This window comes from Orcinus orca, chromosome 13, assembly GCF_937001465.1.
Source record: "Orcinus orca chromosome 13, mOrcOrc1.1, whole genome shotgun sequence".
Taxonomy (NCBI): Eukaryota; Metazoa; Chordata; class Mammalia; order Artiodactyla; family Delphinidae; genus Orcinus; species Orcinus orca.
Window position 1 is genome coordinate 39,459,706 of NC_064571.1, and position 64,345 is coordinate 39,524,050.

The window sequence follows — 64,345 nt, forward strand, 5'->3', positions numbered from 1 at the left end:
GTAGATTAATTGAGCATATTTTATGATTCTATTTTATCTCTTTTATTGGCTTATTAGCTATAACTCTATTTCTTTACTTCAGTGGTTGCTAACTTATGACTATCTACCTTCAAGTGATATTATACCATTTCATGTATCATATAAGTACTTTACAGTAGTATACTCCCATTTCCCTGCCCCCAGCCTTTATGTAATTGTTTTCATGCATTTTACTTTTACGTATGTTATAAACCCCACAAAACATTGTTATTGTCTTTGTTTAGTCGATTTTCTTTTGAGATGTTAAGAAATACAGTCCTGCTAAGAGAGGCTTTCTCAACCTGTCATCTGCAATCTATGTTGGGCTGAGAGTCAGGAAATGACTGAGGACCCAAGCCTTTCTCAAGAGCTTCCTTTTGATATTTCTCAGCCAGCATGAAAAGCCTGAGAGGCAGCATAGTGACAAGGATCAGATTAAGGACATTGTCTTCCCCTTAAGTCTATTGTTTCTGATGGTCTCAAGTAGCTACATTTATGTTAAGGAAGAGAGAACTGTAGAGCAGATCACCCAGTAAATGAGATTTCAGAATTTTGAGCAATATTTAAACGACGTATTATGAGATATTTCACTGTGGTTACTCGCTCGTGCAGCTGACAGGAGGCAAAGAGCTGGAAAGACTCCCAAGTGTCAGCAGATACTCCTATTGCCAACAAGACAAGTCAGGCCTGTGAGCTGATCTCGAACCAGGGGGTTCCATCTGATTCCCCCAGAGTCTGGCGTTTGATTTTGCTTCCTTCAGTACTATCCCCTCCCCCGGGCTGGCCTTCTGATTTGCCTGGAGCCCCAGGTCTGTCATAGTGACCTGCTCAGCCCTCCCCACATTCCCATACCAGATTCCTGTTCCAAAGCTCCAAACACCCCTCCACCACTCCTAATAAGGTCTCCTTGACACCATTCATGGGCCCAGAGGTCTACCTGCTGGACTAGACTTACAACAGGGCCTGTGCCCCAGGGTGCACCCTGCCCCAAAGCCAAGTCCAGTCTCCAGATACCAGCTCCCTTCGTCAGGCCTGAACTGCCACCCTCAGCATCCAGGTATTGAATGAGGAGATTTCAGGTGTCATGGAATCCACCTGCCTGTCCAGGTAGGGCCCTCAGTATATGGTCAACTATTAGAAAGGTGTTTCTCACAATTAACTGAAGTGTCCCTGAATATAACTTCCACCTGAGATTCTGATTCTGCCATCTTCTCAGTTTATAGAGAACTTCCCTACTTCCTGTTCCACCCGAGCACCTTTCGGACAGAAGACCCATTTAATCACGTGTTCCTTTTGCCTGCTCTCCTCAAAACAAAAGCATTTTTAGCTGAATTAAATTTAGAAAAAAAATATTGCTCTTCTAAGGATATGTAAGATATAGCTGGTCTCAGAGTGGGGGAAAGTAGGAAGAAGAAATCCCAATCTTTTTTTTTTTTTTTTGGCTGCATTGGGTCTTCGGTGCTGCGTGCAAGCTTTCTCTAGTTGTGGTGAGCGGGGGCTACTCTTCATTGCAGTGTGCAAGCTTCTCATTGCGGTGGCTTCCCTTTGTTGCAGAGCACGGGCTCTAGGCATGCGGGCTTCAGTAGTTGTGGCACGTGGGCTCAGTAGTTGTGGCTCGTGGGCTCAGTAGTTGTGGCTCTCAGGCTCTAGAGCACAGGCTCAGTAGTTGTGGTGCATGGGCTTAGTTGCTCCATGGCATGTGGGATCTTCCCAGAGCAGGGCTCAAATCCATGTCCCCTGCATTGGCAGGCGGATTCTTAACCACTGCACCGCCACCGGGGAAGTCCCTCACAATCTTTGCATCAAGGAATTTTCTCTCCTACTTGATAGGAACAGGAGTAGTCCCAGGCTTTCTGGACCCTGAAGCTGGTGCAATTTTGTGACCCTCTTAAAAGAAAGAACACAAAACACCAAATACACACAAAAAAATTTGTCTTGAAATAAGGAAGCAAATTGCAACAAATTAAAAATTTGTGTATAGCTTAGAAATAAAAGAATCATAAACCCCCCAAATTAACATATTTTTATAAACTGCCTGAGACACCTCTATTGTACTTTTTCCCTATATTTTTTGGTCTGCACACTCTGATCGTAGTTCACAGAACAATTTTGTAAAATGATTTTTTACAGAGAGAACAGAAGGATCACTCAGGCTTTCTTCTAGCATGTTTGATCAAAACCGGCTTTTCATTGATGGTTTAGAAAAGTCTTTCAGCTTCACAATTCATTATTTGTAATACATGTATATTGTTAGGATTTTTCCCAAATTTGGGGAAAACTATCAAGTTCCCTTTATATAGGAGCTGTATCTAATTTCAGGGACTTTCAAGTTTTCTTGTTCAGTGACTCATCTTATTCTTGGAATTGACTACACTCAACACCCATTTTGCCACCAATATCCTCACAGTGGCTTAATATGAGTTTTATGTTATGTCAGTATTTCATGTCAAGACAGCAAAAACTTAGGAAGACTTTATATAGGCGTGCTTGCAAGAAGCCATTTCAGACTGAGGGAGAAGTATGAGCACAGGCAGCCCCAGCAAAAAGAGAAGTTCCATGGATCAAGCAAAGGGCACGGGGATGGTGCCAATGGGTGATAAGACTAGGGTGTTAGACCAGGTGAGAAGGTGGAAAAAGTGTCAAATGTAGCACATATCTGAAGGCAGAGTCTCATGCCTTTAAGTTAAGAAATCAAAGCCACTAATGAATCACTGAGAAGATGAAAGTCAACCTAGTCTAGTGCTAAGTCCATGACATGAACCTTGGATTGAATCCTAACTCTGCCAAGTACCAGCATGTGAAACTTTGCTAGCAACATGACTTGACACAGAAGCGACTGCAAGCCACACACATGGACAACCTCAAGTCCCACTAAATGTATCTCAAATCAACTTCCCCTTAGTCAAATCCTCAAAATGTCCTCCCCCATTGCCACACCACCAGACTCAAGAAGAAGGCTGAAGTAGCAAGAAGCACCAACCCTAACTAATTGCAGTTAAAATATTTCCCATAAACTTTACAAAAACATATGACCATGTGAACACATTGCTAAGGGCTCTCCCAGGGCTGCACAAAGGGATGATGCAAGTGAGGGGCCCAGAAATTTAAATTTCACTAGCTTCATAGTAAATTTATTTCTTGGTGGAGAGCATAAAACAAAACAGACACAATGTATTAGTTATCTCCAACTGAGTTACAAATTATACCAAATCTTAGTGCTTTCACATATACTTATTATCTCACAGTTTCTGAGGGTGAGGAGTCCATGCTGCCACCAAGGTGTGTTGGCCTCAGGTCTACAGTCTCATCTGGAGGCTCAACCGGGGAATGAGCCAGTTCTAAGCCCATTCGTGCGGTTGTTGGCAGGATTCACTTCCTTCAGGGCTGATATACTTAAGGCCTCATTTCCCAGTTGGCAGATGGCCACAGGCCACTCTCAGTTTCTTGCCACATAGGCCTGTCCAACTTGCTCCATTAAAACTACCAAAAGAGAGAGTTTGCTAACAGGAAATCATTTATAACCTAATCATGAAAGTGACACTCAGTATCTTTGCCGTATTCTACTGATTAGAAGCAAGTCACTAAGTTTAGACACTTGGAGTCTCCTCCAAGAAGAAGCTCATCTCCAGATTAATTTTCTATCTTCCTCCACTGGCAGGGACACTGGACAGGATACAACCTGGCTGGTTGGCCTACAGGGTAGGGCAGAAATTAGGAGTGTCTCATCCACTGTGACCATAGGCAGGGCTGGAGATTAAATGCCAGACTCCAGTCAGATGTCTCAGGCTGAGATTCAGGTCTCAAAATGAGTCATTAAATGCAGGACTGGGACAGATATCAAAGCTAAGAGCAGAAGCAAATGGGAGTTGGAGGACTGGACAAGAAGTGATCCAGGTAGTCCTTGAGGTAAGTGACTGCCACCTGTGGCCAGGTATTTACTATCTTCAGGTTATCCTTGTGTAGGCAGTCTGAGTCCACGTAAGGGGCCAGGATAGGACAGAGAGAAAGGACATAATAAAGAGTTAGCCCGAGGGGAGAGGAGTGAAATAGGTGAGGGAGATCAAGAAGTACAAACTTTCAATTACAAAAAAAATGAGTCATGGGGATGAAATGTACGGTGAGGGGAATACAGTCAATAATAATATAATAACTTTATATGGTGAAAGATGGTAACTAGACTTATGTAATGTATAGAAATAGTGAATCACTATGTTGTGCACCAGGAACAAATATGGTGCTGTACGTCAATTACACTTCAAAAAACAAACACACATATAAACTCATAGAAAAAGAGATCAGATTTGTAGTTACCAGAGGCAGAGGATGGGGGAAGATGGAATTGGATAAAGGTGTCAAAAGACATAAACTTCCAGGTATAAGATAAATAAGTACTAGGGATGTCACGTACAACATGATTTTTATAATTAACATTGCTGTATGTTACATATGAAAATTGTTAAGAGAGTAAATCCTAAGAGTTTTCATCACAAGGAACAAATATGTTTTTTCTTTTTCTTTTATTTTGTATACATATGAGGTGATGGATGTTCACTAAACTTATTGTGGTAATCATTTCATGATGTATGTAAATCAAATCATTATGCTGTACACCTTAAACTTATACAGTGCTGTACATCAATTATATTTCAACAAAACTGGGGAAAAAATCAGGTGACACCCCCCATCAAAATAAAATAAAATAAAAAATAGACTTAGCAACTGTGTGGAAAGAGAACAAATACCACCTGATATCACTTATAATGTGGAATCTAAAATATGATACAAATGAACTTATTTACAAAACAGAAACAGACTCACAGACATAGAAAACAAATTTATGGTTACCAAAGGGGAAAGAGGGTGAGGGAGGGATAAATTAGGAGTTTGGGATTAGCAGATACAAACTACTATATATAAAACAGAGAAACAAAAGGTTTCTTACAGCACAGGGAACTATATTCAGTATCGTGTAATGGAACTCATGGAAAAGAATACGAAAAAGAATATATATATATATATATAAAACTGAATCATTTTGCTGTACAGCAGAAACTAACACAACATTGTAAATCAATTACGCTTCAATTAAAAAAATAAAAAAAAAGAGTCAGCAACTGTGTGGAACAAACACTCCCCTGCTCTTTCTCCCTTTCCTCTCTGGGGACATTTTGCTTGTTATACTACCTTTGCTTCCTTCAACAAATATTACCTTGTTCATCTATTCATTCATTCAACAACTGTCTATTAAGCTCCTATTATGGACAAGATACAGAGGTAAACACAACAGATACCTGCCCTCAGAGGACTTTTCACCTACTTTCATGTGAAAACTGAGTGGAAGAGAACAAAGATTAAACTCAAATTAAATCGGTCAATCTGATTAGTAAAAAAATCTTAGGAAAAACACTTGGGAAACTTACCTATTCACTCACATACATCTTCTATGGACAAATATTACTATGTTTCGCATATTCATTCATTCAACACCCACCCCTTGAGCTCCTGTCATGGGCAGGTACAGAGGTGAACAGGACAGACACACCTCTGCCCTGTGGGTGTGGATGGCAGACTACGTGCAAAGAAACCAGTGCTCTGGGCTTCCCTGGTGGTGCAGTGGTTAGGAATCTGCCTGCTAGTGCAGGGGACACGGGTTCGTGCCCCGGTCCGGGAAGATCCCACATGCCGCAGAACGGCTAGGCCCGTGAGCCACAACTACTGAGCCTGTGCGTCTGGAGCTTGTGCTCTCCAACAGGAGAGGCCGCGACAGTGAGAGGCCCGTGCACCGCGATGAAGAGTGGCCCCCGCTCGCCGCAACTGGAGAAAGCCCTCGCACAGAAATGAAGAACGAACACAGCCAAAAATAAATATTTAATTAATTAATTAATTAAAAAATAAAAAGAAACCAGTGCTCTGAAGCCAATAAAGTGGAGGAACAGGATAGCAGGCACCAGGGACTCAGGGACGGACAAGACAGAACCGGCCTCATCCTGGGTGCACACCTAGTCTAACAGGGTGATTGATGGGAAAGCAGCAAAGTGACTGAGCCCAGAGACCGCCAGCCCTTTGCCCTGACTGCACCCCTGATTCCAAGCAACCAGCTCACGGCCAGGCAGGGGTCTCACAGCATCATGGAATCACAATTACAGAATTTCAACATTGGAAGAGGCCTTAGGCCTCTGTCTCCAGAACTGGGAAGGAGTGTATGGACAACTGGGGGGAAACATTAAAAGGACACGTCTAGTGGGCAGTAACCGTCGTAGAGCCCAATGTGTCCGTTACTGGTATTGGGGGAACAATGTGAGTCAATTGATTTGGTCTGTTTTGTGCAAGACTTGGAATTGAGGCCCTGCCTTACCCTTTTTCCCCCTTAAAATTTGGTGAAATTTATTTTTTTTAGTAGCAACTTTATTGAGATATAACTCACATACCACACAATTCACCTGTTTGAAGTGTACAATTCAATGGTTTTCATTATATTCACAGAGTTGTACAACCATCACCACAATGAATTTTAGACCATTTTCATCTAAAGAAACCACATACTCCTTAATAGTCACTCCCCATTTCCCTCCTCCATCACCTCCAAGCCCTAGGCAATCACTAACCTGCCTTACCTTTTACTGCCTATTTGAAATGAAAAGGTCACATGCTCTGTGAGCCTCAGTTTTTTTCACCGACTAACACATCTTCTCGGTGGCCACACACCTTCATCAACAAACACTGTGGGTCTGTGAGTAGAACCCCAGGCTCTGCACAGTGGGGCACCAGGGTGGGGCTGGGGTCAGACTCTCGGAAGACAAAACCTGAGTTAGGTGGTCCATGGAGGGAAAAATATCTCTGGACAGTGGAGTCAGAGGCCAAAGGGCAAATACAAGCTCAGGGCCGGGGACCTGGGCAGAGATGCCACAGCGCTAGTGGCATTTCCTGGGACAGTGATGGCCTTGCACGTCCTCCTCTGGCAGGCCCAGGGAGACAGTCCCACAGCGAGGTAAAGCCCTTACACTTTGGAGTCAGACGCCCCAAGTATAAGTTCTGGGTCCTGACTTGCTGGTTGTGTGAACTTGAGTTGACATAACTTCTTAAGCCTCGCCTGCCTCATCTGTGAACTGAAGGAGGAAACCGGGACTGGGCTCAATGGATCACATCTCACAGACGCACTGAACTCCCCTCCCAGCAGCCAGAGCACTTTGCACCCAGCGGCAACGCAGTCACACCCTCCAACAGGCCCAGAGGTCTCGCCTCCCCACGCCTGCCAACACCAAGCACACTTTCAGGAATGGTCACATCGATTATGAAAGCAGGGGATGGTTCCAACCTCCGCAGCTGTATGCTGCCCAGCCCCAGCTCGCTCAGGCCCCGGAGAGCCCTGTGCAGCTTGGAGCACAGAACCTTCTAACGAGCACCCACCCACCTTCCCCTCACAGCTGGTACCAGCTGCTCGTTACCCCACTGCAGCTGCCAGGGTCTCCCTCACCTGACTGTGAGGCCCCTTGGGGGTACCCTCACCCCACACACTGGCTGTAGACGCAGCTAAGCACCTCCCCCTCCCCAATCTTCTCCCAGCCCACCAGCATCTTCTTCTCCCAAGGAACTGGATTCTACACACGCACACACTCATGTGAGCGTACACACGCCTCTTCCTTTTCTTTTTTTGGCTCTTCACATGTCAACCAGAGCTAACACTTATAAACTGAGCCTATAAACTTGACCCTGAAAGAGAAGCTGTAAACTCTCTCATCCGGGGATCTCCAGACCGGCGCTGAACACACGCTGGGAGAAAGGAGATTACTTCCTACTCCCTGCTGCCTGCTTCCTAGATCTTTCCACCCAGATTCTTTGGCCTAAGACAAGTACATCAACTCCCATCCCCAGCTGCCTCCTGGGAGAAATCAACCTGAAATTGGGTGCCTTGGTGTAGGAATCTGGAGGCATCCACAGATGGGCTCAACCTAGAACTCAGGGAAGGAACGAGGCTTCTTGGCATCAGCCAGGACCAAGAAACCCAACCCCGGCGAGCTTGAGAGGAAAGGAACGCATTGACTCACATAGCTGGGAAGGGCAGACGGGGGACGTGGACCCAGGGCTCAAACGCTACCATGTGTCACCATCGCCCTCCCCACCCCCGCTTCCTGCTTCCACACGAGTCGCCCCTGTTTGTTTCCTCTGCCGATGGGAAGCTTCATGAAGAGAGTCAGGGAGCTGGCCGGGCAATTCCATCAGCCCCGAAGAAGAGCACCCCTCTCCCAGCGCTGGGAGGACTCCCGCGGGTCCTGATTGGTCACATGCCCAACCCTCCAGTCCCGGGGCTCAGTCTGCTTCCAGAAGGAGGATGGAGAAAAGTGTGCTGCAGGCAAAAACAGTAGCTACAACAGTCCTCTGCATGGCAGCTATTTTCAAACATGCAAAACTTCATCTCTGTGTCAAAATAGAGCCCGAGTGCTCTAAAGTACAGGAAGAGTCTGGGAGGCTGAGAAGGCTGCCAAGAAAAGCCATTCTGCAAACAAAACTGTTGTGCTAGAAGGACAAGGAACCTCCTGGAAAGCAGTTTGTAGCAGGCTTCCTTGAGAGCACTGGCATCTCCTGACCTTGGCTGAGGAGCCCCTGCTCTCATCTAGCTGGAGCCAGGGTTGCTTCACTTGGGCATTGTGCAGGAAGGGAGGGCTCAAGGCTCCCTCCACCCCGACCCTCCCCCTTAGAATGACCCCTGAAGGTGGCTCAGAGCAGCAACCCACCGCCTCGCTGGAGAAAACTCCACCACCTTCTATAGAAGGAGGTCTGCCTCTGGCTCATTCCTGCTTCAAGGTCTCAGCCAGGTGGGCTCTCCTTCATCCTGTCCCTGCAGGTCCACCAGGAGTGTGACCGTGGGTCCTTGGGTTCTGGTCCAGACTTCCACCGTGAATGATATGGGCCAGCCGGCCTCCCCAGCCAAGGCCCCCTCTAAAGTAAGCACATCCCACAGAGACATGAGCACTCCTCCTGTTAGCAGGCTTCCCCCTCACCCTGGAGTAACAATAGGCTCTTGCCCCGCCCCGACCCCCATGTGCTGAGACGCCTCCAGCTCTTCTGTGCCCTTCCTGAGGCCACAGACAGGAATGAATATCTTTTGAATGAGAAAGCCAACCCCAACGTGAGGAAGTGACCAGTGCAGGTTGGATCAGCAGGGTATGCAGAGGATAATGAAGGGAACAGTAAAGGTAGCCAACACCAGAGGAAAACCAGGGACAGAACTGGGATGGAGGCAGCAATAAAAGTGATGACGAGAAAAACAACAGCTATATTCCTTGAGCACTTACTACACGTCAGGCCTTAAGTGCTTTAGATGCATTAACTCAGTCATTTGTTAGTTTTAAATGTACAAATGCCCTCCAAGATATTTCTTAACTACAAAGAGAAAGTACCTTACAGAGGAGAAACCAGGTTAAACAAAGGTTAAAATTGCCAGGAATGGGACATATTGACACCAGGAGCCCCCAAGAGGATGCACTGAGGACAAAACACCACCTCTGTGGTATTCTTGCCAAAAATACAAAACCTCCAACAGGCCCAGAGGTCTGCAAATTGTGAGAAAACATCAGACAAGCCCAAGTTGAAGGACACTGTACAAATAACGAGTACACTTCAAAAAGATTAAAGTCAGGAAAGGCAACGAAAGGTTTAGAAACTAATAGATTGCAGAAGGCCAAGGAAAAATAACTACATGTAATGTGGGACCTTGAACAGGAGCCTAATGGACATTAGTGGAAAAAACTAGTAAAATCCCCATAAGGTCTGTAGTGTAGGTAATAGAATTAGAGCAGTACTGATTTCCTGTTGTTGGTTGGTTGATATTCATTTTGATCGTGATGTGGTTATATAAGACGTTAACGTTAGGGAAAGTTGGGTGGACATATATGGATACTCTCTGCTCTACAACTTTTCTGGAAACAAAAAATTAATTCAAAATTAAAATTTTAAAATTATTTTTGAATTTCAAGTTTTCTAAGTGCAAGATTCCCCAAACAAATCAATCCCATCTCAGAAGAATAACTTACAGGGTTGGTCTACCAGCAATGAAAAGTGCCCAGACTTTGAGTAAAGCAGAAAATATTTTGTTTGCCATATTATTAAAACTCTGCCACAGCCGAGTTTTTTAAATTGTTATAATAGCTCCTATTTGTTGAGCAGGTACTCAGTTGCAGGGACCGTGCCAGCTCATTCCAATAAGCACCTCTGCGATTTCTGGAAGTGTGACCAGCAAGACAGGCCATGAAACGCCCCTCCCCCACCTCATGGGCCAGTGGGCTCTCCATGGGGTTGTGCTGCATCTTCTGTTCATCTTGTTCTCCAATCCAGCAGGACGCCATGAGTGAGAAGTTTCTCTAGCTTTTCTGACCATGCATCACAGCCCCTCCCCTCTTCTTCATTCCTTCCACAGTGACTCACTCTGGGAGGCCTTCTGAAATCAAATAAATAAAGGCATTTCCCACCAACTCTAAGCCCGACAACTTTAGCCCTCAATACTCATTTCTTACATCCCACAAGAGGAAAAATACATGTGAGATTACTGCTATTTAAGAGGTTCGGGATTGCCCAGGTCTGATCATTTTCTTGGTTCTTTTCTCCTTGTGCCTCTCTGGGGTTCTCCCATCTCACCAGCCAGGAGGATAAGAGCAGACCAGAGGCCACACAATTTGCAATTCTGGCTCCTGACTGACTGTCGCTCCGGTGTGCTGGGCCTCAGGGTTCTGACGGGCAGAACAGACAGGACTTGAGCCTTGTTGCCATTCTGGACCGTGGCACCTGTTGTCTGACCCTGGGTCTCTGCACAGTGAGGTTTCCTGCTAGGCCCCTCCAAGCCTGCCCCTTGGCTAACTTTGTGATGTGCCAACAAAATTCTGTTTCCATCCTCTTCTCTACCCACAGACTGGAAATAAATCATCCAATAATTGGTTAACATGTCATGACTGTATCCCATTTTGCAATGAGGTGGGGCAAGTGGGAAAAGGCATTCTGAGCCCAGTGCCTTGAACGCTTGAACGAGAGGAGAAGAGTCCAGAGGGCCACTGATTCAAAGGAGGCGATCGCCGGGCCTTTGTCCAGGGAGACTTGGGTAGGACCGGACCGAGGCGAGGAAGGTCTGGCCACCTCCCTCCCTCCCACTCAGGAATTTTGGGCAGCTGAAGGGGTGCTGCCTGGGCAGGGCTGGGTGTCTGTGAACAAGCCCCAGAGCCCCCTTCCCTGGGCCAGCCCTCACTCCCACCCCACCCGTCAGTAGCTGCTGCACAGGGGACAGCGTGGAGGACAGGGCAGGGGGAGACAGCTCTGGCCCAGGCCCTTTCAGGCCAGTTCCCATTGTCACCACCAGGATAATAAAGACAAACAACGGAGGGAAGGAGAGGCCTCGTGCCAAGGCAGTCAGAGGAGGGTTGAGGGTGCTTTGAGGGGGAGCACAGGGCAGATATTGACAAGGACAAGGCAAGGTAGCAAGTGCTCTGCCCCGACAGCAAAGGAACTGACCTTGAATACTAATCTTCTTCCTTGATCAGAGGGGCATTCACACATCCACCACGCTCCTGGGCAACCCAGAGCCACTTGGAGGGGAACTGAAGGTCTGCACCCGACCCCTACCTGCCCCAGAGGTAAAAGCATTCAAAGAGACCAGGAGCCAAGGGACAGTCCTTTTAAGTCGGGAAAATTTACCGTAGAAACCATAAAATGGAACCCCTCCCATTTTGTAAGGCCTCCCCCAGACCTGGGGCCTCAGAGACCCATTTCACCAGGATGGGGGGTGGGGGCAGGGGGGACATCTGGGAGGTCTGACTGTGACCCTAAGTCTATAAAGTGGACAAGTGTGACCCCGAGAGTGTGCTCGGCTTCAAGGCAGATCTGTCCCTACAGGGAGAAGCCAGGTAGGCAGGTCCTGCAGAGGAGGAACTGACTGAAGGGCAGGAGGGTGGCAGAGGAGGAGAGGTGGGCAAGAAATGAACTTGGAAGGTTTCCCACTGGTTTCTTCACTGGAGGTAGACTGAAGAGTGGGGTTCAGTGGTGGGAATACTGGGGAGCGGTGCAGCAGGAGGACCCTAAGGGAGAGGCCCGGCAGGAGGCTGTGGGAGCAGCATGGGCAGCTCAGAACCAGGGAGCTGACAGGATGAAGGAGCAGAGGATTTTGCGGTGGCGCATATGGGTGAGGAGTGCCTGTCGCACAGGGTGGGCAGGAGAACGTGGGGTGAAACGCCGCAGAGGTCAGGGGCTAGGAGGAACAGCCTGGGGACCCCAGTTCAGAATAGAGCGCGGTCAGAAGTGCTGGCCTCCTCCCACTACTAAAATCACCTTCAAATGACAATAAGGGAGACAAAAATGAAGAAACCCAAGGCAGCGCTGGCAACGAACATGGTACCAGCAACAGAAAGATTTCCTCTCGGAAAGATGGAAAACACACGGAATTAACGGACAAACAAGAAGGAAAGCACAGTCCAGAACATGAATGAGAAAACGCTGCAGGGGATACGCGGCCGGCCTTCCCATGGGAGCCCCACAGAAGCTCCCAGGTTCAAGGAAGCAATGGGGGTGATTTGGCTGAGGGCCTGGCTGCACACCATCTGGACCAGTACTGCCCCCCACCAAACACACACACACACACGCACACACGCACGCACGTGCACACACATATATGCACAAGTTGGGTGAGCATGAGCTCAGATGCTTACATGCTAGGAAATGTTCCCTAAACTGAGCAGAGAGATGCAGTATGCGGGTTGGGAGAAGCTAAGCAGAACACCCCAAACAAGCCCAGAGCAAAAAAGGGAAAGGCAGCTCCAGCTTCTGGGGTCAAATCTACCTGTTCCCCACCTGCTCAGCCCCTGAAAGGACATCGGCCTAAACCAAGACACACACGCATACAGACCCTCACTCCAAATGCAGGGAAGTGGCCTTTTGGGTGAATAGCCTTGAAAAAGAAATCTTTCTCAGGAACTTATAAAGTCAGTTCAATCCTTCGTTCACAAAAATGGCAAATAATCACTTAATAGTCTCTTCATAACCAAGCCCTTAGAAAATCTGTGGATTATCAAAATAAAAGTCTAATTTATTTTCTTATAGGAAGTCACTGCATCCATAAAGAACAGGCGGCTATGGAAAGAGGAGCATTCAGAGAACAAGATATTGCTTTGGAAATTTTTTTAAAAAGTAAAAGACATAGCCAAAAATAAATAATTTCTGTAAAGGGCTAAGTAATAGAACAGTTATGACTGAAAACTAAATTGTTTCTGTCATGGACTGTAATGATAGTTACAGCACAACCCTAATCTACTCAAAATCGTAGCACACTTGAATGTCTCAATAGAACTGTTACAAAAAATAGCCCAGCCCCTCTACCCCCCGCCAGGGATGGAGGAGGGGTCCTTCTGACACAAGTTTTCTGGACTGTTCTTCAGAGATGCCCCAGGGGCTGAGCTCCAGTTCCATGGTGCCCATTGGCTTAACACACACTCCTATTGGCTGTCTGCCTTCCCAACACCACTTCACCATGGACCATGCACCTGCATTTCCCAAAACACTAACTTGACCTAGAATCCTCCTCTTTAAGATCTGTTTCTGGAAGAACCCCAACCAAGGGTAGGATAATATCTTTTTATTTTGATATAATTATTTTAAAAGAAGAGGTGGTTGAAGTTGGTACCAAGATCAGAGTTACTGATGGCCTTTCAATAGAATGGTTAGGAAAGCCAATTTGGGGAAGGGCTTGGATGATGAGCTAGAAGAGAGTGTTAGTTGAAGACAGGCTAGCGATGGGCTGTATACAGGATGGTAGGATTCCAGAGCAATGAGTGAGCCCATGCTGACACTGAGGATGCAAGTTCTTCATGTGGCCGGCTTACTGCTTGCGTAGGATGAAAGAGCATTTCCCTGATACAGGGCAGCTGTCGGGAAGCTGCAAGCACCATTGTTCAACCGCCTGGCCCCTGACTTCGAAATAAGCCCTTGGATTACAATCAAATTAAAAACTCTACTTCTGCTGCTTCAGCGCAATCAATACATTCCCTTTCACAATGCACAACAGACAGGAAGAAAACAACTGCCAAAGCTCAGAAGCCACTACTATGGTTGCTTGGGTGAAAATTCCTAAACACAGATTAAAGTGAGAGAAGCAGGAAATAAACCCAAACAGGGCTCCATCTTTCAAATAAACCTAAATGAGGCTTCATCTTTCAATTTAAGGGCATACACACACACACACACACACACACACACACACACACACACACACACACACACTAATGCAGTACTTCAATTATTCTAAGACGTAATATTTCATTTTTTAACACCCCCGCAATTGAGGCATATTGTACAATTGATACAAATCATATTGGGCTTTTTAGTGGTATATAAAAAGTACTGAATCTTACAATTAATAAATATGGAATTTCACATGTGATGTGAACAAACAAGATTTTAGGGCCTCCTTAAAGATAAAAGTGCCTCATTCTTGGCCTCTACCTTTCAAGATATTAAGGGCGGGCTTCCCTGGTGGCACAGTGGTTAAGAATCCACCTGCCAATGCAGTGGACACGGGTTCGAGCCCTGGTCCGGGAAGATCCAACATGCCATGGAGCAACTAAGTCCGTGCACCACAACTACTGAGCCTGCACTCTAGATCCTGCGAGCCACAACTACGGAGCCTGCGAGCTACAACTACTGAAGCCCGTGCGCCTAGAGCTTGTGCTCCACAACAAGAGAAGCCACTGCAATAAGAAGCCCGTGCACCGCAGTGAAGAGTAGCCCCCACTCGCCGCAACCAGAGAAGCCCACGCACAGCAATGAAGACCCAACGCAGCCAAAAATAAATAAATAAATACATTTATAAAAAAAAAAAAGATACTAAGGGCAAAAAAACTTTCAAGTGTATTGAAACCTAAATAAATCATGATAAATATTTTAATTTTTCAGATTGTTAACCCTAATTAGGTAAAGCTCAGTTTCAAAATTACTTGGCAGATGACCCTAGCATTTAAAAAATAAAACTAATATAGAATTAACATAAAGGAAAAATGAATTTGTCCTATAATCTAGACAGCCCAGCACATGAAGTATTTACTTTCCTGTTCTAAACAAGAATTTTTACTTCATCTGACATTTTTCTTAAGGCAAATCACAGAAAAGTTAACTTTTGGCCCAAGTAAAGGCTTCTTTCATTTCAGCTTTCCTGGAAGTGAAAATAAGCCATCCTTTACCTTCATAAATGCTTTCTCCCTTCCTGCATCTAAGGGAAACAAGATAACCCAGAACATCAGACTTCCAGACCATACCAATCAGGAGTAGAAAAGTAGTAGGTGGTCACCCTTTGGGGGCCTTTAATTCTGGATTCAACTTCAAGTGAGACTCAAACTTCCTGCCCTTCTTTTCCATTCTCTCTCAACCAACTCAAGAAAGGAAAGCAGGGTCAGGGATGGAAATGAGCCATTCTGGTCTCTTTCATCCTTTTCCTCTTAAGGTGTGGTTGGGTTTATGAAAAGTCCAAACTCTGGCAATGCTCATTTAGCCTTTTTGACCCTCAAACTCAAAAACCCTCAAACTCAAAAACAACATGACTTGGGAGTAACCATGAAAAAAGGTCCAAAAAGCAGTTTCCACTGAGGCCTCAGTTATTGAACAGTTCTCCAAGAATGAATTAGGCTGTGATGCTTACATCCAAGAGATGGAAGCTCAGGTGAGAATCCAGCTCATGGGCACCAAAAGCCCTTGCACGGGATCAGTCAGTATCAACACTGAGCCCAAACATGTGGAAAGCTGTAACATCTAGTATCCCTTTGCTGAAAAGGGTCATCCCGTGAGGTCGATGACCAGTGTTGTGGGCTCAGGTGACAACTGCATGAGAGCTTCTGTCAAATAAAGAAGAGCCAGAGAGCATCTCACCCACCAGACATTGTCAGCACCAAGGACTGATGTTCGAATAATGGCACATGTCAAGAAGAGGCTCACCAAAGGCCCTCAGTGGTCCTCCAAACATGTTTCAAAACCTGCTACGTCTCTTCTTTCTCTGTAGACTTGAAATCTCAGTGAAGGAGACTCCCTAAAAGAAAAAAATTAAATCTTCCTCAGAGGAGAAATCTATTACTTAAGAACACATGGTCAAGTTACATGGACACAAGCAATTTGTGAACCAAATGCCTATGATGCTCTGAGAGCTTCATTACTCGTCTCTAAACCTGATGTGGTGATGTGGCCACCACCCTCTACTCACAACCACTGGAGCAGAGAGATCAGATGTAGGTACATGAACCCTTTAGAAGGACCAAGCTTACAAATCTTCAAACCCATATCAAGTATCTGTGCCCTCATACTCGCTCACATGTATGGCTTCAACATTCCCACTAGGAGAGGACAGTGTGCTACATGTTCTCACAACACTAATCCTTCTGTTTTTGGAGTTTCATCCAATGCCTACTTGTTTTTAATTGAGCTTTAGCAGTTTCTTCTCAACAAAAGTCTAGGAAAGAAACTTGAGTGGTCAAAGCTGCTCCATGTTTCATCACCGTGGATACAAACCCCAAAATGGACATGGCTTAGGACGATAGAATCTTTAAGACGCTGCTCCATTCCACTCACTCCATTTTCAGTGAGTATAAAGAGTTAAATCCTTTATACTCACTGAAAGTGGAAGCGTAAATAAGTATTCATACTCCTCCCTAAAGACTCTACATGGGAAAGCACTTTTAAGAATTTTAAATACAAAGACAGATGAAAAGGTATAGTTCAATATTACCGTAATAGTTTCTGGGGGAAAAAAATGGCCTCTTTGGGGAAAATGTAATTAAATGCTGGAAACAGAGATTATAGGTTACACATTACACGTGACAATTAAAAATATGGTGACTTTATTTCCATCTTCTTACAGTCCCCAGTATCACATCTGGTAAGAATCTTCATATCTATAACACAAAAATGTCTCAAGAAAGCATGTTACAAGACAGTATATATAAGCAACAGTTTGGCAGAATTCTAGTTCATATCCCCCCCCAAAATTTTTTAATTCAAAAATAACAATTAACTTTATTTAACATATGTTATACTTACTACTTAAAATACCATGCTCTAGTTAAATAATTAATCAACAACACTGTATACAAATAAAATATTACACAAAATATATTTAAGAAAATGTTTTGGTATTTGATCTGAACAATAAATAAAAACACAGGCACTTCTACACTGAAACAGGAAAGCAGTCACTACTCAGGATAATAATTTTGTATAAGCAACACGTAATCATGTGGCAAGAACAGAATTCTGCAGTTTTAAACTGACAAACCACTGATAAAAAAGGTCTGCAACTTCAACCTTTTCACTTAAAGTTCAAAAGTTACATACGCTTTCCTGGTCCACAATGAAAAATCATAAACACAATATGGTTACCAGGGTCAATTCAATCTTCAGTTTGAAGATTATGGAATCATACTCATTATTTTCAAATACTAAAAAAGAGAGAACTATCACGATACCACCCAGCAAATGAAATACAAGATAGTTAAGCTTCCTCCTTATTATGACCAAAAGACCATAACAAGATAAACTGGATGAATGTCACACGGTGATTCCCATTTTGCAAAACTGATTAGATTAACCCAAGGAAATGTTGGGGCAGCAGGAAATTTCAACAGAAGTTAACTTTTCCAGACTATTTAAAAAATTCATCCAAATTTCATGAAAATAAATGTAATTCCATTTCACAAAAAGCATTGAGTCATATATAACAGTGTCTTTGTAGCCAGTAGGTTTATGAATACCTAAATTGCAGATAATTCACTCATTATAATGGGAAATAGGATTACCATCATATGAGGACAAAACAAAAATAACTTAACACGATCAGATTCCAGAAACATGATTTCAGATGACAAGGGGGACAAGTTAGAAAATAATGACCACTAGCCAGCAGGAAGGGTCAGAACCATTCGTCCTGTCATATCCTACATAAAAATTAGGATCTTCTGCTTTCCCTCTTCAGAAAGTACTACACTGAAAGGTTTAGAGGCCCTCATATGGATACTACTCATAAAGGCAGTTTTGATGGTTTTACATAGAAATTACCTCTAATGTGAGAGAACACAACATGGGAACTATTCGAGATACATCTTTCTATGCAAAATTTAGTTTTGTACATAATTTAGCAACTTAAATGAGCATTTTGCAATCGAGACCAAATATCAATCATCTCTTGAGGTTTTCTACTATGTACCAACATCAAACCTACATAGGAACAAATGTTATTCCTGTTTTTCTCTTCTATATCAAATGTCCTGAAGCCTTTGTGTTTCTCTGGAACGAGGCCAAGTTTCTGAAGGCACATTCCAGTATAAACGTCATCGATGGGGTAAAGAAGGACCTGGTCAGTTACATTGTATAGCCTCAGGGCCAGGTGGCCGGAGTACAGGAATCCACCTCCCCCTGCATAAGGTGGGTAGACGCCAGTGTAAACAACTTCCGGGATGTAGTACTTGAGTTTCTTATCCCGATGAGGTCCAGCATTGTGAATCACATCACCTATAAACAAATCTTTGGCTTTGTTCTTGGATAAGCTATTCAAGTAATTCAGGATGTGATGGGTGTTCACAAAAACATCATCATCACCCTTGAACACGAACTCAGCATTTGGGCAGGAAGTGCTCACCCACCTGAGAAAGAGTACTTCTTTCAGAGATAAGTTGAAGAAGGTGTCTCTGTAGTTCCACATAAGAATGTCTTGGTGTTTCTCACTCTCAAATTTCAGCATATCTGAAAGGTCAGGATGGTTGTCCTCTGGGGAGGTCTGGCCCAGTAAGAAGACTCGCACCACTGTTTGGTTCCCCATATTGGTTTCTTTGCCCCAAGATTCCCGAATTGCTTGCCTTCTGTCGAAATGTGAAGTAAGGGACTTAATCGCCAGCAATAAGAAGGGCTTCTTTGCACACTTATCAGGTTGATCTATAAGCAGTGAATAATTTCGACATCTCAAATACAACAGAAAGTCTTTAAATCTGTCTGGCAAACTGTCGAAACCTGAAACTACTGACGTGACCCTCAGGTCAGGTTCACAATAATTCAGATGGCTTATGTTGGAAAATCCGTATGCTTCCCCTGTCTGGTTGGCTAACATGTTCAAAATGGGATTGTACTTCCTGTTCAGCTTTTCTTGTTCCCTGTTCCAATATGCCTTGGGAGGGTCAGATATCTTCCAGAACTTGTCTTTGGGTATTATTACTTCCCCTTTTCCATTTTTTTCTTGGCTACTGCTTTTGGAGACTTCCACAATCAAATAAATGAAGACATTTACCATCATCAGGATTCCCAACAACTTTATTCTTCGACGTCCAACACTCATTTCTCATATCTGAAATAAAAGAGAGGAGCATTGTATTGATTAGATTATTATTAATTGCATTTGCTCACATGCCACTTGCATGCCACCGGAATAGCAGTTTAGAGCACAGATTCTAGACTTGCACTGCCTGGGTTCAAATCATGGCCCTATCATCCTAGACTCAAGCTCTGTGACCTTGGGCAAGTTGTATAACCAATGTCTCAGCTTCTCCATCTGTAAAATGGGGATAAATAACCCATTTCATAGGACGATTTTGAGAGCTATATGCCTTTATATGTAAGCTTTTAAAACAGTGGCTGGCCTATAGCTAGCTGTGTATAAATGACCCTTAACGCTGTGGCTGTTTTGGACACCGGAGGGCAAAGATATGCATTAACTAGATAATTCACAGGTGCTTCAACTTCCTTGCTTACACAAGGACATATACAAATCAGTGTGCTGCAAACGGATGTGCTCACAATTCATAATAACAAATACAGTTTATATTTGTTATTATGGACATACCTGCACACACACACATAACTGTATTTATGTGAGCTGCGACATGTGCAGTTCCATGTCATTTACTTTGATCCCCTATTTTACTCTATTTTTTTTTAAATGGTGGCCACAACCTTGAATTGTTTCCTGACCTTCCATTTTACAGATGAGGAAACCAAGGCAGAAAGATTAAGACACTTGCCCAGGGCTGCAGGGTTAGGAGGTGGAGGAGACACTAACCACACTGAATGTTCAGAGAGATGAAACCAGCTTCATACCAGCTTCATCCAAATCGCCCACAACTGTGACCAACCAAAATGTCATCAACAGAAGTTTGGATTATGAAACTGTGCTATATTCATACACTGGAACAACCCTTAACAATAAAGAGGAAAACTACTGCTACAAGCAACAACAGTGTAGTGAGGGAGAGAGAGACCTCAAACTCCATTTATGTTAGGTTCAAGAAGGCAAAATTAATCTAGGCCCTAGAAATCTGAAAGTGATAGGGGTAGGGGTTTTGAATGGAGAGAGTCAGGAGGGGCCTTCCTGGGTATAGAAATATACTGTGTATGTCTTGATCTGGATGAGGTTTCATGGGTGTATACATTTGTCAAAAGTCAAACTGTATTCTTAAGATCCCTGCTGTTTATAGCAAGAAGGAAAAGAGAAATGAAAATGACATTTTAGTGAAATATCAAAGGCCAAGAATAGATTTCAGGCTGTAGGCAACAGAACAAAGAAAGAGTAATGAGATGGTCTGCTGGGGTTGTAACTGCAGAGTTCTAACACTAGTGAGACAGATGGCCCAAGAACAACCAGTTAGATAAGCTTGACATTAAAAGACAACCCCAAAAAGTGGAATGGCAATACTCGGTAAAGAATTTTCTTATCAGGCTGGGACCTCCCTGGTGGCACAGTTGTTAAGAATCCGCCTGCCAATGCAGGGGACACAGGTTTGAGCCCTGGTCCGGGAAGATCCCACATGCCACAGAGCAACTATGCCTGGGCACCACAACTACTGAGCCCACGTGCCACAACTACTGAAGCCCGCGAGCTCTAGGGCCCACATGCCGTGACTACTGAGCCCACGTGCTGCAACTACTGAAGCCCAGGCGCCTAGAGCCCGTGCTCCACAGCAAGAGAAGCCACCGCACTGCAAAGAAGAGTAGCCCCCGCTCACCACAACTAGAGAAAAACCCGTGCATAGCAACGAAGACCCAATGCAGCCAAAAACAAATTAAAAAAAAAAAAAAGAATTTTCTTATCAGGTTAATTCTACAGCTGAGAATTCATCCTCAGAAAAGAATCCCAAAGAAGTATTGCTTCTCAGGCAGGGTGCATTATCTTGATACAGGGAGCCTCTGAAGAAGGTATTGTTACTTTTATTCCCATTTTATACCTGAGGAAACAGATTTAAAGAAGTAACTGTGGAGGGTGGGAGGGAGGGAGACGCAAGAGGGAAGAGATATGGGAACATATGTATATGTATAACTGATTCACTTTGTTATAAAGCAGAAACTAACACACCATTGTAAAGCAATTATACCCCAATAAAGATGTTAAAAAAATAAATAAATAAAATAAAATAAAATAAAAAAAAAGAAGTAACTGTGATAAGGGCAGAGCTGGAATCCTAGCCAAGGTGATGGGGGTTCTAAGACCACCATGTCAAATGGTAGCCACTCTTCTCTGACCTCTAGAACAAAATGGGTTTCTTTATTGGGGGGGAGGGCTGCAGTTAATAAACATTGATTCTTCTAAAATTTCAATACAAAATGTGAAAGTTCAAAAAGGATGGTGTGAAGGAAACAGTTTGGTATCACTGGAGAAGCATAGGATTTTTTTTTTAAATTTATTTATTTTTGGCTGCATTGGGTCTTCGTTGCGTTGCTGCGCGTGGGCTTTCTCTAGTTGCAGTGAGCAGGGGCCACTCTTTGTTGTGGTGCGCAGGCTTCTCATTGCAGTGGCTTCTCCTGCCGCGCAGCACGGGCTCTAGGCACGTGGGCCTCAGTAGTTGCGGCACATGGGCTCAGCAGTTGTGGCTCGCAGGCTCTAGAGAGCAGGCTCAGTAGTTGTGGCACACGGGCTTAGCTGCTCTGCAGCATGTGGGATCCTCCCAGATCAGGGCTTGAACCCGTGTCCCCCGCATTGGCAGGCGGACTCCCAACCACTGCGCCACCAGGGAAGTCCTGCTTGTTTTTTTAAAATTGAAGCATAGTTGACTTACAACATTATATTAGTTTCAGGTATACAATATTGTGATTTGCTACTTATATAGATTATACTCCATACAAAGTTATGATAAAATATTGACTATATTCCCTGTGCTGTCCATTACATCCTTGTAACTTATTGATTATGTATTTTAATCAAGGGTAGTGTTTATTTATTTATTTGTTACTATAAGATTTAAAAATTCACTGGGTTCTAACAAATAGTCTCAAGGCAGAAGTATTTGTCACGCTGAGAATGCTGTGAAGTTATCACTATGTTGAACAGCCCAGATTAGATCAATGGGAATTCACAAACTGTTTTGCGTCTCTTAAAATCTGTCCAGTAGATCCAAATCTAGTTGCTTGTATTTATCACTGCTAAATAGTTTCGGTTAAGGACATATAAGTAAAAGATGTTTTTATAAAACCAGTCCCTACACCATACCTTCCACTCCCCAAAGCCTCTACACAGCTAGAGAACATGGCAGATGATAAAGTTATGTGGGTGCTCTCAGCTCACCCAGGTAAGCAGCCTCCCATCACCACTCCATTCTCCCCTCACTTCTCAACCACTACCCACCCTCCAACCCTCAAGAATTCCACTACTGAGGTACCAAGAAAGGGCCTTCTTAAACTTCCTCCAAAGAAGGCGGTAAAAAAAAAAAAAAAACCCACAAGATATTCCCTACTCCTTAATTATAGGTTTAAAGGGCCCCAAGTCACACACAACCTGAATAATCCATAAGTCTATGGTCCATGCCCTCCTTAGGTCAGCTCCTTTCAAGTGAGCCTCTGAGCACACCTTTTATGCAAACTGAAGGCCCGTACATCTTCGGCACCCTAAACCTCTTTGTTATGGGTCTGACTTGCCTGGACAGGAGAGCTCAAGTGGACACTTGGAATGTATTTGTGTGGGTATCTGATACAATTAAAGAATTAGTCATCTTATTAGCAAATAAATCATGGATAGTTTTAAGTTGGTTTTTTTTTGGCCTCCAGATTCGAGACAAAACACTTTCCAAAAACAAACCATTCTCTCTAAATTAGGATAACTTTCCTAAAGCTGAAGTAGCACTTGACCCAGTATCACTGGTCTTGCCCTTCATGTGAATAGGCTGAAAAGAGGACAAGGAAAAGTATGAGGGTGAACAGAGAAAGACTACAATGAGCAAGAAGATCTGGAAGGAAAAACAGCACACGCTATGAACAGCTAACTACTTGGCAGAAATTTTCAACTCAGAAAAGGAGTATGGATCAGTAGACTATTCCTGAAATTTCTACAGTAAAACAGGACAGCTTAAGGGAGAAAAAAAGAGAGGCACAGTACTTTTACATAACGGGTCGTGAAACTGTAAGTTAATTTTCCTAGGAAAAGATTCAGGGTGAATAATATAATTCCAGATAAATGAGCCAGTTATGCATCCAGACCTATGGATACCTGCAATCCAGACAGAACCATCTGAAATGATGGTGTGACGTTTCGTATCACGAAAAGCAACAATCCTTCTTTCAGGAATATTTTGAAGAGTGCATTAAGCTTGCTGACCCTGGCCAAGGTTTCCAGCTTTATCACGGCAATTCAGGCTTTTATTTCTGCCATCAAGACCCAGCCAGGACCTCCCATATTCTCGGCCAAGATAGGGCTTTGTGGCTCTCAAAGGGACACCATCCTCACCTTGTTTCAAGGATTCAAGTCCTTGATTCAAGGATTCCAGAACATTTCCTGTCCATTTCTCATTTGTGCCCCCTCAGGGAAGCTGAGAGGATACCACTTTACCAGGGAGAAAAAGAAAGGCTCCAAGAGGGTTATAACTGGGCTGCCTAAATGTCACCACAGAGTTAAGAGGTAAGGGCAAGATGACAGAGTCTTCTGGCTCCTAATCCAGGGCTTTTGGGATCTCCTCCTTTTTCTACAAGCCGTGGCCACATTCTTTTAACCTGGTCCAGGTCAACAGTGAAGTCTCAAGGGCTGGCTCAAGGCTGAAAAGACCCAAAGCACTGGGTCATGGTACATTTGGTTGTTACAAAGACTTTCCAAAGAAAGGGAAATTGGAGCCTAGAAGCTCCCAGCCCCACTTCTGACAACGGGCCAGCCTTCCTTTTCTAAATTCCCAAACGTGCAGCTTGGGCTAAACTCTTACCACTATTTCTAAAGGGCATTTCTTCCAAACCAACCTGAGAAAGAAGGGTGGGAAAACCACCCAGATTCTCAATTATACATTTCCATCGAGTATAAATGTCAACTTTCATTTGTGACCGAGGCACAGTCCCTCGCATGAGAACTAGACTCTTAAAATAAACCAAAGTTCATGGAAAGGAGGATAAAGCAGTGACCTCCATAAAAATATCTGTGGGAAAAAGCTCTCTGAATATTTGACTAAATATTCCCATTACAGACATAAAACCAATTCCGTGTCCTTTTTTGAGCAGGAAGTTACATTGCTCAAAAAGAATTTTGAGTAAGAAAACCTACCCTGAAGCTAGAGAAGATGTTATACAACCCTCACTGTGAAACACAGAATTTTTATTGTAACAGAAATAGAAAATCCCATATGCAGACAAAGAACAACCTTAGCTTTCACTTTGTACTTGGAAGTAGACTCTCCCCAACAGAGACTGAACAGTCTTAAAATTTCTAAAACACTTCAGTTAATTTTGTTTAACAACAACTTCCTTCTTTATTTTGCAATTAAAATATTTAGAAAGGTAGAGACACACACAAAAAAACTTGTGTTAGCTGAAAATGGATTATAAAATAGTACAGATGCCATGCTTAAACTATGTGAAAATCCAGATAAGATACCACACAAAAACAAAACCGGGTTAATCAGGGTGGTAGGATTATAGGTTATTTTCATATTCTTTAGTGCTGCCACACCATCTTCCCCCTTCAGCAGCCTCTACCACTCACATCTAGACTGCCTGGGACGGGGGCTGGGGCACGTCACACACAAATCCTAATGCCAGGTCCCCATTTCTAGAACCCACATCACTAGTCTGGGCCATGGCCCCCCAGTCCCAGACACTCCAGCCCTGTACTGGACCCTGCGGTGTTCAGCACAGGCTCTGTCACAACATCCATCCCTAGATCACTGCACACCTTTCCGTGGGCCCGTGCTCTCTGCCTGAAGCCATCTATCAAGAGGACTCCTCAAAATAATAGTAAAATATGAACACTTAGGCTTTATTTTAATAAATACTTAGGTACCACTGGCTATGTGCCAGGCACCAGTGATGCTATGAGGCAGATACTCAGAGAGGAGATTTAACTTGTCCAAGGTCACACAGCTGGCAGATGGCAGAGCCAGGATTCAAACCTAAGCGGCTCCTCCTAAAACTCCAGCATCTGAGTTTTAAACCATGATACAAGTGAACACTGCAGCACAGGCTTAGGACGTAAGGAACTAAAAGGATGATGGTCTGATTTTCAATGGTTAATCTTCTTAAAAGATTATTTTAAAAACTGTTTTTATATGGCTCTTCTGTAGTCATTTCGTTTCCCAATACGCAATCTAAACAATCCCAATGTTTCATTCCTGGACACTAGACTGGGAACCACTAAAGAGGATGGTCCTAAAAGGTTCCCTCCAGTTCTGAAAGCGAAGAGCTGGCCAGAAGGCATTTGAATGCGGCCACTGACAGCCACAAAGACCCATTCTCACAAAGCTCTGAGTCAGAGCCTGACTCCTCTACCCCAAGGGACTCCGGCATGCTAGGCAGACAGCCACGAGTAGCTGGTCAGGGACAGAACAGCAACCACACCCGGACCCAGTCCAAAACCTGTGCCCAGGACTGCCTTTGCTGCCCGCACCCCCAGTACCAAAGTGAAAGATAAAAGAAAGGCAGCACCTTCCTGTAATCAGGAAATGAAATGACCAGCCACCCCATCTAGTCACGCTGAGGCTTGGAGGCGAGAAATCCAAGTTCCTGATTCGGTCACGGGAGTCTGAGCAGGCGGCCTCCGTGTCTAGGGGTGTCCTGCTTCCTGCTCACTCTCCTGCGCAAACGGGACCCACAAATCCTCCAGGAGACAAAGAGCCCAAGCCCACTGCCATACCACGGGAGCAGGGGACGTGTACGTCATTCTGCCTGCCCAACCTCCCCCATCCTCCCTCCAGAAGCCTGGTGAGAGTGGCTAAATCCTTACTTCCCAGGCTTTTAACATCTGTTGCCTGGTCCTTGCCAGACTTTTCCAGATTCTGCTCAGATAAAGAGACAGGGAGAGCTTGCAGCTAAGTGGGGCCACCTCCCAGCGCTCAGGGCAGACAGTGGGGTGGTGATAAGGTTGTGAGTGCAGCAGCTCAGTGGGACCAGAAGAGCTGGGCCATACCTAGAGCTCGTTCCTTAATGGGAGCAAGAAGCCTGGCCTCGGTTCTTGCCTGGGCTGGTGCCGGGGAACCCCAGGATTCCCCCCACAAGCTCACCTAGAAGCTGGCATGAAGCGAGAACATGCGTCTGACTGCTTTCTGGTCTGTAAGTCCTAGAACAACTATCAGCTAAATTCAAGGAATTTGTTTCATAGTCATTAGCAGTACCCTTCATGTTCAAAATTTAAAGGGAAAAGTACATATGATGAATCTATTTACCTACATTCCCCCACAGGTGACATTATACATCAAAGTGTCTATAGGACGTGTTTTGGTCCCCATTGATTATAGTTCCCCCAAAACCCAATGTGGCTGATTTTCTCAAATGGTATTTATCATTTAAAATAAAATCAATCACTAAGTTCATCCTTTAAATAAACATGCATAGAATTTTCAGAAAAGGAGAAAGGAAAATTTAGTAAACAATGACAGGGAATTAACCCTCCCAGAGGCCATCCTGCCCCTGCCTTTAGTAAAACTGGTAAGAATTTCAGATCTTCAGTGTATAAGATTATGTCATTATAAAACAAGGCTCGTAGATGTTTTGAGGATGGAAATGTTCCAGATCCATAGTTAGTCTGGTACCTGGAGTCAGAGAGCCCAGAATTAAATTCTGGTTATGCTACCTACTACTAGCTGTGTGACCTTATGCAAGTTGCTTGACTTCTCTGAGCCCCAGTTCCCTCATTTGTAAAATGGGGATGATATAACCTACCACACCAGGTGCTGTCTACTGTGCACTGGGCTTTCAATAGTTTTCCTTCACAGGTTCTGATTCCTCCTCCAAACACTAAGCATACTTCTCAAGTTTTATCATTCATTGCCTCTTTTACAAATATTCTCTCTCTAGAAACCCATCTATCCATTGTCTTAAACATTACCTCCAGAAGAAGTATCACAAGTTGACCCAGCTAACTCCAGATAGTAAATGCCGTGTGGAGTTTCTCTTCCTGGGTCCCCCATCTGCAATGGATCAACTTCCCATGTGCACTCCCCAGCAGGACCTTGAATTGCTTCTTCCCCCTGCTTTACACATCCAGCACATCTGTGTTCCCATCTCTGTAACATCACTTGCACCTCCTCCTCACCTGTCCTCTATCCCATTCAGGCTCTGCCACTGGCTACTGCAGGAGCCCAATGCCTTACTTCCCACAGCTCCCAAATATGCCCTGTTCCCCAGCTACTCAGTCTTCAGCCACTGTACATACATTCCCTTCTCACGCTGTTCCCTGGTTTGGTCACCACCACCAACATGGCACCGCTCCCTCATAGCCCACTGTAACTGTGTTGTCTTCTAAAACTCCTCTCTGCTCCATTCTTGGAGCTTAGGGCCTCATGGCCTCTTCCCCTCTTCTGTGAGTTCTCCTGCCCAAGGATAGGCCCCAGCCTAAATACCAGCCTCATTCCTCCAATCTTCTCACTCACATGCCCTTCTGGTCCCTTTATGATGATTTGTGCTTCCTTTCACACCACCTCCTGCCAACATCCTCCATCTCCATACCATATACACTTGAACCTCCACCAGAGCAAACACATTTCTCTTCCAGAAAAATCCCAGCTTCACTCTGCCACCTGAGGAGTGCCCTCTGTCTGCCATGCCTTCCTGAAGAGCTTCTACTCCTAAATTAGGTCAAGTGTCACTCCTGAAGAGCCCACCTCCCAGGAGTTAGGGCATCCTCTGTGATCAAGGTCTTCACCCTGCACCACCATTACCCCAGCACATGGCATCTGAGAGTCATTCAGCATTTGCTGAATAGAAAGGTATTTGGGTCATCTGGTCAAGTTCACTGAATACAGATGTTCAGTAGAAATTAGATTACATATACATGCCCTTTCTCCAAAGAGATGACACAGGAAAAATCACTTATATGTGTGCTAGTCAACGACACATATGTATTTATAGAAATCTGTCTCACCTGGGCGGGTGCCGGCAGGATTTGAAGAGGTAAACTATGGTGAAAAGCCCAGTCCAGCCCCTCATTTCCCACAGGCAGCCCAGGCCCTCCAGTGTGGGAATGCAGGAGCATGGATTCAGCAGTGCTTCTAGGTGAGGGCTCCATCCCTCCTCTGGCAGCACACCCAAGCCAACTCTCCTTCATCCCATCCCCACAGAGAGGAGCCTCCACATTCCCTCCTGGTGAGGGGAGAACCTCCAGCAAGTGTTACCCCCACCAAGGCCATGATAGCAGAGGGACAGGGTGAACGTGCGTAAAGGGAGGCAGGCCCCGGTACAGACTGGAAGCTTGGAGGCATCTATTTACCTAGGTGGGAAACCACTTTAGAAAAGAAATGCTGCAATGCAGGCAGTCACTTCTTGGGGAGCTTCATGTGCTTTGGAAGCCCTTGTTAAGAGCCTGTACATGGCTATGGTTTGGTAAGTGTTTCCCCTCCAAGCTCCAGGACCTATGTACAAACCAGTATAGTCTGGCAGGCTCTCAACAAGCCCTCAGAGAAATCCCTAGAAGATTTCTCTTTGATTCATCCTTCCGTTTGCTTAGTTGGGTTACATGGAATGTATTTCAGTCTGGGTCCAATCAGGAGGCAGAAACCACACAGTAATTCAAGCAGGGGAAGTTTAAAAATATAATAATTGAGTAACTATAAAGATGGAATAGAACTCTAATGCCCTGCACCAGACAAAAAGTACCCAAGAAAGGACAAGCGTGGAAGAAAAGTTCAGAGCTTGTTGAAGTAGGTATAGGTGGCAGTTCCTGGGTGCCCAGGCCAGAGATGGTCCAGTCACCAGGAGAGCAGGAACAACCCTCTGGGATGCAGGCACAAAGCCTGGAACACACAAGAGTCCCCATCAGGAGGGTTTCAGGAAACAAACCTTGCAGACTGCTGGGACGGTGTGCAGAGAGAACGAGGGTGCGGAAGGAGTCATGCACACACAGGGAGTCCAGCTGCCGCTGGAACAGGAACTGGAGAGGCCTCCCTCTGCACGAGCTTAGCACGTCAATGCATGGCTCGGACAGGAACAGCTCAGGGCCACTGCTCAGGACAAAGATCAGGTGGCCAGCTCACTAGATGGCCAGGATCACAGGGCTCCCAGTGTGTATACGTGTGGGGGCTGAAGAGAAGCAGTGACCTGGGCTGGGCACAGGCTCCCCCTTCTACCACGGCTGCCAGAGCCAGACAGAGGGCACAGCAGCCACATGCTAGAGAGCTGTGGCCTGCAGACCCACAGGAAAAACAGCAGGCTCTACAGGAAGCCTGGTTCTAGACTCTGGGAACCAGGAAGGAAAAGCTCTTTCTCCTGCAACATCCTCTTCAGAGCCCTCAACTTAGAGAAGGCAAAGGAAAAATATTTGAAGGCTCTGATCCATTTTCACAGATCAGGCAACAAAGGGTGAATTTGGAGCTGACAAGCAATAGTTAAAAACTGATACAAGTTAGAGATCTCTATATCACCAACCTGAAGTCATATTCCAACCATGAACACCGTTACTCAAGTCTGGAGTTAGGGGAAAAGTGTATAAAACATGGGTCCTGTACAGTGAATTGATAGACAAGCAATAAATACGAGACAGTCCATTTGTCAACAGCAGAGGACAAGGCAGGGACCTGAGTGGGGCTTGAAATAGGGTAGATTTCAGATATGTGAGGAGAAGCAAGGCAGGCAAGAGGTGGGGGGCTGGGTGGGTAGAGGGTGTCTGCATGCAGAGACCAACACAACCAGTTTGTAGCAGATGGGTGCTGAGACCACTAGAGAGAATAGATAAGCGCTGTTGAGCCCAAGGGCTCTCCACGGGATGGGAGTGTACCATGCCTACAACTAACAGTTAACAAATGCTGCTGCCAGAGGGATTGTAGGAATGTGTTTTCTTTCACAGCCCCTATATTAAAAACAAACAAACAGAAGACTGACTAAATCACACAAGAATATGAAATAGGGAAAAATGAAGAACTTCCAAATTGGATGTCCATGTTGATTACAAATACAGTTGTATACTGTGTTCAGAGATTTAACTTCTATAAAGCAGATTAGGTTCACAAGCGGAAGACAGCATGATCTGAGGCGTCCATCTTCTATCATCAGATCTCTAATGCACCTCTGACAGAGTACAGGCATTTGGCCTGGCTTACTAATCACTAACCCACGAGTCGGGGACTTCCCTGGTGGTCCAGTGGGTAAGACCCCACACTCCCAATGCAGCAGGCCTGGGTTGATCCCTGGTTGGGGAACTAGATTCCGCGTGTCACAACTAAGAGTTTGCATGCCACAACTAAGAGTTCGTGTGCTGCAACTAAGAGCCCACGTGCCTCAACTAAGACCCAGCACAGCCTAATAGTAAAAAAAAAAAAAAAAAAAAAACCAAACACAAGTTGTTTCTGATTTTCCCTATAATCGAAAAAGAAAAACTGATGAACAACCTCATATGTGCATCTTTGTCCATTGTCTTATTATTTCCTTTGGAAAAATTACAAAGAGAACATACATTTTTAAAGTCATTTAGAATATAATCAAATTATTCCCCGTCCCACCCATCCCCCACCAAAAACCATCCCCCACCAAAAACAAAAGCCAGATTGATTTATCCTTTCACTGTACACACCCAAGAGCACAGCACTCTCCATGTTGACTGTGGACACTGTCCTTCTTTTTAATCTTCACAAAAAAAGGACTTCTGCTTGTTTTAACTGACCCATCGTCATTCATGTGCTTCCTTCCTGACTTCCCACTCCTCATGCCCTTTGCCCATTTTCCACACCGGGATATTCTCACCTCATTTAATCTTTTTTTTTTTTTTTAATTTATTTCTGGCCGCATTGGGTCTTCGTTGCTGTGCACGGGCTTTCTCTAGTTGTGGTGAGGGGGGGCTACTCTTTGTTGCAGTGCACGGGCTTCTCAATGCAGTGGTTTCTGTTGCAAGGCACAGGCTCTAGGCACGCAGGCTTCAGTAGTTGTGGCACACAGGCTCAGTAGCTCCGCAGCATGTGGGATCTTCCCAAACCAGGGCTCGAACCCGTGTCCCCTGCATTGGCAGGCGGATTCTTAACCACTGCGCCACCAGGGAAGTCCTCATTTAATCTTTACAAACTCAAATATGTGAAGCAGTTACTCTGAGGTCACAAAGCTAATCTGGGTGGAGCCAGAACTTGGACCCTGGACCCTGCCCCCAAGTCTAAACTCTTTCTACCACACAACCTCGTTGCTCAAAGAAGATTTCAAGAATCCTCAAATAAAGTTGCACTTTAAAAACAATTACTTAGGAAGTGAAATCATTGCATCTGTGGATACCCAGAAGATGTAGGCCGTTTCAAAGAAAGCCAGGTAGTTGCGTTTTGTTTTTAAGCAACATGAGAAAGGAATAATGTAGACAGAATCTCCAGAAGGGAACCAGTCGGTAGTCTTAAGGTACCCAGAGGTCCTGGTCTGGTAAGGCGGTCCCCGTCTCTGCTTTGGGCGGAGTCCCTGCAGGTCTGTGGTAGGTGTTAATCCACACTGAGGAATGAGAGATCGGCAGCAGTTTCAACCAGCCCAATCTAACAAACCTGTTGGGCAAACCCTTTTGGCAAGAGCTTTTACACAGAAAAAGCCCCGCCTCTCCTCTCCCCCTCCCTTCCCGGGGGCACCACAGCCTGAGGCTGAAGGGATCCCAGGACGATCCTCCCACCTGCTAGAGGTTAGATCCGAGTGGGCCTGCAGCCCAGCTCTCCAGGCTCTGAGAGGAAGGGACACTGGCCGTGTCAGAAAAGGTGATGGAAGAGCAAGTGTTGGCCACAAACTGTACCCTCTCACCCTTTTACTTGTTTTCTCCAGAACATGCACATGCATTCCACACAGACCATATCCCGAGTTCATTACCAAAAAGAAGCTACAAGAATTTCTTTTCCAGGGCCTTATAGCTCAGCTACTCCAACCACCTCCTGTATGGAAGAAGAAACCAAGATGCAGAGAGGCACAGAGGCTTGCCCAGGGTCAGCACAGGTAGGAGTCACACAGTGAGAATCATCATCACGGACAAAGTCGCATTCTCATAGCTTCTTGTGAGCCATCAACATAAAATACAAGGCCAGCAAGGCGGACTGCAGCAGCACCACCGTGAACCCGCCCCGCCCCCAGACAGTGGTTTTATTACTTCCTTTTTGCTGTCTTTAACACTTCACACACATTTATCTGACTTGCCACACCTCTTCGGTAACAAGTCTTACACAACCCACAGGGCACGTGGCCATCAAGACCAGGGGCTGGGCCATTTCATTTCAGTCTCTCTAGCGTCTGCCACTCTGACAACATATTGACAGTCAATACATTTGAGGACAAGAAGGACATAAATGGGGAGGGGCAGTAAAGGAACGAGGATTAAATAAAGGAAAAATTTCTATTCCTTGACCTTCTTCATCTTTTGCTCCACACAAATCATTGTTGAATAATTACACACACAGGCCCTGCATTTCCAGGCCCCCCAGAGACCCTCCCTGGCCCCTGGCTGTCTATGTGTCAGGCCAGGACACTCCTCTTCACAACTGTCATAAGCCTTTTCCAATTCCTGTCCTTTCCCCTCCATGCCTCACCCTCAACCATCAGGACAGCATCACTGGGTGTCATCTCAATGCAGGACATCACCTAAAAAAATCCCAGGAAACAGTCTCATATGATTAAACAAATCTGTAAACAAACTAAGGCCCAAGGGATGGGAGGAGTGGAGGAAGAAGGCAATTAAAAATTAATAAAACTGCTCAAGCATAAATTACAGTACTGGACTAGAAACTAAGTTATCATTATATAATATAAACTATATTACATAAACTAAGTTATCAAACTGACCTTGTATAAGTGCTTCTGGAAACAAGCAGGCCATCAGCCATGGCTTGGCAATCTTGGTGGACAGAGATGGGGCGGGGAGGAGGTAACTTGGGGCTTGCTATGTGGGCTACTTCTGCCTACAGTCACACATAGAGAAAAGCTGGTGAAACCAATTAAGAAAGAATATTTTCACATAGGTACTGGAAAAGAGATTATTGTCATTTTACACAGTAAATGCATGAAATACTCAATTAAAGACTAATTTAACGGGACTTCCCTGGTGGCACAGTGGTTAAGAATCCACCTGCCAATGCAGGGGACATGGGTTCAAGCCCTGATCTGGGAAGATCCCACGTGCCGTGGAGAAACGAAGCCCGTGCACCACAACTACTGAACCTGTGCTCTAGAGCCCGCGAGCCACAACTACCGAGCCCGTGTGCTGCAACCACTGAAGCCCACACGGCGCAACAAGAGAAGCCACTGCAATGAGAAGCCCGCGCACGGCAACAAAGACTAGCCCCCACTCACCGCAACTAGAGAAAGTCCGTGAGCAGCAATGAAGACCCAATGCAGCCAAAAATAAATAAATAAATCTATTTAAGAAAAAGACTAATTTAACAAAATCAAAAGTTGACTCTCCTCAAAGTTTTAGGATTGACTTTCAGAATCACATCACTCCTCACCACTTAATTCCATGGGCTATAATAAATGACCATAAAGAGAAGTAAAATTTTTTAGATTTTAAAACAATCACTTTAATGTTAAGCACTTGGGCAGCCAAATTCAATCTGCCATTTTCCCCGACAGAGATTCACCTATGTCACTTCCGAAAGGTACTCTACAAACTCTTTCAAATCACCAATGCCCTTCCCAATTCTATTAAATTTGGTAATCCTTGTCCCCATGAAATGTAGGGTTTGAGAGCACCTCCATCAACTCTTGCAAGATAAAAGTTTACGTTTGTTTACATTTATTTCCAAAATAAAAATATATCTCCCCAAATAAACATTGTTTGAACATGCTACAAGCTAGGATTGCATTAATACCCGTGACATTCACTGTGTTTTTCTTAAATAATTTAATAAATTGCCTTGGGAAGTCTCAATTTCTTGGCTGTTTGGATGAAGGTTTCCAGTGACAAATTTCCTTAAAGAGCATTTGCCCTTGGGTACAACAAAGGGTACAACCAAGGGGACACAAGGGGACACCAAGGAGCATAAAGTGCCATGCCTCGGGCTCCAGGACTCCCTGCTTAGCCATTTGGAGTCTCTTAGAGAAGCAGCTCTGAGATAACTGCCTGACTCACTCTTTCAAAAACATGCATGAAAATCACAGAGTTGTACAGAATTGGCATGTGCAGAAATGTAAATAATGCTGTATTAAAATAAAAGGAATCAACAGGTGTGACATCTTGAGAGAGGAGGAAAAAAGAAATGAAATGAAGAAATGGGGTGGAGGTACCAAGGACACTCCTTACAACAAGAAAAATTAACAACTGCACACCAGCCTCTACCCACTCACCAGCGGCTTTTGTAATAGGGAAGAAGAAACATGACTCCATATTGAATCTGTTTCTTTTACTTTAAACTTTGCGTTCTATTGCTTTTGCTACAAGTTAAGAACGTTGCCTATAAGCCTCCAATATACAGGACAGTCCATTCTCAAGGCTCTGACCTTTAAAGGTACAACACTTTCCCATTCATATAAAAAGCTGCAGAAGAGAGAATAACGTTTGTCTTGTCGGAGGTTTACAGGAGCATCATGACCTTTAGACACCTACATGGACAGCTGCAAGAACAAAGGATTCTGACACCAAGAAGTCTGCAACAACCAGCCACATCCCCTCCCCTTCTAGCATAAAAGCAGCCTGAATCCTAACCCAGGTAAGATGGTTCTTTTGGACTCCAGTCCACCATCTTCTCAGTCTGCTGGCTTTCCGAATATAGCCCCTACTCCTTGCCAACAATTCATCTCTCGATTTACTGGCCTGTAATGCAGTGAGCTGTCCAAGCTTGAACTCGGTAACATTTGTCCATGTGCCAGGAATTGTGCCAAAGGTCCAAGGGCATACACAGTGGTTACTGAGGTATCCTCATTTTACAGATAAGTGAACTGCTTCCAGAAACTTGTCTGAGGTTCCCAAGATGGAGAGTGGAGGGAGGGGGCAGGAACTGGGAACCCAAATGGGCAGCTCCCGGCCTGCAAGTCCATCTCAGCTGCTGCCAAACTTGAAGACAGGCAGAGGGCTGCATGGATGGCACAGCCGGGATGGAGGAGCACTTGGCACCCTGTCCTCATTAAGTGCTCTCACAAAGACCCCATCCTAGATCCAAGTATGCCACCCTCAAAACCCCCTCCTGGGACCCAACAGCCCTTAAGAACAACTGCTGTCCTCACTCACACCATCGCTCATGCTGGCTCTCCCAGCCTGAGACATCCATTCTCTTGCTTCTCAATCCTGCCCCCACGCTTTAAGGTACAGGTTCAAATCCCACTGCCTTCTCCATAAGGACACCCTTGGTTCCCCTAGTGCACTGTATCTAATCCTCTCCTCCTAGCAGCTGGGACTCCCCAAACTGAAGCCCCTCAAAAGGACTGCCAAGAGCTAGTTACCCAGAACCTCCCTACCCCCAGCAATGCTTCCCAGCCTGAACAGTTCCAGGTGAGCTAAGATCCACTCTCCTCACCCTGGAGGGAGGCAGGACCAAGAGGCTCCCCAGCCCACAGGCTGTAACTGTGAGGTGAAAGCACCCCAACTGCTGAGCGCCAGGCTCTGCTCTTCACACACAGAGTATCCAATGAAAATACGTGCCCCTGGGAGACCACCTCTTCTTCAGAGTCAGAGGCCATCCTCCTCCCAGAAGACAACCTCTCTAGTGACAAGTGACCCTGGGGTGGCAACTTCAGGACAGGGTACCAAACAAGCAGAGTGGCTCCCCTCTCTCCCAGCCTCCATCTCCCAGATTCCTTTCCTGCCCCTTCTCCCTTTCTCAAATGTTGTTAAATTTCACCAAGTTACCGATGGGTGCTTGAGGACTATTCTTAGATTTTTTTTAATATCAAAATTAATCACATGGATTTAAAATATACATCCTCAAAACAGTGACCTTTTGGCTTTTTGTCCAAATGTTCTATTAAAGGGGAAGCTGTTCAACCAAGACTTATGTCTACATATTTAAAGAAGGGATGAAATAGTAACATCGCTTTCTCTGGCCACCTGCCAAGAAAAATTTATGTTGTCAAAATAAAAGAGAACATGTTGTTTGCTCAATATATGAGCACACTGCTGAGTAGCTTAGAAATTGGGCCTCTTTTACCAAGCAGTTTAAATCACCTAATTTTATTTACTTTTAAAATTTTTTATCGGAGTATAGTTGATTTACAATGTTGTGTTACGTTTCAGGTGTACAGCAAAGAGAATCAATTATACGTATACATATATCCGCTCTTTTTTTAGATTCTTTTCCCATATAGGCCATTACAGAGTACTGAGTAGAGTTCCCTGTGCTATATGGTAGGTCCTTATTTGTTATCTATTTTATATATAGTAGTGTGCATATGTCAATCCCAATCTCCCAATTTATCCCTCCTCCCCCTTACCCCCTGGTAACCCTAAATTTGTTTTCTTAAATCACCTAATTTTAAGTGTCTCTGTGAATGTCACCTTCATATATCATAGATTATCACCTCCTTGGAAATATCGGGGACCACAGCAATCTGTGTCTCTCAGTGTCATTTGCAGGCTGTGCCCACTCCTTCCTCCCTCGGGGGGTCCAATCACTCCCAGAACTTCTGTCACCTCTACACTGATGACTCCCACACCCACACCTGGAGGTCCAGCATGAGCTTGCCCTCCCACTCTGGGTGGTGCTCACATAGCATCTTAGTCACGTGTGGGGCAGGGACAAAAAAAAAAAAAAAAAAAAAAAAAAAAAGGCCATCATGCTGAAACCAGAGATGGCTGCCTGAGGCTTCATTATATCACTCTCTGTTATCTGCACTTGTTTAAAAATTTCCATTATAAAGAGGCTTTTTTTTCTAACGAGGATCCATCAGAACCTTGAGGAAAAAAAATTCAAAAGAGAGAAACAGTCAGTTAAAAATAGGAGTATTCATGAGAGATATTTTAAGTTCATCTGAAGGAAATAATTCCTTTTGTGGTGAAGGGAGAAGAAAAATAAAAGGGTTGCATCTCATTTACTTAAAGAATAAAAGCTACATAAGTTCCTTATAAACAAGCATTAAATTTAGCCATAAAATAATAAATGTAAAATACATGTCATGAGTCCCAAAGGTTAAATGTTTATAGAGGATGGTATTTGTAACAAACCCACTTTGACCCTTTCACTGTTAAGACAAATAGATTTGATTCTGAAAACATCACCAGGCTTTTCACTGAACAATCTATACCCAGACTTGAAGTTGGTTTTTGTTTTTTTTAAACAACTGTGTTACTCCCTGATCAGGACTCAAAAAAACAAGAAACACTTCAAGAAGCACTTGGATGTTAAGTGCTTTTCAAAGAAAATAAACAACAACAGAATTCTAAAGCACAAATTATAAGCCTTAGCAAGTTAATGGTCCATGGACCATAAATATGGTCCATATTCATGACTGCAGTGGATTCAAACAATCAACATATGAGCCTGGCTGTGCAGGTTTTTTCCTATTATGCAGGGGGTGGGGATGAGGAGGGAACAAGCTAAGTGGGTTGCCATGGTTACAAAGATATTTAATGTCAGCTCAGGGACCAAAATCTACTTCAAGTTCTCCACATGGACCAGGCTCCCTTTTCAGTAAGTCAATCCCCAGCCCCCACAAGATTACTGTCCCCTGGGACAGTCCTTGCTGCTGCTCCCCTGGGGTCCTGTATCAATGTCATTGTCCACCTCAAAGCTCTCCCTCTCCAGTAGCTCCAGGCACAGGCTGCTCTTTCCCTATCCGACAACTTCCTGAAAAGGTTCCATGTCTTGTTACGGCCCTTTGTTGTGCCTTGACCTTCCCAATCCCCTTCACCCCTCTAGAATCTTCACAGTCCGCTGCCTCTGTTGACTTCCCAGAGCACCTAACACTGCTGGCCACCATCCCTACCCCCACCCCAAGTTCAAGACCATCCATCCCCTAACCCCAATTCTCTACTGGTTCTCTTGCATCTTGGCAGCCTTTGCTCCTGGCCCCATCCCCCAAAATGGGCACTCTCCACAGTTCTGGGTTCAAGCCTATGGTGGGTCTTCCTTCACCCTACACTCCTGTCCTCTGGACCCTCCTTCCACACCACTACAGCCTTCGAGTCCCAAGGTTATGAAATGTCCCAACGTACCCCTATCTGTAGCTCATTTACTTCACACCTCCCTGGATTGGTTTCCAAATCTCATCCCATCCACTATCTTTTTCTCTCTCACTCCCTTTCAAATAAATAACACACACAGGCACACATACACTTTATTTTTTTATGTACCACATCCTCTTTATTTTTTTTAACATCTTTATTGGAGTATAATTGCTTTACAATGGTGTGTTAGTTTCTGCTGTATAACAAAGTGAATCAGCTATACATATACATATATCCCCAATCTCCTCCCTCTTGCATCTCCCTCCCTCCCACCCTCCCTATCCCACGCCTCTAGGTGGTCACAAAGCACCCAGCTAATCTCCCTCTGCTATGCGGCTGCTTCCCACTACCTATCTATTTTACGTTTGGTAGTGTATATATATCCATGCCACTCTCTTTGTTCCAGCTTACCCTTCCCACTCCCCGTGTCCTCAAGTCCATTCTCTACGTCTGCATTTTTATTCCTGTACTGCCCCTAGGTTCTTCAGAACCATTTTTTTTTTTTTAAGATTCCATTTTAATCCTGTACCGTCCTTGACCTGGTTTGGGCCCTCAGTTTTCCCCCAGCAAGACTGATGAAGTGACCTAATTCAACAAATATCAAGCACCTACTTAAACCAAGCAATGTTTCAAACAGACCACAAATAAAGAAGTTATATGGTCAATTATCATAAGGTTGATAAGGGCTTAGACGAAATATAAAGCACAGTACAGGGGATAAGGATGGGGACAGTCAGAGAAAGCCTCTCTTCTCAGAAGGAAGGTGGAGGGAAATGGGCAAGACAATTCCAGGAAGAGGGAACAGCCAGTGTAAAGGCCAAAGGCTGGATAAGGTCAAAGGCCATGTGGCTGCAGAGACTTGAGCTAGGGGCGAGGCAGGAGAGCCAGTGAACTGAGCCAAGGGCCTGACAGGTGACAGAGAACTTTGGCTTTACCATGAGGGAGACTAGGGGCCAGTGGAGGATTCTAAGTAGAAAAGTATGTAAAGCAATTTCAGTTTTTAAATATCCCCCCAGCTTCCTTCTGAGAATAGACTGCTGTGGGGCAAATAGGAAGCAGAGAGCCCTGTTAGCAGGCCGTAAAATGACCTGGAGCCATGATTACACCTACCTCACGTCCACCTCTCTGGCTCAAGTCATCCTCCTCAACACAAGCCTGACCATGATATGTCACCACATCCTCTCCACAAGAACTTTCCATGGCTCCCCATCACCTCCGTAACTATCAAGTGTCACTTCTTCACATGGTCATCAAGGCTGCTCTGTGCCCTATTACCCCTCCCTAAGCAGCATGCCCTCCAAACCCACAGGATCACCTGCTGTTCCCCTGACACATTGCTACAAGCCTGCAATCCGCAATTGCCTCTGCCCTCCTTTCTCTACCCCTAAGTTATTTATTCATCCATCAGGGCTAAGCCCAAACACAACTTCCTCAGGAGCCTTTCCTAGCTGACCCCAACACTGCACTCTTCTTGGACCTCTACCAGACCGCTGTTTCATCAGTTCCTGGTTAGAGTTCCCACCAGATTGCTAACTCCTTGACAGCAAGAACTGTGCCTGACTCATCTAGGAATACACAAGGGGCCAAGCACAGTGCAAGGCCTCCACTAAGCGCTCAATCAACGCATGCTGGCTAAATGAACAAATTGGCCGTTTTGTTACATATCTTTTTGAGGTCTTGGGGGGTGGAGGGGTGGGCGGAGTTGTCCAAGGACAGGTTTTCCTGCTTGGCTACTGTAATCTGGAGGACAGGGGTCCCTCTGATGGAGCCCCTGGGGACTCCATGGTACAGTCACAAGTAGGGATGTGGGGATGGATCTGAACCCAGACCTTCAAAGTCTTCTGTCCTCTCAGCCAGGTATCTCTAGGAAGGCCCGTACAATTTGCTTTACATTTGCCCAAAGCGTTGGCAACATGTTTTTCCTAGTCTCATTCTAGAAGTATACAGATGTGCACAAAAGCACCTAGAAGGATCTCAACCCAGTTAACAGTAATTACAGTATTAAGAGATGGAATTAACTTTATTTTCTTTTACTTTATCTTGATTTTTCCCTAAATAAACATAAGAAAAAAATCTCTTAGAAAGAATGCCATAGTAACATCAAGTTACATTTAAAAAATGGTTCCAAAGGGCTTCCCTGGTGGCGCAGTGGTTGAGAGTCCTCCTGCCAATGCAGGGGACACGGGTTCGTGCCCCGGTCCAGGAAGACCCCACATGCCGCGGAGCGGCTGGGCCTGTGAGCCATGGCCGCTGAGCCTGCGCGTCCGGAGCCTGTGCTCCGCAACGGGAGAGGCCACAACAGTGAGAGGCCCGCATACCGCTAAAAAAAAAAAAAAAAAAAAAATGCTTCCAAAAATAAAAAGTATTAAAAAAAATGAAAACAAAAACCACATACACTGGAGACATGAGACCACTGAATATACAATACCAGTTACAGAGGAAGACTGTAAAAACTGAAAACATTTTAAATGGGTTGTATGAAGCATGCAATTAACAACTGACCCTGTGTTTTCACTTCTGAAATAATTATTTTACAAAACATAAAGTAGTAAAACATTGTTCTGGGCATCCTGGGCACTTACTGATGCCGCTTATCTAAATTAAACTCTTCCATGGGTTTCATAAACACGTGTAAACTAGCTGTCATCACTGCACCTTAGCTCACATCACACAGGTGACCAATCAGCTCTAAATGGAACATTTCAATGACTGTCATTTTATGACTTACAGAGGAAATGTCAATTAAAAATAATAGGGGATCGGGCTTCCCTGGTGGCACAGTGGTTGAGAGTCCGCCTGCCAATGTAGGGGACACGGGTTCGTGCCCTGGTCCGGGAAGATTCCACATGCCGCGGAGCGGCTGAGCCCGTGAGCCATGGCTGCTGAGCCTTCGCATCTGGAGCCTGTGCTCCACAACGGAAGAGGCCACAACAGTAAGAGGCCCGTGTACCGAAAAAAAAAACAAAAACAGGGGATCAACTATCAACAAATAATATGTCGTATTTAAGCTGATGCTACATCAACAAAGCGTTGACTCAACAAAGATTTGGCTTCTAACTTTCAATAAAAGACCTACACAACTTTTATAGTGAAATAGCATATTAAAACACAGAAGATACATTTGCTTTAGTTACCATCTTTTTAAAGAAATAAAAGGGGGACAAAGGCACTGTGTGTATGTCAGGCACAGTGCTAGGTATTTTAGGTGCATGATCAAATTAATTTTCTTAGCAAATCTGAGCTAGATTATCTCCCCTATTTCACTAATGAGGAAACGGGCTTAGAGTAATTTATCACACAGTAGCCACCGTCACACAGTAAGTGGCCAAAATGGAACTCAAATCCAGGTCTGTTTCACAAAAGATTACACATTCTATGATTCTGGAAATGCCACTTACATGAAGTTCAAGAACAGGCAAAACCAATCTATGATGATATGCAGCACATCTAAGATGATATACCAAGTCAGAATAATGGTTCCCTTCAGGGGCTGGAGACTGACTGGAAAGGGGCACAGGGACCTTCTGAGGTACTGAAAACGTTTTCTTCTTGATCTGGTGCTGGACACATATTCATGAGCTGCACGCTTAATATTAGTGCACTTTACACACTTTACTGTATGCTATGCCTCAAGTTTTAAAAAAAAATCCTCATTTGATTGACTCCAAGTTCATGTTCTTTAACCACTAAACCATCATACCACTATTTGACAGAACCTGACCACACTCTAGAATTGATTCTCTTAGATAATCAGTTTTTTTAAAACATTCTGATTAAGTGAAGTACACCCTAATCACATCAGAGTGAAGGCATCTGAACAATAAGCTTATTTTTAAATGCCACAGAATGAAAAGTAGAAAGTATCAATTTCCTTGCTACTGGGAATTTCCTGTCTGTAGCCACATCAGAATAAAAATAATTTTAAACCTTGCTCTAAAGGAATGTTCATAGATGTACAGAAAATAATTTGTAACAAAATTCTTAATGGGCTTCCCTGGTGGCGCAGTGGTTGAGAGTCCGCCTGCCGATGCAGGGGACACGGGTTCGTGCCCTGGTCCGGGAAGATCCCACATGCCGCGGAGCGGCTGGGCCCGTGAGCCATGGCCGCTGAGCCTGCATGTCCAGAGCCTGTGCTCCACAACGGGAGAGACCACAACAGTGAGAGGCCCGCGTACCGGGAAAAAAAAAAAAAAATTCTTAAGAGTTATCTATGGAAGTACCTAAATAAAACTACACAAAATATTTCAAGACATACATTATAATTTTATCAACAATGTTGACCCTCAAAGGAAGTTTGAATTTTGTTACAAAAACTAAGAAAAGGCAAGACAAAACTGGTGGGCAAAGTGCATAAATCTCACAGTAGAGGCAACACAGTGAGTGTAAAAATCTCAAAGCAGAGTTATAACAAACCGAAAACTCAAATAACTTTTCCCAGCAGTAAGGTGATTGTGCCACATATGCCCTAATAACAAATTCTCCATCGAGTAGAAAGTTCTTCCCATCAAAGCTTTGTTCAGACTAGCAAAGCCTCATCATCAGCTGGTGATGATGAAATCATTACATCAATTCGCTCAAAGCCTCACCCCACACATACATATACCTCTTAGTCAAGCGGTAATTGCCTCTCCTGAGAGAGGAATTTATTCATCCACAATTTGGAGACATATTTGGCAAGCACCTAGTTACAGTTTTACCACCTTTGGAGAAGTGGGGAGGGACAGCTGGATCCACACCTGTTGGGTGTATGGTCTTTACTGGGTGCTTTTGAGTATGCAAGCCAAGAAATCCAACCTTCAAACTCAGAGCCCAGTTTAATTCATGTTTTAACATTCTGTACACACCAAAAGTGCCAGGCAGGGCTTCCCTGGTGGCGCAGTGGTTGAGAGTCTGCCTGCTAATGCAGGGGACACGGGTTCGAGCCCTGGTCTGGGAGGATCCCACATGCCGCGGAGCAACTAGGCCCGTGAGCCACAACTACTGAGCCTGCGCGTCTGGAGCCTGTGCTCCGCAACGAGAGGCGATAGTGAAAGGCCCGCACACCGCGATGAAGAGTGGCCCCCGCTTGCCACAACTGGAGATAGCCCTCGCACAGAAACGAACACCCAACACAGCAAAAATAAATTAATTAATTAATAAACTCCTACTCCCAACAACAACAACAAAAAAGTGCCAGGCAGTTGACCGAAATGATTTTAGTTTCTCCTGAGCATTTGCATATAAGACCAAAAGGCCTTTATGAGAATTTTTCAGTATCGATAACTTATGCACCACTATGGGGCATGCGCAAGATTACATAACCAAATATTATCCCAGATGCAAGAATTTCAATGTTTATAAAAGTAACCATTTATATTTATTAATTTTTAAAGTCCTTAACAAACTGCTCAATAAAACTGTCAAAAAAAAAAAAAAAACCTGAGTCAAATATTGTAGCTATTAAGCAAGCTAGAATGAATGAAAAGCACTGACCCGGTATGTTAAGAACAGAGTGTGTTTTAAGTACATTCACAGTCCTGGTTCAGCATTCCTAAATTATGGTTGGAGGGGAAAACAAAACAAAACAAAAACAAAAGATTAAAAAAACAAAAGTATTGTCAGAAAACATTAAAAGGGGAGCAGAATATGCCACCCCAAGATATGTCACTTTGACACAATGATTATTTTGAATTAAAGTTACTTGAGAAAACAGCCAGTGTAAGGACATTCTAATTCCCCTTTGTCCCCCTGAAAACAGGAGATAAATCTTCCGTAGGAAGGTACCCTCCCCTGCACCAGGAGGGTAGAAGGCATTCTTATCACCAGAGATAGGGAATTCAGGGCTGAGAAGCCTGCACAAACCTTGTTACTTCTTCACTCATCAGTCACCCTAAACCCAAACCCCTTTGTTTTGTCAATTCTTCACAAATGTATTTGTTTCCTTGTCTCTTTAAAAGGTACGAAAGCTGCCTGCTTTGGTCACTTCTTTGAGTCACATATTTTTATCCTTGTACATATGAAATTTGTTTTTCTCCAATTAATCTGTCTTATGTCAACTTAATTATTAGATCAGCCAAAGAACTTGGAGGGGAAAAAGAGAAAAGTTTTCCTCTCCTACAGTTTCAAAGTTTGAGAAACAAAGGATTCACTTATCCCTGCATCAGCTGAAAAAGCCCCACACATTTGTATCCAGAACATCTTAGCTTTATACCAACAATGCACTGGGTAAAGCAAAACGATTTTAACTTTTTTGGGTTCTCATTCATTTCCTAATGTAACTCTTTTTTTTTTTTTTTAAGCCATGCATATGGGCAAACTGTACAGTGAAAAATCCACCACGAATTATCAGTTCCACTTTCCTATTTTTAGCAAACCTTTAGTATCTTAGAATTAGAGAAATCTAAATTGTGGGTTTTTTTTAAAACAAGGAAATTTTCAAAATTATAAGCCACCTATATATACTCAACTCTCCATCCAGGAAACCCAGGAAAAAAAACCAATTCATAATTTTTACAAGCATATTATGTTTATTTTCCTCAAAAGATTACCTCATTCCCTGGATTTTAAAAACTATCTGCCATCTGCCAAATTTGGCTGATTTCAGTCTCCAACAAATCTAAATGGTTACTGTTGTTGGTAAGGGGAAGTTGGTGCCTGGAGGAACTTCTATATTGATTACACAATGACCATCACTTATTAAGCACTTCTTAAACCCCACCCCCCATGATGCACAGCTAGGAGTTTGGCAAACATTATCCTATTTGTCCTCAAAAACAATCCTGTAGACCAGACACTACCATCCCAAAACCAGACATGGAAAATGAGGCAGGGATGATAAACAACTTGTCCAAGGTCACGGAACAGTATGTGGCGGAATCAAGACCAGTGAACAGTGAAGGTGGGAACTCAGAACTCTTACGGAGAATTAGGCCTGCATCATACACATGCCATCTGCACAAAAACTAAATGAAGAGCAGTGAGCCCCTATTGCAGGAAGATTCCCAAGGGAAAAAGCAGTATCCCAAACTGAAAAAGTACTTCCTAATGGCAGATCTAAAGATAAAGACATTTGTAAAGGCTTGGCAGTAGGAAAAGGTTTACTCAAGTATAGGGCTCCCTAACTTCCCTGGTCTTAAAATCCAATCTGGTTTAAGAGCACAGGGACTCTGTAACATTCTCCCAAATTCCACCAGTCTTAATAACCTCTATTTAAAAGAAACAGAAAGGACTTCCCTGGTGGCGCAGTGGTTGGGAATCCACCTGCCAGTGAGGGGAACCTGGGTTCGAACCCTGGTCCGGAAGGATCCCACATGCCGCGGAGCAACTAAGCCCCTGCGCCACAACTACTGAGCCTGCGCTCTAGAGCCCGCAAGCCACAGCTACGGAGCGCACGTGCCACAACTACTGAGCCTGCGAGCCTAGAGCTTGTGCTCCGAAAGAAGTCACCTCAATGTGAAGCCGGCGCACCCCAACAAAAACCCAACGCAGCCAAAAGTATAAATAAAAATTTTAAATAAAGAAACAGAAGAGGGAACTAGGGCAGTGGGAAGAAGGGACCGCCCAGCCCTATCCTCCTTCTGGGGCAGCTGTCAGATAACACCTGGGGGAGACCACGCAATGGCTTGGGTTGAGAGCCCTAGGATTGGGCTGGGTCCCCGCCTTCCTAGTCCCATTCCTGGCCCTGTCAGCCACCTCTTTAACCAACCCATTACCTCCCCGGAGCAAAATTACACTGGAAGGATCTGTTTTAACAAGTAGAAGCCCATATTCACCAACTGGCTTTGCAATCTGAAATCTACAGCAAGGCTCCAACAGGGGAGCGGCAAGAGAATATGGTATAATTGTTCCAAACTACCGTTCTACGAAGTTGGGGAAGTTCAGGAGGCCATGGGGGGCAGGAGAGAAAAGACAAACATACCACCCCTACGTTTTAAGAAGGAGAGGGAGCCTCCTCAACAACCCAGGTTTAAAACGTATATATTATTTTCAGAGATGAGCTTTCACGCTCTGACACTTGTGGGGAGTATCTCGGCTGCTCCTCCCCACTTGATGGGGAGCCAGTAGGTTCTGCGGCTCCCCAGCCCTGAGTGGAAAGCACTGTGGCCTAGAAATTAAGGTGACTTAGTTTTATTGCCTCCAGAAGGGTCCGCCTGCCGTCCCGGGGCAGCCGTCAGGACCCGCGCCCGCAGCCCTAGAGGAGTCCGCCCCGAGCAGCCCCCCACTTCCACCCTCCACTCCAGGTGTTTCGCAGAGGCCGGCTAGGCACGCTCCCGCAGCACCCACCCTTCCCCCTCCCCAGGTTTCGGTCAAGTAGCCGGGTTAATCATTCAACGCGGGCGGTGTGGAATATTTTTGTAGAGGTCAAAGCAAAAGGTTCTTTCTAAGTTTCACAGAAACCAGCCTTTAGGGACCCTGAGGTGGCATTGGCAGGCGGATGGGGCTGGGGAGCGACTGCTGGCGGCCCTGTAGCTCACAGAACACCTGATCTCCCCATGCGGCACGGCAGGCAGCGCAGTGCGAGGGTGGGGTGCGGGGGTGTAACGCGAAATCCAGCAGGGCCCCCTCCCCAAAACGTCTGTGCAACCCAGATGAGGACGCCAGGCCTCAGACGCCCCTTCCCAACGCCTGCATCACCCCGACGCGCGCTCCCCCGGAAGTTGGGGTGCAGCGGGGAGGCGGAGATGTTCCCAGTTCCCGGGTCCCGGGGCGGGGGGGAATGTGGAGTGGGGCAGGAAGCTCAAAAGACAGGCTGCCGCGGGTTGCGTTATCCTCTTCCTCTAGGGTAAGGAAGGTGGCGGGGGGGCCGAGGGGGAGGACCGGGACGCCTAAACGCCGCAAGAGCCACCTAGAGACTGTTTCCTGCTCTGGGGCGCCAGTACGAAGCCGGAACCGGCGAGGAACGGGGCTGTGGAGGGAAAGAGGATGGGCCAGTGGAGGGGGAGCCGGGGACCAGAGAGCTAAGAGGGCGCAGAGCCTGCCTGGGGAGGAGGGAGGCGGCGGGAGTGCACACCCGCCCGGCCCTACCTTGTCCGGGAGCAGCTCCTGCTCAGCGGGGCGGGGGCGGGAGATCGCGGCTGCATCCACGTCCCGGCCGCTCCGCGCGGCTCAGCCCGGCGACCGCCGCCTCTCTCGCTCCATGCGTTGCGCCCGCGATGGGCGGCCGGGTGGTGTCCGCGGCAGGACGGCTCCGCCTCGGCTTGGCCCCGGCTCGGCTCAGCTCCGGCACTTGTTGCCGCCTCAGCCGCTGCGCCTCACTCCCGGCTCCGGCTCCCGGCGCCGCCGTCGCCGCCTCAGGGCTCCCCGGCCCGGGCCCGGGCCCGCCCCCGCCCCACGGGCCAATCAGGCCCGGCACCGCCCCTTACGTCACCGCCCCGCCCGGCCCGCCGCCTCGCGCCCCAAGTTCGGGGCAAGCACAGCTCCAGTTTGTCGGGCGGTGGACGCGCGGGACTGGCGCAGGCTGGTGCTCCTCTTGGCATCCGGGGACCCTCCGGGCCCTCACCTGGAAAACAAAGGCTTAAACTGGGGGAAGGGAACCCCGAGAACTAGACCGTCGGGGGAAAAGGGCGGCTTGAAGTTCAAAAGAACTATTTTCCAACTCCAGTCTAACCTTAATCCCTCTTGTCGCCCCTCCTGCAGTACATCTGATGTTGGGAAACTAAGCACATGGCCTGGTGAGGACTCCAGTGGCGTCTTCTGGCCGGAGTCAGTTTGTGACGGGTCCTAGACCGAACCCCGGCCGCCAAGTGCTTGGGAAGATGTGTCTCCGCAAAACCCAGGGTTTCACCATGGAAGATGGGGGTAGCTAGGGGGAACCGGAGCCAAAATGGGACTTGACCATTGCTCTCTGCCCATCCAGTAGCTGCCGCCACCTCTTAGGTGCCCAAATGACACCTACTTGACACTGCCACACCATCTTCGGTTTTATGAAGCCTCCCAGAACATGGGGAGAGAGGTTTTAGTTCTCATTGTGGTGTCCTGTAGAGGGTTTCCTCGAGGTTCCAGGCGAGTCTCGGGAAGCCAGAAACGCAAGATGCCCAGACGCTCGGCCTCGAACCCGCGCCGCGGCCCAAGGGACAGGGCGGATACCTAGGTGCAGCCTTAATGGCTGAACTGTGACATACATTCCCACCGCAGGATGGGGGCTTGGCGCTAACCACACCCAGCCGCGGGAATTCCGGGGACCACGACGCACCCTCCTATCCCAGCGCCCCAGCCGGCTCGCCAGAGCACTGCATTCTTAGGTGAGTCCAAGTTGCTGTTGACACAGCTTTGAGGGCCCCAGGTAAGCCTCGCACGACCGGATGGAGAGGTTGCCCTGGCCTGAAAGGCCCAGTGCAGTGCAGTCAGCTCGTTTCCCTTGCGCTCCGCCAGGAGGTAAGCCTGGCCAGAGGCGCACTTGAAAGCTCCCCCGTCTCTTGGTATTTATCTCTACACGAAGAAAGCAAGCCCCTTTAGATAATCAGACTAAGGAATTAAGAACACCACACCCTCAATTATTTGCATTTTTCAGAAGGCTTTCTGAGGCGGAATTAGTTGAAAGAGAAGGAATTGCTAAAGTAGTCATTTCAGGCACCTTTGAGCTCAGCCTACTCAACTATGGGCACTTAATCCAAACTCAGAGCGAAAAGGAAGAGCAGGTGGATGCACTGCTGGATGCACTGAGCCACGTGGGTGCGGTCCTCTAGAAACGAATTCTGAGTCAGATCTAGGAAAGTTTTGATTTGCAGCCTTCAGTCCTTTTTGCTTTTATGTTGATCACATGATTCTCCTAAGACTGGGATGTAAAGTCCAAACAGTCAGATTTTTGTGTACTCATAGAAAAACATCTGGAAGATACAGACAGGCTGTTAACCACCATTACCCCAGATGTGGGATTGGGGTTTCAGAAGGAGGGGAGATGAGTTTTATACCCTTATTGACTTTGAGGTTTTTTTCCAGTTATATTAACTCTCATAATTTAGAAAACTAATGAAACAGATTTAAAGAAATAAAGATATTAGACATTCTTTTAAGAACTCTTCAGAGTGTATAAATTAATAAACAAATGAAGCCTGAGTCTTTCATTCTGTGTCAAAATAATTAATCCTGAGTCCGTGTTCCTTGGTTTAAATAAAAATATCTCTGGCAGCTCTTCTGATCTTTAAACGCTGTGAGGGGACAAGACTGACATCTGAAGATTTTTTTCTGCCATCAGATCAGTATATTGTTTCTACACATATGCCTTCCCTTAAATGCACTCGCACTAGCCACAGACATACTTTCAGGGACTGCCAGCCAAGGGGTTTTAGTAAAGGAACTGCTACAATGTCAGCTGGCAACCAACAAGGAAATTAAGCTGTATCCTCTGCAGCTGCCAAAAGCTGCCCAGGCCCTGAAATTAAAAAATAAGGGCATTCTCTTCATAGTGCCATTAATTAATGCAGCTGGGAGTGTATCTGTAAATGTTACACTGTGTCTTTGGGGGAATTACTCAATGCTGAATTCCACTATTCCGCTAAATTACTCCATGCTAAATGCACATTTGGCTGCAGTCTCTGCTCTTGGTCCATCATGAGTAGGTAAAGATGTACTGTTCATTTATTTAACAAATATGTGCTGACCACCTACTAGGTGCATGGCACAGGGCTAGGCACTGAAGTGGTGAAGAGTGTGTAGCAGACACACTCTTCCCTCTTGGAGCTCACAGTTTAGCTGGAGAGAAAGGAGCTTCGCAATTAAATGCACTATCAATTGTATAATTACAGTTGTGATATTGGCCAAAGGGAGTGCAAGGTAGAGGGACCATTTGTCTGGGGAGTCCAAGGGGAGGTGACATTGAGCTCTGAAGGGTGAGCAGGATTTACTCAGGCAAAGAGGAGAGGTGAGTGGAAAAGAGTTCCTGGCAGGTTCACACTATGAAGGGGGGTGTGGTTGAGGAGGATGTTGGAGAGGTAGGCAGAGACTAGATCATCCAGGGTGTACTGTACCATTTTCAGTAAGATCACCCTGATTGCAATGTGAAGAATGAATAGGGAAGGGGGAGGAGTGGGTGGAGGGACAGTTAGGAAGCTGCTGCTGTAATATAAGGGAAAGGGCTGTTTGTCTAAGCAGTTGAGCAAATGGAGAGAAGTAGACACCAACAAGACCTGGTGATTGTTTGGCTAGGGAGGAATCAAGGAGAAGTCCCAGGTCTCTGCTTCTTCAACCAGATGGATGGTGGTGCCGTTTTCTGAGTTGGGGGACCCTCAGGGAAAGAGGATTGAGAAAACCTTGCCAAGGTTCACATTTGGTCAAGGTGGGTTTGAGGTGCCTGTAAGATGTCCAAGTGGAGATGTTGAGTAGATGTTTGGCTGTAGGGTCTGGTTCTCTGTGGAGACGCTGGGGATGAAGTAGCTGGTGTAAAGGCAGCAATAAAGTTCCGAGAGTGAGACGGTGTCCTAGGAGAGTATAGAGTTCTATCAGAAGAGGGCCTAGGACTGAGCCTGATGAGTCCTTATCTAAAGGCTGGCCAGAGGCAAACTATCTGGCAGAGGTGAAGGAGCAGCCAGAAAGGCAGGAAAAAAACAAAACCTAGGAGTTTGGGAAGTGGAGTCATGGAGCCAGGGAAAGGATATGTTGTAAAGAGGCAGTAGCCAGCAACACTCAAAATGGCTGAGAGACCCAAGGGTGGAGTGAAGGGATGAAAGATAAACTGGAGTGGATTGAAAAGTGCGTGAGAAGTGGAGAACGGAGAAAGTTACTGACTACAGGCAAATCTTGAAAGGGTTGACTGTGAAGGGTCAGAGATAGAAATAGCTGGAAAAGAATGTTTTGTCACCAGTGGGTTTATCTTAGTTTATATTTATTAATTTTAGGGTGGAATAAATTGAATGTGTTTAAATGCCGATGGGGAAGACCTTATAGAGAAGAGGAAGAGAAAGGTACAGCAGGGGAAGGATAATGGACAATAAAGGTGGTTCCTGTGACCATGGGAGAGGATGGAACCAGAATCTGGGTGGAAAGGCTGACCTCATGCAGGAGGCCACCTCCTCTATTATAACAGCCAGGGCGCAGTTGGAGGTCAACTGAACCAGGCAGGTTTGGTATGGGATGTTGAATCCCTCCACCTGATGCCTTCCTCTTACTCTGGGGAGGAGACTGGGAGTAGGGCAAGAGAGATGAGGGATTTGAAGAGAATGGAGAACGTTTGACACAGTCATTGCAGAAGGTGAGAAGGTTGAGATGACCAGAGGTACGGCAGGATGGCAAGGCAGCATGGCAACCCTCCTAAGGTTGGTGGCTTGCACTTGTAAGGTGCCCTTTGGTCCTCCTCTGTGATTTCCTCCAGCAGAGCTCAGCTGTCTCTGCTCTGGTGCAGGCTCAGATGAAGGAATTGCTAGGGCAGAGGAGCAAATTCCTTTTGCCAAGGAATTGAGAACCTCGGCAAAAGTGGGGTTGACATGATGCATGATCAGAGAGAAAGGACAGAAGTTGGTGGGCTGGAAGGGTCAAAGGGGTCAAAGCTCAGTCATGCTGGAAGGAGAGGGGGTTGAGTCAGAGATTTTGGATGCTTAAGTTTGTGGTTCAGGAGGTGGAGAAATTTAGGACAATGACAAAGCCAGGTTGTGATGGGGGAGAGTAGAGGAGAAAGTCACTGGAGAATATAAGGTCAAGAGACTGAGAGGCAGGGTACTGGGTGGGTCATCTGTGTGGTTAGTGAAGCCATCCAGGAGCATGTGGGCAAGAATTGGGGTCAGGGTCATGGTGTGAAGGCCACGGCGCCAGGAGCTAAAGTCTTAAGAGAGTGAGGAAGAGGGAGTGACCAGGAGTTCAGAAGATAGGAACTCCCAGGAAGGGGCGGGCACTGTGGGCTGATGGCAGGATAGACGATGCTTGAGGGAATGACACTGAAAGCAGAAACAAGTGGCCCAGTCGGTTTTGCCCCAGTTGTCTCTATGAAGCCTGACCCAGGAGCTCTGCAAGCCAGGGCCACATCCCCCTGACTAACTTCTCCTCCCCAAGATTCCCATCAGGGAGAAAGGCATGTGGAGGCCTCCCTTCCTCCTCTCCCTCTTTTCCACCAGGGGCTTTTTTGTCCACCAAATGAACCCCTATGGGGCACTGGCTGATTGGCAGTCAATCAGGAATCTCAGGCTTGTCTCACCTCTGCTACATACCTTCTGTCTTCCTCAGGTGGGTTGTTGACCCCTTCTGTCTCGGCTTCATTGTCTGTAAAATGAGGACGCTAAAATACACACCCCTCTCTGGGCAATTGTAAGGAATAGAGGAGATAACTTAAGTAAAAACACTTTCTAATCTGCAAAGCACTGTAGGAATGTGAGTGATTTACCTTGTTCAGAAGCCCCTCATATACACCCACATCTCTCCCAGGAGCCCTTCCCAAAAGATTGTGAGTCCCTGCTCCAGAGGAAGCTGTAATCTTGCCCCGGAGAGAGGACAAACACACACAAAACAATTAGAGAGGAATGCACAGCTGTGTCTGATTAAGTGCTAAATTGTAAGGTGCAGACAATAAGAGCTCTGAGCTCAGACAAGGGAACAATTAGCCAGAGTTGGAAAAGGCTGGGAGGCTTCCTGGAGAAGGTGGGGTGGAAGGGGCCCAGACTGATCACTTATCCTGAGGAGAATATTTGCAAATATGCCCATTCCTTTGTGGCTGCAAAGATGTCAGTCTGACATGGGTCTACGAAAAGTTTCCAGGTCAAGCGTTTTGTCTTGGTTTCCCTGCTTCTGTTATCACTCCTATAGCCTTGCTCCCCTCTCAGTCACAGACCTGTGCTCCACCTAGCTGGTTGGGCAGCCTGGGCTACACAAATGGATCCTATGTGCTTTGCCCTGGCCTTTCATGTTTGGGTCTCTCCTGTCACCACCCATTTCCTGGTGAAACAGAGGTTGATCTTCAGCAAGTTTCCTGTGCCCTGTTCGGTGCCAGCACACACCTGGTATTTTTGCCCAGCCAGACTGTGGGCTTTTGAGCAAGGAGTCCTGGATGCCCCTCCTTCTGCCATCTGCCTCATGGCACCTGGTCAGCCTAGGGCACCTGCATGTCCATAGAACAAAAGCCCTGAGCCAGTTCCCACACCTGCCTCTTTTGCTTTTTACTGCCTTTGCCTCATTGTCCAGAAGCACCCAGCAACCTGCCATTCAGATACAGGCCCCACAGAGCTGCCCCCCGAGAGCCCAAGACCTGCAATGCCAGAGCTGGCTTCCACCTCCTTTGTTATATTGAAGCCAACTCCTGCAGCCCTCTGGACACTGTTCAGAATGAGGGCCTTCCTCCTCAGTGGCTAGCCCCCATGGCCTGGTTGGTGCCTCTGCCCTGGACCTCCCTCCTCCCTTTACCACAGGCCTGGAAAAGATCCCAGCATGCCACAGAGCCAAGTGCACATGGGTAGCATCAGAAGCAAAAATCCCCAAATCTTATATATGCTGTGGACGAAGGTTTCTTCAAAAGGATAGCAGTGATTGGCTAGTCTGTTAATCAGTTCCAGTTGGGGCCATGAAAACAATAGCCACCTTCTGTCAATAGCTAAAATATTAATTTCTGATGGAAAGGGTGAAATTCTTAGAATTCTAGTCCAAATCCCTTGGAACTTACAACTGAGAAAAAGAAGGCCCCAAAAGTAGTTTTCTGGAGGCCAAACACCTGAAACTAGAGATAATATCTTAAATGTTGACAATTAAGTCACATGTTAAAAATCACCTGACTCCTAAAGCAGACCCTTTCTCCCAAGGTTACTTTGACTTTGCAACAGCAGAAAAACATAAAACCTCATTATCAGATGCAGATGCTAGAAACCAATGTCATGATTCCCAGGGGATTTGTTCCATAGCCCACAGAGTCCTGATGCAGGAAAAACTCAGAATTCCCAGGTGAGTAAAGTCTAGCTTGTTCATGCCATTGTGGTGATGTATAAGGTCAGCAATTTGAAGGGGCACAAAGAGTCATCTCTATTAAGGGCATCATGTTGTTTAGGGAATGGAACTCTTGTTAAAGAGAAATGCAAAATCATATTCTCAATTATTATCAAACTCCAAAATTACATTCAAGAGGAGAGGCCCATAATTGCAGCATCAAGCATGAGACAGTGCCATTAATACGATTATCAGGGCATAAGCCTATTAGAGAACTTAATGCCTCTTTGCTGGCATCATCCTTTGTAAAGCTTCCCCGGGTCTGGAAACTCTCTCAGTTGTAAACACAACTGTTACACAACAGTGATTTCCAAGGGTCATAACAAAGATCTGCTGGCCTTTACCAAAAGTCAAAGTTGCCTGGCTAAGAAGAACAGAGAACATTTCTGAAAATGAAAACTCACCTGCCAACTCTAGTGGGAGTTATTGAGAAAGGAAATACATCTAGCCCTGAGTCCTCTCCAGCCCTGCAGCAATTCAGTCATGGGTGTACCTGTCACCTGGAGATATGCATGTGCCACCTTAAATGGACATAGGAGCTTAAGTTTGGGCTGCTGCTGGTAAAAAATCATGGTATGGAAGCCAACAAACCCAGGTTCAAATCCTACTTTCAGATCAAGCCCTGTGTGTCCTCATGGGTATAGTAACACCTCTCTCAAAGCGTTTCCAGGAAGGGAAATTAAGTCACTTATGACCAAGTGCCTGCAGACACTTTGTACTTAATAACTGTTTGTTTCTCCCTTGGCCTTGGCAGTGAGACCAAGTCCTCACCAGGACGAAGTTCAGGTAGTATCTTGGCATAGAATCCTGGGGATTATCAATCTTTGTCCTGGGAGCCCATAGGAGAAATTACTGTCTGTCTTCACTCCAAAAAGTTCAGACATCATCAATCATTATCACCATGTAGAATGGAGAGATCAATTTGCTGTCCCTGAAAGGAGCCACCTGATTTGTCTTTAGGAATCAGTGACTTATGAAGCTCATGTGGCAAATTGTCTCACAGTAAAACCACCACCAGGAGGGGCAGGGCCTCCTCCTTAAACATGACAGAGAAATCTGAGAGCAATGGACCCCATGGATAGTCTTAAAAGGGAAGCAGGCTACATGTAACAATGTGGGTGAATCTCAAAACCACATCTTTCATGTTGAATGAAAGAATTCATACACCAAAGAATATATATGACGTTCAAGAAGACATGAAAACTAATCTATGGTGGTAGAAATCAGAACACTAGTTGCCTTGGAGATGAGGAGAGAATTAACTGGAAAGAGGCTTGAAGGAACTTTCTGAGATGAGAGAAATGTTCCATCTGTTGACTGGAATGATGATTTCATGGGAGCATACCACTGTCAAAACTCATCACACTGAACACTTTGCATTTGTGAATTTTATTGGTTATAAATTAGACCTCAACTAGCAAAACAAAACAAAAAGGGCAGCAGCAGTGTTTAGGCAGAGGGGAGTATAGGCAAGTGGGAGAAAGAAGAGGGCTCCCCACCATCAGTCCCACTACTGTGCTGGGCAATTTCTCCAGCACCAAACTCTGGGGAAGCTATGAACTGACTTGTCAAAATAAACTACAGAGAGGATGCACTTTTCTAAAAATGAATACCCTATTCTGGGCCAAACATTAGGTTCAAGCGCTTATTCCTCTACAATTTGAAAAGCTTTCCGTCACCATTTCCTTCTTTTCTCATCTAAAGCCATCCCAGAACGTGGTTTTCTAGAATCAGCCTCCTTTAGAAGTCACCCTCCCTCCACCCCCAGCTGCACATGCACATTATTGCATAACATTAACTCTATAAACTCCATGCCCATAATGCCATAGAAGAAGGAAACAGAGTTTAATTGATCAACAAAAGTCAAATTAATGATCATCAGAAGTCAGAAAAAAGAGAGTTTGGGTCATCAAGAAACTTCCAAGAGAAAGAATCCTGACAAACAAACATTTCGAAAAGCAGAGGCCCCCAAAAGGTGGGAAAATGGAATGGGCAGTTGGAACCGGAACAAAACTCACAGATTGTAGAGCCAACTCCATCATCAAGTCCTTGTGTGACAAATCCCTAGTGTGATGTCAAAGGGGATTTATCGCAGATGACAAAAAGATCATAAGCAGGGTGGCTTCTGCTTCAGTTTGATTTCTCTGCTGTTCTCTTGGCTCTACCTTCTTCCCAGCTCTGTTCCTTTCTACAAGCATCTCATTCAGATAGAAAAGTGTCTCTTCTTCCCCTTGTCTCTTTTTATGATTCAGGAAAATTTTCCTATGAGATTCCCCTTTACAACACATTTGCTGGGATGGAGTCACATGACCCTTCCTAAGCCAATCACTGGCTAAGTCAATGGAACCACCTTGACTAGTTTAGACTAATTAAGGTTTACTCCTGAATCTTCACATGAAGAAGTATGGACCCCAAAACACAGTGCTACCAGCCAGGACAAAGGGGGTGTTACAGGTAGGGTTTCCCTGGCCCTGCATGTAGGAAGTTTATTGGGGAGTACTCTCAGCATCAACACCTGAAAGAAGTGAAGTAAGCAGGAGTGGACAAAGGGAGAAGTTGAGCTGCAATGAAATCACAGTAAAAACCTTAGCTGATCTTTCAGGGAGCTCTGGTGCTGGGCTGGCTCAGAGTTGTCCCAAATGGAGGTGAGAGAGCTAGGTCTTTTTACTCCTGTATCAATCAGACATTAGATGTGGGCTGCCCCTGGGAAGGGAGCATTACCTGGGGCAAGGCGGCTCTTTTCGGCTGAGGAAAAATCTCAGAGAGGGACTCAGCTGATGACTGCGGCTGTCAACCTTCCCAGGAGATGGGGAAATGAGTGCTTCAGTCTTGGAGGGGGGATCTGGGTGGCTCAACATGTCATCCACTGTAGGAGTGATGGATGTTGCATGGGCAACCCCTCAGATCTCCTAGAAACCAACTAGGAGTCCACGCTCATGTCTAGAGAAAGCATTATATGTCAGCCTTTACTGGAACCATCTCTGGAACCCAATTACCTCATTACCCTTCCACTTCCTTAGGAAGAGATGACAGGAGAGCCTCCAAGTGTCAGCTACCATCCTGGCTTTTAAAAGTGGGACAGCTGGGAGATGGCTATGTGGACTGAGTTTGAGTGGGACCCAAACCCTCAGACTTAAGAAACGTGATGCCCACAAGAATGAAAATCCACAGGAACAGCCTTGAACAAGCCAGGAGCCTGCTAAGCTCTGGCATCTGCTGAACTTCCCAAATTACACACATTAAGCTGTTCAGTTCCACATTTCTATAGTGTGCTTCCTGCCAAGCTTCCTAGCACAGTCTACACAATGGGAAAATCAAAACGAGCAGTTAGACCAATTACGGATACGACAGGTCAAACAAATAAGCCTTTATCTAGGACTTAAGCAGACACAGTCAACAAGGGTCTAATCCAAAAATTGAGATTTGGACAAAGAAAGGCTTTATAAAACAAAAAGGGGGGTGGGGTGGGAGTAGAGATATTTGCATGAATTTTTTCTCTGTCTCACTGAAAATACTAAAATAACATTTTATCCAGCCTCTCCATGCTGCCCTGTCCCCCCACCCCTAGCCTCTTGAACATTCTCTAGGTCTGTTACTAATCAGGCTGTAGAGCCAACTCACAGAGAAGTGTTAAGCTAGGGTATGAAAACAGTTGTCATTGAAAGAGCTGGATAGTTTACTTTGTTAATTGTTATGTATCTAGTTGAATGCCCAAGAATTAAAGCTATACACAGGAGTGTTTGTGTGTATATTCAGGAAGTACAGAGACTATGTGTTACAGAAACCCCAAGCATTTCAGCTAAGTGAGAAATTCTAGGTAGAGTAAGGGACTTGAATCTAATAATGCCATTATTGTAGTCAGAAGCCAGATACGATAGGACTTTATTATCTTATTATTACTTTTAACAAGAAAAACTGTTTACAAGTTTCTGGTCACTCTCATTTCAGCAGGAGAGACCTCAAGTCTTGTGGATACTCATTGTTCTGTGGAAAGGGAAATGCAGAGAAGTTTTTGTTATCCTTTTTCCCCCTCTGGACTAACAAAGGCCACCCCTCTTCATACAGGTCCATAATCTCTGCAATTCTGAAGTCCATAAGTCTCTGGAAAATGAAAACTTTTTTCCATAGTGGCACTATATCTAACTTGGTTATTTTGGCAGTAAAACCTGATTGGAATTCATGGGGGGGTAGTTATAGTTTTCATTTATCCCATATTTCACTATAAATATGTTAATGTGTTTGATCACAGGTGCTGCTCCAGGCATATTAATATATCTGAATGAAGATATATATTTCAGGGAATTATCAGCATATAGATGGTATCTGAAGTCATGGGAATGGTTGACATGGTCCAGGGAATGAAAAGAGACTGAGAAGAGAAGAGGGCCGAGGACCAAATTTAGAGAATGGGCCTGAGGGAGGATCAGAAAGCCAGGAAGAAGTGAGAGAGGAAATGGAATCAGCTCTTTTGCCCTTTTTTTATCCATTTCTGTTTCCCTCAAACTTTAAAAACTTAATTACAGATGTGAGATTACTAGGCAATAGTTAACCTAACCCCTGTAGCTTGTGCCCCATGCTTCACTAATTGGATAGCTTTTGCAAGTCCCTGATCACACAATGCCTGGCTTAACATGTAGATTCTTTTCTTAAATTAAAGAAGTAGAAATGAACAATAAGTAATTAATGGATGACTAGATCTTTTCCCCAGCTTCCCCTTCGGTAATCCTGCGAGACAAGTGTGTGAACAAGATAGCATCTAAAGAAAGATCACAAGGAGTCAGCAAGTCTGCACCCGGTGAAAGATGACGAAGACAGTGACCCCCTCCCCAAATGATTAAGTGAGACTAGCTTCCCTTTTTTCCCTTTAAAAACTTTCATGGCCAAGCAGAATCTTGAGAGTTGGTTCTGGGTCATGAGTCCGCCTTCTCTGTAGGTTGCCAGCCTCCTGAATAAACCATCTTTCCTTTTCCAACCAACACTCTTCTCTTGAGTATTGGCTTTTGAGCAGCCAGCAGCCGCACCTGAGTTCAGTAACAGAAGGTGGAAAACAGGGTGTGGAGATGCAGCAGCCCAGGGAAGGGAAGGTTTCAGCATGACAGATGGTTATCAGTGTTGGCTGCATGGAAGTCAGTGGAGGACCAGAAGGTAGCAAGGGGGTTTGAGCCTTAGAGGTCTTGTCTCCTAGGAGGCTAAGAACACATCCTAAACGTATTTTATGTTTTTAAGAGTGCTGAACTCTGCTTTGTTTATTGTAGGTGCACATTAAAGACTTGTTAATTAATTGAATGTGTCAATTAAAGCCCTTGATCAGAGGGGCAAACCTGCTTTTGTGAGGTCTCATTTGGGATAAAAGGCTGGGAACACAACAGAAAGAGCATAGAGAAAGAGCATGGAAATGACTAAGAAGTGAGATGAGTTTGCTCACCGACGTGAAGAGCTGGAAAGGAGAACATTTCGCTCCTTACTACATGGAAGAGCGGTTGGGCTAGGTAACAGGAAACAGTAAAATTGGTAGGTCTTTGAAATGAAAGGAGTAAGAACCATGGTGGAAAGAGAAAGTAGATTAACCAAATAAACGTTTATTCTTAAACTATGGGTCAGGGCAATTTATAGAACCTTAGCGATAACCAAATCAACTATTATTTTACAAATGATAAACACTCAGAGAGGCTGAGAGACTCTCTTAAGGAAATAGCTAGTTACCCGCAAAGCCTGGACTCAAACTGAGGGCTCAGCCCCAGTCCAGTGCTAATTCCACTATAAACATAAAATCTCACCTCTGGGCCCCTCTTTCCATTTCCTGCCTGTCTTCCCACACTTTTACTAGTAAAAATCTGGGTAAAATGAACATCTGGGCAGCTACGATCATCTGCATAAAATCACAGGCACTGGGGCTAAAGCACTCTCAATGGGCAACAGGTACCATGATGGATTCAAAGGCCAGAGATGGAGGGATTTACTCATCTGCCTCTTCCAGAAAACTCTGGGAGGGAAGAGCCAAGCATGGCTTCAGAAATTCACCCTGGAAAATCATTTTTTAAATGTATTGGGTGTGTAGAAGAGTTTATTCTCTTTTCCAAATAGTATTTATTACTTTCATAATCAGAAAACATTCATTAAAAAAAGCCAGCTTTTTTTAAAATGAGAGAGTAGGCAGTGGGGAGAAAGAGTTAGGGTGAAACAGGCTTTTTGCCAGTGTGACCAGCAACCTCTTAGAATCAGGTTGTGCCAGATGAAAACCAGGCAGGGCTCAAGGGAAACCAATTTTACTTTCCTTTCCCTCTTTTTCTCTTCTGGTTTGGTTTGTAAGGTGAACTGCTGTGCAAGTCAGCAACTTGCATAGGGAAGACTATAAATGTATTTTCTTGACTTGGTGAGATAGGAGATCAGTTAAAGGGGGGAAAGGGAAAGAAAATGGACACTGGAGAATGGGAGAAGCTGTGACTTTGGGGGAACCATTTCAGTGAAATACTATGTGAATGTCTGTTATAAGCAAGACCGAGGAGGATGAAACATGGTCCTTGCCCTTAAAACGTGTGACTGTTTACTGCTCTGTCCTTCAACCACCAGCACTGACAGTACCTGATGGGCAAAAGGGGTTCAATCAACACCCCCTGAATGAAAGAATCAGATGTCCACTCATGAAAAGATGCAGCACATCCTTTTAGGTAGAAAAAAAAAAATCCCATACCATTTTCCTTGACTTTTTTGGATCCACCAGTCCCAACAGGTACCCTCTCCTTCAAGATGTCAGGAAAACCAGGCCTCAGGGTACTGATGGGCCAACATTTCTCTTTTCTTGGAATTCAACACTGCCTGGCTGGCCATTAATTTTGCCAGCTGCCCCTCAGAGTCACAGATATTGGGAGAAGACCCAGACCTTAGCAGAGTCTGCTCCAAGACTGCCAAGTCCTCATGTCTAAGGTCAAACATGCCATTCTGCCCCTAAGGAAACCCCAGAGACAGTTTCTCCCCATTTAGTGGCAAGATCCAGGCTTGGCTGATGTACTATGATATTGGGGTCTAAAAGCTATTCTTATTTTGCTTCCAAAAGTCACTTTTGGATGCCAGAAAGGGAAGTTTTAACCTCTAAAGCCTGGAACACAACATTCCAAAACAGCTGGAAAGGCCTTGGAAACTTCTCAGATGAAGTTAATTAAAACCTTCCTCTGCCCCAAGGGTCAAATCCTGCTGTTCATGGATAACTCTCAAGTTGTTGTCTAGCTTAATCTCCGGATAAGCAGGTCTCCCAAGGACTTGAGAGTTTGGTCTGGAAAGCTGTGTCCTGCAGAACAGGCCAGCTGTTCCTGCAAGGAGAACAGTTGTTTTCTGCCTCAGAGATTCTAGGCCAGAAATGTAAGGAGAGCCCACAGACGTTTCTGCTAGCAGCTTTTACTATGGTTCATACCCCCATTTTTCAGCCAAAGGAATTCTACTCCTTGAATCCACCCAGGAAGAAAACACCTCCATGATACATAGCTTTGGGTCCTATGCTTATCATCAGAAAGGCCAACTTCGCTCTGGGAAGAATCGATGGTGTCAGTCTCTCTGCACAATGTCAATAACTTGTATCACTGAAACGAAATAAGAGGGTTACCATAGCAGGAAGGCAGTGCCTCACTTGCTCTCCTGCTAATGTGAGACACTCCTTAGTGCAAGGATCTGAGCCTAGCCCTGGCTTGGCCACACACAGCTGGGAGGCATTTCAGGAGAAAGGGAGCCATTGTTCCCAACAGGATGCATGCTTTGCCAGCATGCCTCTTCATCAGCCTAACACAGGTCATCTTCTCTGCCTGTGGATCAGCAAAGTCCTTCTCAACAAATGTCAAATGTCTTTGTGTGTTAAAAGATCCCCAAGAACGGATGTGGTTGAGGTATCCAATTGTAACTTAAGGGTTATTTGCCCAGTCTGATTCAGTAAATATTGACTAAGTGGCTGACTTAAAAGAAACAATGCCTTTGCTACTGGAAAACCAATGTAAGACCAGGTCCCTGACCTCTGACCTCCAGGAGCTTATCGTGTGGTAGTAAGGGGCCCTGAGCATGTCAGCTGTGGGCTCTGCCACACCCAATGTCTCCTACAAAGGGGGATCCTCCCTTATCCAGAGCCCCCTGCTCAGAGAAATAGCACCAAGCTGTTCTATGTCCAGGAATGGCCACTAATTGTCCAGGACCAGGGGCCTACCCCACATGCCACCCCCAATAGGAAATGTAGTGGCCTTGAGTGGACTGGCATGGAAAAATGGCAAAACCTATGGGAGCTGGGTATATGTGGAGGAAGCAGAGCGCATATGCTTAGGTAGAAGCTGGGTCCTTAAAGGCCACGCCCTGGAGTGAAGAGCCTTTGACTTGGCTTTACCACTGTTCCTGCCTTTCCTAATGTCCAACTGTTTTCTTTTTTCTGGGCTCCTCTGTGTATGTAGCTTTCATGCCTTAGCACACACACCTACACATACACACCCCCATTGCCACCACTACTTATAGTAACAAGAGAAATTCTATTCCTGACCAAGAGGGAAGAGGAGTAAGAGAAGTCATGCGATCACCATGCTAGGAGGTGGAGGGCTTGTGTGATCTTAAACCTTCAGTCGAGCTGTAGTTTGAGCCTCACCCAGCTGACACAGCCACAGGGATTGTAAGCTCCAGGAGGGCTGCCTTATTTGCTGCTGTATCTCCTGGCACAGTGCCTGCACAGTTGGTGATCAGTAATGCTGGCTGAATGAATGACTGAATAGACTGGGAACCAGAGAGATTAACGGAGGTTTAGCATTGGCTGTCTTTCGTGTGTCACAATCTCTCTCCCCGATGCTCCATGCCTGGGAGGCTCACCTACACTGACTACGTTCAAAGGCTTCCTTATCCCCTGACTTCCAGTGGGGTTCAGCCAAATGGGGAACCCTAGCCAGAGATCAGAGACAAGGAGGCAAGTGATACCAGGGTATACATGCCCCCATGAAGGCTACATTCTTACAAGGAGGCCCCCTCCGTACTACCCCTCTGCCTCCCAATTCTCTCACTTCTTCAGGCCTTAGACATATAATGACTCCCAATCCAATGTTACCTGCCCAAGAAAACATCAATCCTTTATGGTTCCCCCACCAACCCTTGTAAATAATGCCTTTATTAAATGCTCCTCAAAGCACACAGTTTGAATGTAGCATCTGTTTCCTGCTGAGACCGCAAATGACAGAGGTTCCAAAAATCAAGTGTATATGCTTTTTGCTATCTGGTTTTCTCCATGTTCTAGTACATTCTGCTCAGCTCTATCAGCAAGCACTCATTGCTTCACAGAGGCAAGCTGGTTGGGAGGGTATTTGCCCAAACTGGACCAGTTTGAGGTGAGGGGGTGGGTGGCAGAAGGGAAGCAACAGAGTGTCCTGCCTCAATGCTAATAATAAATATACTGCATAAACAGTGAGGAAGACACCTAATTTGGTTCCTACCTTCCCAGCATGAAGTTAGGGTCAGACCTCCCATTCAGGAAGAAAGTTTTCCTTCTCTGATAAAATTAGTTTCTTTAGCTAAAAATTCTTTTTTTGAGTTATGTTTTATTGTACAACCACAAAATAATAATCAAAAAGGTTCTTTTGGTAAGAAGGCCATTGCTCTGCTCTAACCACACATTTAATTTACCCAAATTAATGCAGCAGAAGTTGAGTGGGGGTGGAATCTTCTTTTCTATGTCATTTATGTCTTTTTAATATTGATAAGCTCTCAAAAAGCAAGAGTTACTAAGCATATCAAGCTGTGCTCTTCCTTCAGCCTTTAGTGTGGAGTTAGGGAGAGTGGGTGGAAGCAGTAGGGATATTTTATTTTTATGGTAATTTATCCTCTCTGAACATACTAATAGGGAAAAGTACATTTTAAATTTTCTGAAAAGGAGATTAAAATGGTCTCAAGTGATCTGAAGCTTTCTCTCGCCTCTAAAAAAAATCTTTCCACAGCTCTCTGGTGCATATTATCTTGTCAACT

The 64,345-nt window shown here is 45.3% G+C and overlaps 1 protein-coding gene across 1 annotated transcript; it reads right to left on the bottom strand.

Annotated features, from left to right (window-relative positions):
* Positions 1–16,854: 16,854 nt before the first annotated feature.
* On the bottom strand, positions 16,855–47,646 carry B3GNT2 (UDP-GlcNAc:betaGal beta-1,3-N-acetylglucosaminyltransferase 2). The gene is made up of 2 exons (XM_004280645.4): positions 47,504–47,646; positions 16,855–19,363 (listed from the first exon to the last, which is right to left on the bottom strand). The coding sequence occupies exon 2, from the start codon at positions 19,352–19,354 to the stop codon at positions 18,161–18,163; it is 1,194 nt and encodes a 397-aa protein (XP_004280693.1). The 5' UTR covers positions 19,355–19,363; positions 47,504–47,646; the 3' UTR covers positions 16,855–18,160.
* Positions 47,647–64,345: the final 16,699 nt, after the last annotated feature.

Excerpts from the sequence above, each read along its gene's own strand:
- B3GNT2 (XM_004280645.4), bottom strand. The coding sequence starts at position 19,354 with ATGAGTGTTGGACGTCGAAGAATAAAGTTGTTGGGAATCCTGATGATG.